This window comes from Coregonus lavaretus (genome assembly GCF_964263955.1).
Source record: "Coregonus lavaretus genome assembly, chromosome: 1".
Classification (NCBI taxonomy): Eukaryota; Metazoa; Chordata; class Actinopteri; order Salmoniformes; family Salmonidae; genus Coregonus; species Coregonus lavaretus.
Window position 1 is genome coordinate 9,108,995 of NC_139988.1, and position 72,089 is coordinate 9,181,083.

The 72,089-nt window shown below is 42.1% G+C and overlaps 1 protein-coding gene across 1 annotated transcript; it reads left to right on the plus strand.

Annotated features, from left to right (window-relative positions):
• Positions 1-15,616: 15,616 nt before the first annotated feature.
• On the plus strand, positions 15,617-41,280 carry LOC311144541 (delta-type opioid receptor-like; the record flags this gene model as incomplete). Its single annotated transcript, XM_084180569.1, has 3 exons — positions 15,617-15,861; positions 38,231-38,598; positions 40,742-41,280. 3 exons carry the CDS (start codon positions 15,617-15,619, stop codon positions 41,278-41,280), a joined length of 1,152 nt encoding a protein of 383 aa, XP_084036695.1.
• Between the last annotated feature and the right edge of the window lie 30,809 nt (positions 41,281-72,089).

A 72,089-nucleotide genomic window follows, 5' to 3' on the forward strand; every position in this document is an offset into this window, starting at 1 on the left:
AGCGAAATATTGAATTAATCAGACTGAGACGCATTTAGCCATTGTGCAAGTCATGAATGCATAATAGCAATTCTTTAATAACTATCTATCATTAAAAGGGCAATCTGCTGTTCAAACAACAACAAAGCGCACATCCCGCTACTGTTTTGGTAAACACTGAGGGATGGGGTAGGAGAAATGTAACCACTCTCAAATTCATAGACAGAGCTATGGATGCAAGGACTGTCCATCCATTGGATCAAAATGATAGTTTCTCTAAGCAGTGCAGAGTGTGCAGTCTCTTGGAACACTGAAGTGCAATGTCCTCTTTCCCCGGTCAGTCTGCTTTACATGAGCACCACATGTAATGTTTTCAACCAGGCAGCACAGCAGCGACAAAAGAAAGCACTGAAGATTGATGCACCCGGCAGGGAAAAACACTGCAATTTCTCTACCATTGAAGCAAAGCATGATCCTGTACATACTAACCTGGCTATGCTATACAGTAGCCTACAGTACATGTAAAGGAAGCATTCTGAAGTGCTGGTTGCCATTACTTTCCCATAATATAGTTATGTGGGTCTGTTAGTCTGTTTTATAAAATGTTTGACTGTATTTAGACAATGAACATGACATGATGTAGTCCTTACGCCAGCATTTCCATTGTGCAATTGAATATGCCAGTGTTTGAGAGCTTAATATTTACTTAAACAGAAAGACGTATGTCCAAGATGAGCAAACTCAGAACAGTCTGCAGATTGTTTGGAACAATGTGGAATGGAAGAATGTCAAGCTGTGATCTGAGCTCTGTCACCCTTGTCAACCCTTGTCATTTAAAACTATAGTGTCCCAGTTTGTGAACAGGCAAGAAGTAATTACAGGTAGATTGTAAATCTTGTCTACATGCTTGCTGACCAACTTTTTAACATTGCTTTTCTATACCTTGGGCAAAGTGATAATTTAATTTGTGGACCTTGAAAGTAGATCTGATTTGTGACAATGGCGCCGGAGGGGATGGCTGCCGTTTTACGGGCTCCTAACCAATTTTGCTATTGTGTGTGTTTTGTCGCGTTATTTGTACATATGATTTCTGCCACCGTCTCTTATGACTGAAAAGAGCTTCTAGATATCAGGACAGCGATTACTCACCTCGTACTGGACAAAGATTTTTTTTTTAACGAGTTGGACGCAAAGGATTTACTTCAGACACCCGACAGGGCCCAAATCCCTGTCATTCGAATGAAGTAGAGACAGAGATATCGAGGACGTAGGTTGGGGTGCCTTAAAAGGATCCGACGACGTAATCTGCCTCTACCATCAGTCCTATTAGTCAACGTACAATCATTCGATAATACAATTTACGAGCTACGATCAAGACTATCCTACCAACGGGACATTAAAGACTGTAATATCTTATGTTTCACAGAGTCTTGGCTGAACGAAGACATTGATAACATACAGCTGGCGGGGTTTTCGGTGCATCAGCAAGATAGAACAGCTGCCTCCGGTAAGACAAGGGGTGTTAAATGTGCAACCAGAGGAAAAAAAACTCTAGACCACCTTTACTCCACACACAGAGACGTGTACAAAGCTCTCCCTCGCCCTCCATTTGGCAAATCTGACTATAATTCTACCCTCCTGATTACTGCTTACAAGCAAAAACAAAAGCAGGAAGTACCAGTGACTCGCTCACTACAGAAGTGGTCAGATGATGCATATGCTAAGCTACAGGACTGTTTTGCTAGCACAGACTGGAATATGTTCCGGGATTCTTCCGAAGGCATTGAGGTGTACACCACATCAGTCACTGGCTTCATCAATAAGTGCATCGATGACGTCTTCCCCACAGTGACCGTACATACCCCAACCAGAAGCCATGGATTACAGGCAACATCCACACTGAGCTAAAGGGTAGAGCTGCCGCTTTCAAGGAGCGGGACTCTAACCCGGACACTTATAAGAAATCCTGCTATGCCCTCCGACGAACCATCAAACAGGAAAAGTGTCAATACAGGACTAAGATTGAATCGTACAACACCGGCTCCAACACTCGTCGGATGTGGCAGGGCTTGCAAACTATTACGGACTACAAAGGGAAGCACAGCCGCGAGCTGCCCAGTTACACAAGCCTACCGTACGAGCTAAATGACTTCTATGCTCGCTTTGAGGAAAGCAACACTGAAGCATGCATGAGAACATCAGCTGTTCTGGATGACTGTGATCACGCTCTCCGTAGCCGATGTGAGTAAGACCTTTAAACAGTTCAACATTCACAAGGCCGCAGGGTCAGACGGATTAACAGGATGTGTACTCCGAGCATGCGCTGACCAACTGGCAAGTGTCTTCACTGACATTTTCAACCTGTCCCTGGCTGAGTCTGTAATACCAACATGTTTCAAGCAGACCACCATAGTCCCTGTGCCCAAGAACAATAAGATAACCTGCCTAAATGACTACCGACCCGTAGCACTCACGTCTGTTGCAAAGTGCTTTGAAAGGCTGGTCATGGCTCACATCAACACCATTATCCCAGAAACCCTAGACCGACCCCAATTTGCATACCGACCCAACAGATCCACAGATGATGCAATCTCTATTGCACTCCACACTGCCTTTTCCCACCTGGACAAAAGGAACACCTATGTGAGAATGCTTTTCATTGACTACAGCTCAGCGTTCAACACCATAGTGCCCTCAAAGCTCATGACTATGCTAAGGACCCTGGAACTAAACACCTCCCTCTGCAACTGGATCCTGGACTTCCTGACGGGCCGCCCCCCAGGTGGTAAGGGTAGGTAACAACACATCTGCCACGCTGATCCTCAACACTGGGGCCCCTCAGGGGTGAGTGCTCAGTCCCCTCCTGTACTCCCTGTTCACCCATGACTGCATGGTCAAGCACGACTCCAACACCATCATTAAATTTGCCAACGGCACACCAGTGGTAGGCCTGATCACCGACAATGATGAGACAGCCTATAGGGAGGAGGTCAGAGACCTGGCCGTGTGGTGCCAGGCTAACAACCTCTCCCTCAACATGATCAAGACAAAGGAGATGATTGTGGACTACAGGAAAAGGAGTTCCGAGCACGCCCCCATTCTCATCGATGGGGCTGTATTGGAGCAGGTTGAGAGCTTCAAGTTCCTTGGTGTCCACATCACCAACAAACTATCATGGTCCAAACACACTAAGACAGCCGTAAGATGGCACGACAAAGCCTATTCCCCCTCAGGAGACTGAAAAGATTTGGCATTGGTCCTCAGATCCTCAAAAAGTTCTACAGCTGCACCATCGAGAGCATCCTGACTGTTTGCATCACCGCCTGGTATGGCAACTGCTCGGCCTCCGACCGCAAGGCACTACAGAGGGTAGTGCGTACGGCCCAGTACATCCAGGACCTCTATACCAGGCGGTGTCAGAGGAAGGCCCTAAAAATTGCAGAAGACTCCAGCCACCCTAATCATAGACTGTTCTCTCTGCTACCGCATGGCAAGCAGTACCGGAGCGCCAAGTCTAGGTCCAAAAGGCTTCTTAACAGCTTCTACCCCCAAGCCATAAGACTGAACAGCTAATCAAATGGCTACCCAGACTATTTGCATTGTCCCCCCCACCCCACCCCCTCTTTTATGCTGCTGCTACTCTCTGTTTATTATCTATGCATAGTCACTTTACCTCTACCCACATGTACATATTACCTCAATTACCTCGCTATTGTTATTTTATTTTTGCTCTTTAATTATTTGTTAATTTTCTAATTTTTTATTTTTTAACTTCAGTTTATTTTAGTAAATACTTTCTTAACACTTATTTTCTTAAAACTGCATTGTTGGTTAAGGGCTTGTCAGTAAGCATTTCACTCTAAGGTTTACACCTGTTGTATTTGGCACATGGTCAGACATAACACCTCAGTATCTGTAATGAAAATAACATAAGAGAGTATCGTGTGCTAAATATCTAGTATTAAAATGTTTGTTTTTTTAATCATGGAGAGACCATGAAGCTGTTCGTAAAATGACTATTGTATTTCAGTCGCAGACTAAAGGGAATAAGACAATGCCGGGAACTCCATTAATGAGGATGTTCTGTTGTAAAAATGAAGACATTTTGAATTTGGTGTAATTAGGTTCATTGAGTCTCCTAAATCGCTTTTCCACACAGGTTACTTGAACTCAATTTGAACTGAGAACAACATTTTCAACGTCTTTCATTTTGATCTGCTGGAATAGGGGAAACTATTGAAAGAAGTTGCCCTTCCTCTAAAACATTCCTTAAATCATCTAGCATGAGTCAGTGCTGTGCACAGAGCTTTGGTGGGGCAGGTTCTCAAAGTGAAAAAAGGACAACCCAACCCCCCCCCCCCCTAAAAAACTACCATAATTCATAGATTTCAACTTGTTCTGTTACAACAGAGAAAAGAGACAAAAATAGAAAGGTAATTAGTTCGTTTTGACGCCACCAATCAAAAAGGCACTTTTTTCATAGGGAGGGCAGAAGGGAAGGTTCTCCAGCACCCCTGGTGATAGGGTTACAAACATGCAGTGCTGTGTTCTCTAGAAGACCACTTACAGCAAGACTGAGTCAAGACCAAGACCGGAGCAAATCGAGACCAACTCAAGACCAAGACCGTAGCAAATCGAGACAGAGTCAAGACTGAGACAAGAGGGGGGGGCGCGAGTTTGAGTTAAGACCGAGACCGGGGGGGGGGGGGGGGGGGGGGGTGAGACAGAGTCAAGACCGAGACTAGAACAATGCAAGTCCAATCAAAGACCATGATTATGAGAATGCCAAGAGTGTGCTAAACTGTCATCAAGGCAAAGGTTGGCTATTTGAAGAATCTCAAATATAAAATAGATTTTGATTTGTTTAAAACTTTTTTGGTTACTACATGATTCCATATGTGTTATTTCATAGTTTTGATGTCTTCACTATTATTCTACAATGTAGAAAGTAGTAACAATAAAGAAAAACACTTGAATGAGTAGGTGTTCTAAAACTTTTGACCGGTAGTGTACATGATCAAATAAAATTAAACTATTAAAGACTACCAGAACCCACTGGATTCATGTTATTCTCCTCACATGTGAAAAAGTTGGTGTTAAAATGTGAACTCTAAATGTAACATGAAATTTAGGCTCAACATGTGAAAACAGCTATTTCACATGTGAAAATGCGATTTTCATATGTGAAACTGCAAATTTGACGTGTTTGTTTCGTAAGGGTGTGTGTGTGTGTCAAATCAAATCAAAGTTTATTGGTCGTGTACACAGTTTGGCAGATGTTATAGCAGGTGCAACTAAATGGTTGTGTTACTAGCTCCTAACAATGCAGTAAAAATGTCAAATAAGTACACAAATACTAAAAAACTAAAAAAAAGTGTGTGTGAGTGTATATGTGAGTACAGGAGTCTGAGTGTGTGTGTATGAGGTGTGTGTGTGTGTGTGTGTGTGTGTGTGTGTGTGTGTGTGTGTGTGTGTGTGTGTGTGTGTGTGTGTGTGTGTGTGTGTGGCGTCAGAGAGAGACAGTGCAGGATCAAGAGGGAAAGGACACTATGTTCCATGAGTACACATTCTATTCTTTCATGCCGTCCCTGGGAGGGGTGCGTCACTTGAGTGGGTTGAGTTACTGACGTGATCTTCCTGTCTGGGTTGGCGCCCCCCCCTTGGTTTGTGCTGTGGTGGAGACCTCTGTGGGCTATACTCGGCCTTGTCTCAGGATTGTAAGTTGGTGGTTGGGGATATCCCTCTAGTGGTGCGGGGGCTGTGCTTTGGCGGAGTGGGTGGGGTTATATCCTTCCTGTTTGGCCCTGTCCGGGGGTTTCTTCGGATGGGGCCACAGTGTCTCCGGACCGCTCCTGTCTCAGCCTCCAGTATTTATGCTGCAGTAGTTTATGTGTCGGGGGGCTGGGGTTAGTTGGTTATACCTGGAGTACTTCTCCTGTCTTATCCAGTGTCCTGTGTGAATTTAAGTATGCTCTCTCTAATTCTCTCGTTCTCTCTTTCTCTCTGAGAACCTGAGCCCTAGGACCATACGTCAGGACTACCGGGCATGATGACACCTTGCTGTCCCCAGTCCGCCTGGCCTTGCTGCTATTCCAGTTTCAACTGTTCTGCCTGCGGCTACGAAACCCCTACCTGTCCCAGACCTGCTGTTTTCAACTCTTAATGATCGGCTATGAAAAGCCAACTGAGAGACCTGAGCCCTAGGACCATACGTCGGGACTACCGGCCGTGGTGACTCCTTGCTGTCCCCAGTCCGCCTGGCCTTGCTGCTATTCCAGTTTCAACTGTTCTGCCTGCGGTTATGGAACCCCTACCTGTCCCAGACCTGCTGTTTTCAACTCTTAATGATCGGCTATGAAAAGCCAACTGAGATTTATTCCTGATTATTATTTGACCATGCTTGTCACTTATGAACATCTTGGCATGGTTCTGTTATAATCTCCACCCGGCACAGCCAGAAGAGGACTGGCCACCCCTCATAGCCTGGTTCCTCTCTAGGTTTCTTCCTAGGTTTTCGCCTTTCTAGGGAGTTTTTCCTAGCCACCGTGCTTCTACACCTGCATTACTAGCTGTTTGGGGTTTTAGGCTGGGTTTCTGTACAGCACTTCGAGATATTAGCTGATGTAAGAAGGGCTATATAAAATAAAATTGATTGAAAAATTGATATTAGTCATGGGTGACTGGGACCAGTTAGACTTTTAACCTTTCTCTAAAGACACTTCCTCATACAGGCAGTACATAGAATGAACTAACTAAACTCAGCAAAAAAAGAAACGTCCCTTTTTCAGGACCCTGTCCAAATAACTTCACAGATCTTCATTGTAAAGGGTTTAGACACTGTTTCCCATGCCTGTTCAATGATCCATAAACAATGAATGAACATGCACCTGTGGAACGGTCGTTAAGACAATGACAGCTTACAGACGGTAGGCAATTAAGGTCACAGTTATGAAAACTTAGGACACTAAAGAGGTATTTCTGCTGACTCTGAAAAACACCAAAAGAAAGATGTCCAGGGTCCCTGCTCATCTGCATGAATGTGCCTTAGTTATGCTGCAAGGAGGCATGAGGACTGCAGATGTGGCCAGGGCACTAAATTGCAATGTCCGTACTGTGAGACGCCTAAGACAGAGCTACAGGGAGACAGGACGGACAGCTGATCGTCCTCGCAGTGGCAGACCACGTGTAACAACACCTGCACAGGATCGGTACATCCGAACATCACACCTGCGGGACAGGTACAGGATGGCAACAACAACTGCCCGAGTTACACCAGGAACGCACAATCCCTCCATCAGTGCTCAGACTGTGCGCAATAGGCTAAGAGAGGCTGGACTGAGGGCTTGTAGGCCTGTTGTAAGGCAGGTCCTCACCAGACATCACCGGCAACAACGTCGCCTATGGGCACAAACCCACCGTCGCTTGACCAGACAGGACTGGCAAAAAGTGCTCTTCACTGGTGAGTCGCGGTTTTGTCTCACCAGGGGTGATGGTCGGATTCACGTTTGTCGTCGAAGGAATGAGCGTTACACCAAGGCCTGTACTCTGGAATGGGATCGATTTGGAGGTGGAGGGCCTGTCATGGTCTGGGGCGGTGTGTCACAGCATTATCGGACTGAGCTTGTTGTCATTGCAGGCAATCTAAACGCTGTGCGTTACAGGGAAGACATCCTCCTCCCTCATGTGGTACCCTTCCTGCAGGCTCATCCTGACATGACCCTCCAGCATGACAATGCCACCAGCCATACTGCTCGTTCTGTGCGTGATTTCCTGCAAGACAGGAATGTCTTGAATAGGTTATGTATTGTGAACTTTTGTGAAAGAGCACAGCTAGAAAGATTTGGCATATAGAAGCATACCAGATGGACGTTCAGGAGTAAAAACAAACAAAATATAATTAGTGACTGTATCCATAAAATGTATATAGTATGTATAAGCATAAAGTAGAGGCCTAAGCATTGTTGTTCACTAGTTTACTCCAATTAGGGAGGGGATGGTGGGGTTGGAAAGTAATCAAGGGAAATATATATTTTTTTAAGGATATGTATGTATGTACAGTGAGGGAAAAAAGTATTTGATCCCCTGCTGATTTTATACGTTTGCCCACTGACAAAGAAATGATCAGTCTATAATTTTAATGGTAGGTTTATTTGAACAGTAAGAGACAGAATAACAACAAAAAAAGCCAGAAAAACGCATGTCAAAAATGTTATAAATTGATTTGCATTTAAATGAGGGAAATAAGTATTTGACCCCCTCTCAATCAGAAAGATTTCTGGCTCCCAGGTGTCTTTTATAGAGGTAACGAGCTGAGATTAGGAGCACACTCTTAAAGGGAGTGCTCCTAATCTCAGCTTGTTACCTGTATAAAAGACACCTGTCCACAGAAGCAATCAATCAATCAGATTCCAAACTCTCCACCATGGCCAAGACCAAAGAGCTCTCCAAGGATGTCAGGGACAAGATTGTAGACCTACACAAGGCTGGAATGGGCTACAAGACCATCGCCAAGCAGCTTGGTGAGAAGGTGACAACAGTTGGTGCGATTATTCGCAAATGGAAGAAACACAAAATAACTGTCAATCTCCCTCGGCCTGGGGCTTCATGCAAGATCTCACCTCGTGGAGTTGCAATGATCATGAGAACGGTGAGGAATCAGCCCAGAACTACACGGGAGGATCTTGTCAATGATCTCAAGGCAGCTGGGACCATAGTCATCAAGAAAACAATTGGTAACACACTACGCCGTGAAGGACTGAAATCCTGCAGCACCCGCAATGTCCCCCTGCTCAAGAAAGCACATATACAGGCCCATCTGAAGTTTGCCAATGAACATCTGAATGATTCAGAGGAGAACTGGGTGAAAGTGTTGTGGTCAGATGAGACCAAAATCGAGCTCTTTGGCATCAACTCAACTCGCCCGTGTTTGGAGGAGGACGAATGCTGCCTATGACCCCAAGAACACATGGAGATGGAAACATTATGCTTTGGGGGTGTTTTTCTGCTAAGGGGCAGGACAACTTCACCGCATCAAAGGGACGATGGACGGGGCCATGTACCGTCAAATCTTGTGTGAGAACCTCCTTCCCTCAGCCAGGGCATTGAAAATGGGTCGTGGATGGGTATTCCAGCATGACAATGACCCAAAACACACGGCCAAGGCAACAAAGGAGTGGCTCAAGAAGAAGCACATTAAGGTCCTGGAGTGGCCTAGCCAGTCTCCAGACCTTCATCCAATAGAAAATCTGAGGAGGGAGCTGAAGGTTCGAGTTGCCAAACGTCAGCCTCGAAACCTTAATGACTTGGAGAAGATCTGCAAAGAGGAGTGGGACAATATCCCTCCTGAGTTGTGTGTAAACCTGGTGGCCAACTACAAGAAACGTCTGACCTCTGTGATTGCCAACAAGGGTTTTGCCACCAAGTACTAAGTCATGTTTTGCAGAGGGGTCAAATACTTATTTCCCTCATTAAAATGCAAATCAATTTATAAAATTTTTGACATGCGTTTCTCTGAATTTTTTTGTTGTTATTCTGTCTCTCGCTGTTCAAATAAACCTACCATTAAAATTATAGACTGATCATGTCTTTGTCAGTGGGCAAACGTACAAAATCAGCAGGGGATCAAATACCTTTTTCCCTCACTGTATATATGTATGTACAGTGGGGAGATCAAGTATTTGATACACTGCCGATTTTGCAGGTTTTCCTACTTACAAAGCATGTAGAGGTCTGTAATTTTTATCATAGGTACACTTCAACTGTGAGATACGGAATCTAAAACAAAAATCCAGAAAATCACATTGTATGATTTTTAAGTAATTAATTTGCATTTTATTTCATGACATAAGTATTTGATACATCAGAAATGCAGAACTTAATATTTGGTACAGAAACCTTTGTTTGCAATTACAGAGATCATACGTTTCCTGTAGATCTTGACCAGGTTTGCACACACTGTTGCAGAGATTTTGACCCACTCCTCCATACCTTCTCCAGATCCTTCAGGTTTCGGGGCTGTCGCTGGGCAATACGGACTTTCAGCTCCCTCCAAAGATTTTCTATTGGGTTCAGGTCTGGAGACTGGCTAGGCCACTCCAGGACCTTGAGATACTTCTTACGGAGCCACTCCTTAGTTGCCCTGGCTTTGTGTTTCGGGTCGTGGTCATGCTGGAAGACCCAGCCACGACCCATCTTCAATGCTCTTACTGAGGGAAGGAGGTTGTTGGCCAAGATCTCGCGATACATGGCCCCATCCATCCTCCCCTCAATACGGTGTAGTCATCCTGTCCCCTTTGCAGAAAAGCATCCCCAAAGAATGATGTTTCCACCTCCATGCTTCACGGTTGTGATGGTGTTCTTGGGGTTGTACTCATCCTTCTTCTTCCTCCAAACACGGCGAGTGGAGTTTAGACCAAAAAGCTCTATTTCTGTCTCATCAGACCACATGACCTTCTTCCATTCCTCCTCTGAATCATCCAGATGGTCATTGGCAAACTTCAGACGGGCCTGGACATGCGCTGGCTTGAGCAGGGGGACCTTGCGTGCGCTGCAGGATTTTAATCCATGACAGCATAGTGTGTTACTAATGGTTTTCTTTGAGACTGTGGACCCAGCTCTCTTCAGGTCATTGACCAGGTCCTGCCGTGTAGTTCTGGGCTGATCCCTCATCTTCCTCATGATCATTGATGCCCCACGAGGTGAGATCTTGCATGGAGCCCCAGACCGAGGGTGATTGACTGTCATCTTGAACTTCTTCCATTTTCTAATAATTGCGCCAACAGTTGTTGCCTTCTCACCAAGCTGCTTGCCTATTGTCCTGTAGCCCATCCCAGCCTTGTGCAGGTCTACAATTGTATCCCTGATGTCCTTCTTAAAGAAAAACTAACAGGTCTGTGAGAGCCGGAATTCTTACTGGTTGGTAGGTGATCAAATACTTATGTCATGCAATAAAATGCAAATTAATTACTTAAAAATCATACAATGTGATTTTCTGGATTTTTGTTTTAGATTCCGTCTCTCACAGTTGAAGTGTACCTATGATAAAAATTACAGTCCTCTACATGCTTTGTAAGTAGGAAAACCTGCAAAATCGGCAGTGTATCAAATACTTGTTCTCCCCACTGTATGTGCATATATACACTGCTCAAAAAAATTAAGGGAACACTTAAACAACACAATGTAACTCCAAGTCAATCACACTTCTGTGAAATCAAACTGTCCACTTCGGAAGCAACACTGATTGACAATACATTTCACATGCTGTTGTGCAAATGGAATAGACAACAGGTGGAAATTATAGGCAATTAGCAAGACACCCCCAATAAAGAAGTGGTTCTGCAGGTGGTGACCACAGACCACTTCTCAGTTCCTATGCTTCCTGGCTGATGTTTTGGTCACTTTTGAATGCTGGCGGTGCTTTCACTCTAGTGGTAGCATGAGACGGAGTCTACAACCCACACAAGTGGCTCAGGTAGTGCAGCTCATCCAGGATGGCACATCAATGCGAGCTGTGGCAAGAAGGTTTGCTGTGTCTGTCAGCGTAGTGTCCAGAGCATGGAGGCGCTACCAGGAGACAGGCCAGTACATCAGGAGACGTGGAGGAGGCCGTAGGAGGGCAACAACCCAGCAGCAGGACCGCTACCTCCGCCTTTGTGCAAGGAGGAGCAGGAGGAGCACTGCCAGAGCCCTGCAAAATGACCTCCAGCAGGCCACAAATGTGCATGTGTCTGCTCAAACGGTCAGAAACAGACTCCATGAGGGTGGTATGAGGGCCCGACGTCCACAGGTGGGGGTTGTGCTTACAGCCCAACACCGTGCAGGACGTTTGGCATTTGCCAGAGAACACCAAGATTGGCAAATTCGCCACTGGCGCCCTGTGCTCTTCACAGATGAAAGCAGGTTCACACTGAGCACATGTGACAGACGTGACAGAGTCTGGAGACGCCGTGGAGAACGTTCTGCTGCCTGCAACATCCTCCAGCATGACCGGTTTGGCGGTGGGTCAGTCATGGTGTGGGGTGGCATTTCTTTGGTGGGCCGCACAGCCCTCCATGTGCTCGCCAGAGGTAGCCTGACTGCCATTAGGTACCGAGATGAGATCCTCAGACCCCTTGTGAGACCATATGCTGGTGCGGTTGGCCCTGGGTTCCTCCTAATGCAAGACAATGCTAGACCTCATGTGGCTGGAGTGTGTCACAGCAGTTCCTGCAAGAGGAAGGCATTGATGCTATGGACTGGCCCGCCCGTTCCCCAGACCTGAATCCAATTGAGCACATCTGGGACATCATGTCTCGCTCCATCCACCAACGCCACGTTGCACCACAGGCTGTCCAGGAGTTGACGGATGCTTTAGTCCAGGTCTGGGAGGAGATCCCTCAGGAGACCATCCACCACCTCATCAGGAGCATGCCCAGGCGTTGTAGGGAGGTCATACAGGCACGTGGAGGCCACACACACTACTGAGCCTCATTTTGACTTGTTTTAAGGACATTACATCAAAGTTGGATCAGCCTGTAGTGTGGTTTTCCACTTTAATTTTGAGGGTGACTCCAAATCCAGACCTCCATGGGTTGATAAATTTGATTTCCATTGATAATTTTTGTGTGATATTGTTGTCAGCACATTCAACTATGTAAAGAAAAAAAGTATTTAATAAGATGATTTCATTCATTCAGATCTAGGATGTGTTGTTTAAGTGTTCCCTTTATTTTTTTGAGCAGTGTATATATGTGTATGTATGTGTATGTGTGTATATATATATATATATATATATATAATAATAATAATAATAATAATTAGTCATTTAGCAGACGCTCTTATCCAGAGCGACTTATGTATATATGCGAGAAAATAAAACATATGGGGATTGGAAGTGATGCAGACATTGATGGAAGTTACAATCTATCTGCAATATTAAAGCTGATCTACCCCCTAAAAAAATAAAAAAATAAAATAAAAAAAAAGACAGGAATGTCAGTGTTCTGCCATGGCCAGCGAAGAGCCCAGATCTCAATCCCATTGAGCACGTCTGGGACCTGTTGGATCGGAGGGTGAGGGCTAGGGCCATTCCCCCCAGAAATGTCTGGGAACATGCAGGTGCCTTGGTGGAAGAGTGGGGTAACATCTCACAGTAAGAACTGGCAAAGCTGGTGCAGTCCATGAGGAGGAGATGCACTGCAGTACTTAATGCAGCTGGTGGCCACACCAGGACTGTTTTGATTTTGACCCCCCCTTTGTTCAGGGACACATTATTAAATTTCTGTTAGTCACATGTCTGTGGAACTTGTTCAGTTTATGTCTCAGTTGTTGAATCTTGTTATGTTCATACAAATATTTACACATGTTAAGTTTGCTGAAAATAAACGCAGTTGACAGTGAGAGGACGTTTCTTTTTTTGCTGAGTTTATAACTGCATCTAGAGATTGAATGCATTAAAATGTCTAATTCTATTGGACTTTTTAGCAAACAGTATAAGAGCAACAATAAAAGCAAACAGCAGAGTTGTGTTTGAAGTACTGCAGATCAAGGTGTGAGAAACTGATCACTGATTTGTAATGGATCATGTTGCATTGTGTGTGAGGAGATCTGTAAGACTTTGATTTAGTGTGGATGACTAGCTACTTCAGCAAGCCTCTCTATGCCAACAGCTGGTATGCAGAGTGAGCTGATAAGATGTAGAGTTATTGTCAACAACTCACAGAATAGCAAAAAGGCAACAGTGCGTGGAGCTCCATGAAATCTGGTGAACCCGTCCATTATCCTCATTCATGCATTGAATGATCCATTTTTACATGGTCAGCATAGTAGTATGATAGGTGTAGTGTAATGTGTTGTTTTACAGGGTCAGCCATAGTAGTATGATAGGTGCAGTGAAATGTGTTGTTTTACACGGTCAGCCATAGTAGTATGATAGGTGCAGTGAAATGTGTTGTTTTACAGGGTCAGTCATAGTAGTATGATAGGTGCAGTGTAATGTGTTGTTCTACAGGGTCAGTCATAGTAGTATGATAGGTGCAGTGTAATGTGTTGTTTTACAGGGTCAGTCATAGTAGTATGATAGGTGCAGTGAAATGTGTTGTTTTACAGGGTCAGCCATAGTAGTATGATAGGTGCAGTGAAATGTGTTGTTTTACACGGTCAGCCATAGTAGTATGATAGGTGCAGTGTAATGTGTTGTTTTACACGGTCAGCCATAGTAATACAGCACCCCTGGAGCAAATTAGGACTTAGTGATATTCTAACCAGCAACCTTTCTGTTACTTACCCAACGCTCTAACCTCTAGGCTACCTGCCGCCCTCTCTGAGTGGTCTGTAGCAGAAGACTCATACATGACATAGCATACAATACTACAAAGATTTGGACATATGTTGTGATGTAACTAAAAACTGTGCTTGTGATCTACATCTACATTTGAATAGTAACATCACAGAAGCAGTTTGTAAATTATTCAAAACAGTACTCACTGTGACATTTGTCCTAACTTAAAATGTATTTGAGTGTCGCAACTGCAGCTGCTTTGTTCTGTAAAACATTTTTCGGCCTTCAATACATTTAACAAATGAATGTCATCCATTTAACATTTCCCAGAAACAGCAATGTTACACAGAGTTGCATTATCATGCCTATTGGATTATAGAACAGTGGGTACCAAACCTCTTTCACTTACACATGGTGGCCCCGTGTAGCTCAGTTGGTAGAGCATGGCGCTTGTAACGCCTGGGTTGTGGGTTCGATTCCCACGGGGGGCCAGTATGAGAATGTATGCACTCACTAACTGTAAGTCGCTCTGGATAAGAGTGTCTGCTAAATGACTAAAATGTAAAAACGTAAATAATGCAATTACAATGCAACACAAAACATTGAGTATAAGAATATCTCAAATCATTCTACAAGCAAAAAAGGAGATTACGTGTGTAGAAGTGTAATGTGTGATCTACTGTGTAGATATGTCATCAAGCATTACACTGGACTAGGAGTTAGTGAAACCTTGTCTAATGCTTTGACTTCTGGTGCATGAAGTGCACTTGTTGCTTAGTAGGATACACACAACTACCACCTCCTCCACTGCCCTCATTCATCACCACCACCATTTTGTACAATTGTAGCCTATATCTTTCTGATATTTGTAGCTTGCTACTAGCCTACACTTTCAACTAGACGTTCACTTGTAGCCTATAGGCCAGGGTCTACAGCTGTGGTTCAGATTGACCTGCCGCGGTTGGGTTGGAGTCTGAAAAATGTATGCAGTCTACTGTAACGCACTTACGTTAAATCATTTAAAATAATTATATACAGGCAATTACCACTTTCTAACGCCCGTGCATCAGGTCAGGTGGTTCATGGAGTGACGTCATTTTGCTTGATAAATTGAGAAAAAGTACTAGGTGAAATTGGTAAAATGCATTCATGTTCATCCACGTCCAGTAACTCGTGTTTATGGTACTTAACTTGGTGTGACACAAAAGCGCCTTCAAACTCACACCGTGCAGCCTGGAAGGTGAGAGAATCATTCCGAGATTTCTTGTCCTGAGCGCCTCAGCCCGGACAGCTTCAGTGGACCTGCAACAGAAAGTGATACAGCAAGCCACGCCAGCGAAAGCCTACACTTCAAATCGACGCATTATTATTCAGTGGACAATGGAAAGCGGTGGCAACACGTCGGACATTCCGTATCATTTCTCACATTTGGCCATGATGAACAGTAGTGTTTTTTGTCGGAATTTCAGCGATAACGTGAGTCTGGATGCCAAATGTGAGAGAACAGACAACCTGGCCAAAGACTCGACACCAGTGATCATCGCGATTATAATCACGACTCTTTACTCTATAGTGTGTGTGCTTGGTCTGGTCGGGAACGTGCTCGTCATGTATGTCATTATCAGGTAAGATATCACAAACTAATCACAGGTTTTATAGTCTACACTGCCCTGACAATTGTAAATCCTAGCCTAGTCTAGGTTAGTCTTTGAAAAGTAATAGGAAAGTCAATTGACAGTAATCCGCCATAAAAAGGGACACCATGAGTAACTTGTTGCCATTTAAATAATGTAGAATTTTATGTGGTAAATTAAAAGAAACAGGTTGTTGATAGACGAATATGGCACCATGCTCAATAATTATTCTGAACAGAGCATGTGAAGGAATGGCACCGGGAGTGAGGCGCAGGTAAATCATGATATTGACCAGCAAATTGCTACATTATTTAGCCTGTGTAATTCATTAGGGAATTCATCACAACATGTGCTGAAGGCCATCATAAAAAAAAGAAGCATATTGCAAACATTTTGTCAATAGACTATCAGAGCATTGCACCATGTGTAATTTCATGTAGCCTAGTCTGAACAAAATGCTACAAGAGAGAGCATTGCAATCACATGTTAATCAGACAATTACAACTTGTCAGTTATGAACTAATTTGGATTCGGCTGTAATGCAACGGATTTCCAGTCCCTCATGGAGTCACCATCATAACGTTAGCTGTCAAAGAAACCATTGATGTGGCACAGTAGGAACAATTGGCTACATGTGAGTTTGACATTATTTGTCATTATTGGTATTTAACTCTCATAAACACTTTACTTTGAGAACATATAGAGATATTTTAAGGAGCATATGCCCCAAAATGCATGTCAAATTGGCCAGAAAAATTACAAGGCCTGTTATTTTGCAATAATATTAAAGCAAAACACAGTAATTACAGTGTAGTAGTAGGCTTAACAGGTAGAATGTAACAATGTTATTACACAGAACCTGGCTAAATGTCTTAACAGGTAGAATGTAACAATGTTATTACACAGAACCTGGCTAAATGTCAGTATTAGGGTATTAGGGTCACTGATTGTGCAGTGGGACCTCACCACTCAAGAAGGACTTTTCCCACTAGAAGGACTTGGTGTAGGCCATACTATGGCTTATACCCTTTCACAGAAACAATATTCACTAGGGTAATGGCTCATTAGAAATGTATTGCATGTGTAGCCCGTGATATGCCCTTTTGAGACTGAGCAGCAATCTGGCCTGCATGGAGACATTGAGAGGATGGATTGGCTACGAGACTGCTGATAGCTTTCCGATTTACATGTTACTTTGTTACCGGTCCCAGCATGCGTCACACCATTTTCTATACAGATATAATATATTTTAGTCACAGGTGTTGAATGAAGGGAGCTCATGCATCTTTTAGCACGCTGTTGACAGAGATGTGTTTTTAATTAAACAGCTTCATTAATGTCCTTCATATTATACCCAAGGTGTTAAGAGCTTAAAGCCTTGAATCAGTTGAGGATATCCAGTCACCAGCCACAATCCCACACTGGAATTGAAAGATGCTCAAGGCCAGCAGTAAATCAATGCTGTTTCTCAGAAATGTCTTCCTCAGCCGGGGTGGCCTTAGTAGGACATCAGCATTCGTCTGCTTCATTTATTCTTTGATCAATAAGAGGAATGACGCCCAACTGATCTCTGCTGATACAGTAGTCTAAGACTCCTGGGTAGAGTTCAGTCTTATCCAGACATACAGTTGGAAGAAGTCCAACGATAAAGTCGGAAGTTTACAAACACATTTACATTTACATTTACAAACACCTTACCCAAATACATTTAAACTCAGTTTTTCACTGTTCCTGACATTTAATTCTAGTAAGAATTCCCTGTCTTAGGTCAGTTAGGATCACCACTTTATTTTAAGAATGTGAAATGTCAGAATAATAGAGAGAATGATTTATTTAAGCTTTTATTTATTTTGTCACATTCCCAGTGGGTCAGAAGCTTACATACACTCAATTAGTATTTGCTAGCATTGCCTTTAAATTGTTTAACTTGGGTCAAACGTTTCGGGTAGCCTTCTACAAGCTTCCCACAATAAGTTTGGTGAATTTTGGCCCATTCCTCCTGACAGGGCTGGTGTAACTGAGTCAGGTTTGTAGGCCTCCTTGCTCGCACACGCTTTTTCAGTTCTGCCCACAAATGTTCTATAGGATTGAGGTCAGGGCTTTGTGATGGCCACTCCAATACCTTGACTGTGTTGTCCTTAAGCCATTTTGCCACAACTTTGGAAGTATGCTTGGGGTCATTGTCCATTTGGAAGACCCATTTGCGACCAAGCTTTAACTTCCTGACTGATGTCTTGAGATGTTGCTTCAATATAGCCACATAATTTTCCTTCCTCATGATGCCATCTATTTTGTGAAGTGCACCAGTCCCTCCTGCAGCAAAGCACCCCCATGCTTCACGGTTGGGATGGTGTTCTTCTGCTTGCAAGCATCCCCCTTTTTCCTCCAAACATAATGATGGTCATTATGGCCAAACAGTTCTATTTTTGTTTTATTAGACCAGAGCACATTTCTCCAAAAAGTATGATCTTTGTCCCCATGTGCAGTTGCAAACCGTAGTCTGGCTTTTTTATGGCGGTATTGGAGCAGTGGCTTCTTCCTTGCTGAGCGGCCTTTCAGGTTATGTCGATATAGGACTCGTTTTACTGTGGATATAGATACTTTTGTACCTGTTTCCTCCAGCATCTTCACAAGGTCCTTTGCTGTTGTTCTGGGATTGATTTGCACTTTTCGCACCAAAGGACGTTCATCTCTAGGAGACAGAACGCGTCTCCTTCCTGAGCGGTATAACGGCTGCATGGTCCCATTGTGTTTATACTTGCGTACTATTGTTTGTACAGATGAACGTGGTACCTTCAGGCATTTGGAAATTGCTCCCAAGGATGAACCAGACTTGTGGAGGTCTACCATTGTTTTTTCTGAGGTCTTGGCTGATTTCTTTTGATTTTCCCATGATTTCAAGCAAAGAGGCACTGAGTTTGAAGGTAGGCCTTGAAATACATCCACAGGTACACCTCCAATTGACTCAAATTATGTCAATTAGCCTATCAGAAGCTTCTAAAGCCATGACATCATTTTCTGGAATTTTCCCTAGCTGTTTAAAGGCACAGTCAACTTAGTGTATGTAAACTTCTGACCCACTGGAATTGTGATACAGTGAATTATAAGTGAAATAATTTGTCTGTAAACAATTGTTGGAAAAATTACTTGTGTCATGCACAAAGTAGATGTCCTAACCGTCTTGCCAAAACTATAGTTTGTTAACAAGAAATTTGTGGAGTGGTTGAAAAACGAGTTTGAATGACTCCAACCTAAGTGTATGTAAACTTCTGACTTAAATTGTACTAGTCCCTTTGCTTGTCCAATAAGAACACAGATATTCATTTTTCACAGCACAAGTTTCATTACGGTGTTCGCTACTGAACATGAGCCACATTGCCAGACTATGACCCTGAGGCATGTAAGCTACTTTAAGCACAACCTCAAGAGAGTCAACTCCCTTGGGGTATTCAGAATACACTCACAAAGTCCTCCATTTACCCCAATAAACACCGGGGCGGTGAACTGATTGGCATTATGATTCAACTTTTTTTTTAAAGACAAGTAGCTTGAGATTGCCGTGTATAACTCGTGCAAATCTTGCATTGACGTCAATGCATGATGTAGTTAGTCATTCCTATCTCAAATTAGGATTCCTTCCTAAGTGCAGACCAACTTAATAGCTCTAGTAACTGCAAAGAACTGTTGAACCTTTATGTGTTAAAAGCAGCTACACGGTGGATAACTTTCATGCCATTAACAACGACACCTGACCCACCCTCAAGCTTCCACCAGATCAGCGCTTATATCCAGAAACTCTCACTAGCACAAGCAAATGACAATCAGTGTCACCCACAGAATGATATCTGCACACTCATGTGGAAAATCAATTCTAGTTGGCAGAAGAACTGCAGGAAACCGCAGGGAAAATAGTGCAGAGTGCTTTTTGTTGTCATGGAGACACCCAGGCTTTCTCTCCGACCATCCCTTCCCCCAGCCAGCCTACCAGCAAGAGCAGAGCGTGTTTCCTCCCTTACAGCACTATAAAACACCACGTGTGATCCATTCCCTGAATTGCTTTTAACACTTACATTTTTGGGTCACAAGCAACGCATTCAAAAGGGTCCTGTACCCTTCATGGTCATATGTTCCTTGATGAACAAAAAGGTGGGTCATTGTTGTCAGGCTAGTGCTTGTTTTGTTATCATCATTTTGTAGTGTGCAAAGCATGACGAGATTCAGGCTAAAATGTCCCTCTATGTAAAAACAACATTATTTTGATTAGTAAAGATGTATCATTTAAATTGTCCTCTTATCAACAGGTTGCTACAATGTATGCCTAATACGTCAGGTCCAACTCCTTTAGTATATAAAGGAGGGTTCTGAGCTTATTTTCCTGTAAGTGTTACCTGATCGATCATTGAACAACTCTTCAGTAATAACATGTCACACTGTGTTGGGCTCAATATGTTGACTCTCCTTATGTCACACTGTGTTGGGCTCAATATGTTGACTCTCCTTATGTCTCACTGTGTTGGGCTCAATATATTGACTCTCCTTATGTCACACTGTGTTGGGCTCAATATGTTGACTCTCCTTATGTCACACTGTGTTGGGCTCAATATGTTGACTCTCCTTATGTCACACTGTGTTGGGCTCAATATGTTGACTCTCCTTATGTCACACTGTGTTGGGCTCAATATGTTGATTCTCCTTATGTCTCACTGTGTTGGGCTCAATATGTTGACTCTCCTTATGTCACACTGTGTTGGGCTCAATATGTTGACTCTCCTTATGTCACACTGTGTTGGGCTCAATATGTTGACTCTCCTTATGTCACACTGTGTTGGGCTCAATATGTTGACTCTCCTTATGTCTCACTGTGTTGGGCTCAATATATTGACTCTCCTTATGTCACACTGTGTTGGGCTCAATATGTTGACTCTCCTTATGTCTCACTGTGTTGGGCTCAATATATTGACTCTCCTTATGTCACACTGTGTTGGGCTCAATATGTTGACTCTCCTTATGTCACACTGTGTTGGGCTCAATATGTTGACTCTCCTTATGTCACACTGTGTTGGGCTCAATATGTTGACTCTCCTTATGTCACACTGTGTTGGGCTCAATATGTTGATTCTCCTTATGTCTCACTGTGTTGGGCTCAATATGTTGACTCTCCTTATGTCACACTGTGTTGGGCTCAATATGTTGACTCTCCTTATGTCACACTGTGTTGGGCTCAATATGTTGATTCTCCTTATGTCTCACTGTGTTGGGCTCAATATGTTGACTCTCCTTATGTCACACTGTGTTGGACTCAATATGTTGACTCTCCTTATGTCACACTGTGTTGGGCTCAATATGTTGACTCTCCTTATGTCTCACTGTGTTGGGCTCAATATATTGACTCTCCTTATGTCACACTGTGTTGGGCTCAATATGTTGACTCTCCTTATGTCACACTGTGTTGGGCTCAATATGTTGACTCTCCTTATGTCACACTGTGTTGGGCTCAATATGTTGACTCTCCTTATGTCACACTGTGTTGGGCTCAATATGTTGACTCTCCTTATGTCACACTGTGTTGGGCTCAATATGTTGACTCTCCTTATGTCACACTGTGTTGGGCTCAATATGTTGACTCTCCTTATGTCACACTGTGTTGGGCTCAATATGTTGACTCTCCTTATGTCACACTGTGTTGGGCTCAATATGTTGACTCTCCTTATGTCACACTGTGTTGGGCTCAATATGTTGACTCTCCTTTTGTCACACTGTGTTGGGCTCAATATGTTGACTCTCCTTATGTCACACTGTGTTGGGCTCAATATGTTGACTCTCCTTATGTCACACTGTGTTGGGCTCAATATGTTGACTCTCCTTATGTCACACTGTGTTGGGCTCAATATGTTGACTCTCCTTATGTCACACTGTGTTGGGCTCAATATGTTGACTCTCCTTATGTCACACTGTGTTGGGCTCAATATGTTGACTCTCCTTATGTCACACTGTGTTGGGCTCAATATGTTGACTCTCCTTATGTCACACTGTGTTGGGCTCAATATCTTGACTCTCCTTATGTCACACTGTGTTGGGCTCAATATGTTGACTCTCCTTATGTTTGGCTAATCACCACTGCCCCGATGCAAGCACCAGTTAGCCTCGAGCTAGCCTAGAGCCAGGCCCATATCCCAGCTATCTACCTCTCGGTCTACCGGACGGGAGTAGCCAGCTAACTAGCTAGTTGCTATTAGCTACCGTTAGCGGTTTTTCACCATTGTCCGTGGCCTGCACCACCTACCAGCCAGCTCTAGCCTGGACTATTATTCGGCCAGTCTGCACTGTCTGCACAGCGCATTATCGAACCAGAACATATCAGTTTTTCTGCTGGAATCACTGAATCACTGGACCTTTAACACCGGATTCATCGCTACCAGCTAGCTGCAACAAAATGGACGTTGTGGTTTGGCTAATCAGCCTGAGCTAGGCCCATCTCCCGGCTATCTACCTCTCTGTCAACCGGACGGGACCACCTAGTGTTGACACGGAGCCCCGCCGATCCAACACGACTGGTCTGCCGACGAAATCGTCTCATGTGGTTACAACAGGCTTCCCGTTACGACGTCGACCACGAAGATTCCATCTGCTAGCCCCGGCCCGCTAGCACACGCTAGCCATGGCCTCTTGCTCGCTAGTGCTTTAGCAGCCCCCGAACTACCTCTGAACTATCCTATTGCTGTTCACCGGACCTTATGATAACTCAGCTATACAGCTGATGCCTGCTGGACTGTTCCTTTTTACGGTACCGCATCCTGTTTATGTTTAGCCTCAGCCCAAACTGTGTCGCCATTACCAGCTGTTGTCTTAGCTCTCTCAAATTATACCTGTGATTGCTTTATGCCTCTCTCCCATGTCAATATGGTTTGCTTATTGCTGTTTCGGTTATTTCTTATCGTACTATTTCACTGTAGATCCCCCAGCCCAGCTAAACCTGCCTTAGATAGCTCCTTTGTTCCACCCCCCATACACGCGGAGACCGACTCAATCGGTGCCTCCAGTGATGCTATCTCTTTCATTGTTACCCAACGCTTAGGTTTACCTCCACTTTACTCATATCCTTCCATATCCTTGTCTGTACATAATGCCCTGAATCTTTTCTACAACGCCCGGAAATCTGCCCCCTTTATTCTATGTACCCAACGCACTAGAAGACCAGTTCTTAAAGCCTTTAGCCGTATCCTTATTCTAGTCCTCCTCTGTTCCTCTGGTGATGTAGAGGCTAACCCAGGCCCTGCAGCCCTCAGTATTACTCCTACTCCCCAGGCGCTATCATTTGTTGACTTCTGTAACTGTAAAAACCTTGGTTTCTTGCATGTTAATATCAGAAGTCTCCTTCCTAAGTTTGAGTTATTCACTGCGTTAGCACACTCCGCCAACCCTGATGTTCTAGCAGTATCTGAATCCTGGCTTAGGAAGGCCACCAAAAATTCAGAAATTTCCATCCCCAACTATAACATTTTCCGTCTAGATAGAACTGCCAAAGGGGGTGGAGTTGCAATCTACTGTAGAGATAGCCTGCAGAGCTCTATCATACCATCCAGGTCTGTGCCCAAACAGTTTGAGCTTCTACTTCTAAAAATCCACCTTTCCAGAAATAAGTCTCTCACTGTTGCCGCTTGCTACAGACCCCCCTCAGCCCCCAGCTGTGCCCTGGACACCATATGTGAATTGATTGCCCCCCATTTATCCTCAGAGTTCGTACTGCTTGGTGACCTAAATTGGGATATGCTTAACACCCCGGCCATCCTACAATCCAAACTAGATGCCCTCAATCTCACACAAATTATCAACGAACCTACCAGGTACAACCCTAAATCCGTAAACATGGATACCCTCATAGATATCATCCTGACTAACTTACCCTCTAAATACACCTCCGCTGTCTTCAACCAGGATCTCAGCTATCACTGCCTTATTGCCTGCGTCCGTAACGGGTCCGCGGTCAAACGACCACCCCTCATCACTGTCAAACGCTCCCTAAAACACTTTAGCGAGCAGGCCTTCCTAATTGACCTGGCCCAGGTATCCTGGATAGATATAGATCGCATTCCGTCAGTAGAGGATGCCTGGTTGTTCTTTAAAAGTAATTTCCTCTCAATCTTAAATAAACATGCCCCATTCAAAAAATACAGAACTAGGAACAGATATAGCCCCTGGTTCTCCTCAGACTTGACTGCCCTTGACCAGCAAAAAAACATCCTGTGGCGTACTGCATTAGCATCAAATAGCCCCCGCGATATGCAACTTTTCAGGGAAGTTAGGAACCAATATACACAAGCAGTCAGGAAAGCAAAGGCTAACTTTTTCAAACAGAAATTTGCATCCTGTAGCACTAACTCCAAAAAGTTTTGGGACACTGTAAAGTCCATGGAGAATAAGAGCACTTCCTCCCAGCTTCCCACTGCACTGATGCTAGGAAACACTATTACCACCGATAAATCTACAATAATCGAGAATTTCAACAAGCATTTTGCTACGGCTGGCCATGCGTTCCACCTGGCTACCACTACCCCGGCCACCAGCTCTGCACCCTCCGCTGCAACTTCCCCATGCCCCCCCGCTTCTCGTTCACACAAATTCAGACAGCTGATGTTCTGAAAGAGCTGCAAAATCTGGACCCCTACAAATCAGCTGGGCTAGACAATCTGGACCCTTTCTTTCTAAAACTAGCTGCCGAAATTGTCGCAACCCCTATTACTAGCCTGTTCAACCTCTCTTTCGTAACGTCTGAGATCCCCAGAGATTGGAAAGCTGCCACGGTCATCCCCCTCTTCAAAGGGGGTGACACTCTAGATCCAAACTGTTACAGACCTATATCCATCCTGCCCTGCCTTTCGAAAGTATTTGAAAGCCAAGTTAACAAACAGATCACCGACCATTTCGAATCCCACCGTACCTTCTCCGCTATGCAATCCGGTATCCGAGCTGGTCATGGGTGCACTTCAGCCACGCTCAAGGTCCTAAGTGATATTATAACCGCGATCGATAATAGACAGTACTGTGCAGCCGTCTTCATCGACCTGGCCAAGGCTTTCAACTCTGTCAACCACCGCATTTTTATTGGCAGACTAAATAGCCTTGGTTTCTCAAATGACTGCCTCGCCTGGTTCACCAACTACTTCTCAGATAGAGTTCAATGTGTCAAATGGGAGGGCCTGTTGTCTGGACCTATGGCAGTCTCTATGGGGGTGCCACAGGGTTCAATTCTTGGGCCGAGACTTTTCTCCGTGTATATCAATGATGTCGCTCTTGCTGCTGGTGACTCTCAGATCCACCTCTACGCAGACGACACCATTCTGTATACATCTGGCCCTTCATTGGACACTGTGTTAACAAACCTCCAAACGAGCTTCAATGCCATACAACACTCCTTCAGTAGCCTCCAACTGCTCTTAAACACTAGTAAAACTAAATGCATGCTCTTCAATCGAACGCTGCTGGCACCCGCCCACCCGACTAGAATCACTACTCTTGACGGGTCTGACCTAGAGTATGTGGACAACTACAAATACCTAGGTGTCTGGTTAGACTGTAAACTCTCCTTCCAGACTCACATTAAGAATCTCCAATCCAAAGTTAAATCTAGAATCTGCTTCCTATTTCGCAACAAAGCCTCCTTCACTCATGCTGCCAAACATGCCCTCGTAAAACTGACTATCCTACCGATCCTTGACTTCGGCGATGTCATTTACAAAATAGCTCTACTCAGCAAATTGGATGTAGTCTATCACAGTGCCATCCGTTTTGTCTCCAAAGCCCCATACACTACCCACCACTGTGACCTGTACGCTCTTGTTGACTGGTCCTCACTACATGTTCGTCGTCAAACCCACTGGCTCCAGGCCATCTATAAATCACTGCTAGGCAAATCTCCGCCTTATCTTAGCTCATTGGTCACCATAGCAACACCCACCCGTAGTCTGCGCTCCAGCAGGTATATCTCACTGGTCATCCCCAAAGCCAACACCTCCTTTGGCCGCCATTCCTTCCAGTTCTCTGCTGCCAATGACTGGAACGAATTGCAAAAATCTCTGAAGCTGGAGACTTTTATCTCCCTCACTAACTTTAAGCATCAGTTGTCAAAGCACCTTACCGATCACTGCACCTGTACACAGCCCATCTGAAATTAGCCCACCCAACTACCTCATCCCTATATTGTTATTTATTTTGCTCATTTGCACCCCAGTATCTCTATTTGCACATAATCTCTTGCACATCTATCATTCCAGTGTTAATACTAATTGTAATTATTTTGCACTATAGCATATTTATTGCCTTACCTCCATAACTTGCTACATTTGCACATACTGTATATATATTTTCTGTTGTATTTTTTGACTTTATGTTTTTTACCCCATATGTAACTCTGTGTTGTTGTTTTTATCGCACTGCTTTGCTTTATCTTGGCCAGGTCGCAGTTGTAAATGAGAACTTGTTCTCAACTGGCTTACCTGGTTAAATAAAGGTGAAATAAAATAAATAAAATAAAAATGTCACACTGTGTTGGGCTCAATATGTTGGCTCTCCTTATGATTAACTCCAGAGGTCTGTTGGCAGGATGAAGCATGCAGGGCAATGTCCCTCTCCTTATGCTCGATTACCTTCTGTCTTTATTAAGGGAGATTAACAATATTGGTCTTGAAAGGTCAGCAGTGGTGAACAATTGCATTTCCACCATTGCCTCCCTCCCATAGGGATTGTCTTTCCTCAAGGTAAGATGAGGACAAGAACAGGACTGCTCCTGAACAGTAAATGTGTCTTCACAATATGATTGATAGTAATAGCTTTGTAAATGAATGCATGACTCACATTGATTCATTTTTTTTCTCCACTCATTATATAGTACAGATGTGGGATCGTAATTTGACCAGTTTCTCACAGCAACAGGAAATGTGAATTATTGTGTGAATTTTTATTAATGGACATTTTTGTAGGGGTTAGTACAAATCTAGTCTGACATTTTAAAGTGGAAGTTACACATTTTAGAAGCCTTTTAAACCACAAATACACTACAAGTTTGCATTTCCTGCTATGCAGGGTGATCAAATTAAGATAGCACATGTGTTCTTATCTTGGTTCTCTCCGCCATCGAAAGGATTACAATTCAGGAGATGGCGCTAAAAATGTCACACTACAGAAAAAAAAGGTGGTTTTAATCAGACCCATTACTGTTTTCTTTGGCTCCTATATTAACTGTATATTTTGTGATGATGGTTTTTGAGAGAACATGTCTTTGACAGTTTGACATTTCCAAATGAATAATGTATTGTCCCTTCGACAAAGCTTTTCAGTTTTAAAACGCTGGAAAAGGAAAGATGTCAGAGTCTAAATTGCCCACTTTACATTTGAATATTCATCAGAACTTTAACTTGTTTGTACCAAAGGAACTCAGCACATTGTTTCCCCTGCCATTATATAGGTGGGGTTCTATGGGTATTAAGGAAATTGATTTCAATTCAAATGTTTAAAGAGGACCATGTTGATTTTGGGGGGCTTTGGACCCCGCCTGAAAAACAACCTAGGATAAAAAAATAATTTTTTTTATTTCACCTTTATTTAACTAGGTAGGCCAGTTGAGAACAAGTTCTCATTTACAACTGCGACCTGGCCAAGATAAAGCAAACAGTGCGATAAAAACAACAACAACACAGAGTTACATATGGGATAAACAAAAACGTACAGTCAATAACAAAATAGAAAATAGAAAATCTATATACAGTGTGTTCAAATGTAGTAAGTTATGGAGGTAAGGCAGGGAGTGGTCTGTAGCAAGCGGCAACAGTGATATACTTATTTCTGGAAAGGTGGATTTTTAGAAGTAGAAGCTCAAACTGTTTGGGCACAGACCTGGATAGTATGATAGAGCTCTGCAGGCTATCTCTACAGTAGATTGCAACTCCGCCCTTTTTGGCAGTTCTATCTAGATGGAAAATGTTGTAGTTCGGGATGGACATTTCTGAATTTTTGGTGGCCTTCCTAAGCCAGGATTCAGACACTGCTAGAACATCAGGGTTGGCAGAGTGTGCTAATGCAGTGAATAACTCAAACTTGGGGAGGAGGCTTCTGATGTTAACATGCAAGAAACCAAGGCTTTTACGGTTACAGAAGTCAACAAATGATAGCGCCTGGGGAGTGATACTGGGGGCTACAGGGCCTGGGTTAACCTCTACATCACCAGAGGAACAGAGGAGGAATAGAATAAGGATACGGCTAAAGGCTTTAAGAACTGGTCTTCTAGTGCGTTGGGTACAGAGAATAAATGGTGCAGATTTCCGGGCGTTGTAGAATAGATTCAGGGCATTATGTACAGACAATGATATGGAAGGATATGAGTACAGTGGAGGTAAACCTAAGCATTGGGTAACGATGAAAGAGATAGCATCACTGGAGGTACCGATTGAGCCGGTCTCCGCGTGTATGGGGGGTGGGACAAAGAAGCTATCTGAGGCAGGTTGAGCGGGACTGGGGGCTTTACAGTGAAATAGTACAATAACAACTAACCCAAAATAGCAATAGGCTAGGCATATTGACATGGGAGAGAGGCATAACGCCATCACAGGTGTTATTCGAGAGGGCTAAGACAACAACTGGTAATAGCGACAAAAGTTTGGGCTGAGGCTAAACAGATAAACAGGATGGGGTACCGTGTAAAGGAACAGTCCAGCGGGCATCAGATGTGTAGCTGAGTGATCATAAGGTCCAGTGAACAGCAATAGGTAAGTCCGGGAGCAGTTCGTAGGCTGCTACAGCACAGGCGAGCAGGAGGCACGGCTGTTGATTGCGTGTGCTAGCGGGCCGGTGCTAGCAGATGGATCTTCGTGGTGGTCGCAACGGGAAGCCTGTTGAAACCACATCAGACGATTACGTCAGCAGACCAGTCGTGATGGATCGGCGGGGCTCCGTGTCGACACTAGGAGGTCCCGTCCAGTTCAGAGAGAGGTGGATAGCAGGGAGATGGGCCTAGCTCGAGGCTAGCTCAAGGCTAATTGGTGCTAGCTTCTGGACAAGTGTTTATTAGTGGTGATTAGCCAACAACAACATCCATTCGGTTGCAGCTAGATAGTTGTTATGATCCAGTGTTAAGGTCTAGTAATTCAGTGATTCCGGCCGAAAATCCGAAATGCTCTGGGTCGATAGCACGCTGTGCAGACTGGCCGATAATTGTCCAGGCTAGAGCTGGCTGGTAGGTAGTGCAGGCCACGGACAGTGGTGAAGACCGCTAACGGTGGCTAATAGCAAGTAGCTAGTTAGCTGGCTAGTTTCAGCCGTGGGTTCTTGATAAAAGGTATGAAGAAATAATAGAATCCGTTCCACATTGGGTGAGGCGGGTTGCAGGAAAGTATATTTAGTTAAGGATGGAAAGTGAGATAGAGAAATATATACGATAAAAGACAAAAAAACAGGCTATTTGCAAGAGGACACAACATAATACACGACCGCACTGCTATACCATGTTGGGAAAAAAAGAAACACTGTCTCTGCCTGAATGTAATGGAAGGTTGTATCAAAAAAAATTTTACTAACCCAAGATAGACCACAGCCTGTTGTTTCCAATGGGACCAAGTGAATCATAGTGGGCAGAACAAGTAAGGAGGAGGGCAGAGCCAAGCAGGAGCTAGGGAGATACTATTGGCGCGTTCTAGCATGTATTCGCATATTTATGTTAGGGAACGTATACTCTGTGAAGTACTCGTGTGCAATAACTCAATTCGCCCTTGGACTCCTTCTAAACAACACCATTTTTAGAAACTTTGGCAAAGGGTAAAGTTTACTAAAGTTAGTCCAGTCTGTTTGTAACATATTTTAGTTTTGGGAACAGAAAACTGTATTGAGATGAAATGTTTAATCGATGAGAAAATGTGTAGAATGTCGGCCAAAATCCATCTCGCTCCATCCTCTCCCACTGCCAGCCACTGGGCTTCCATATTTGGTGTTGAATGGAAATGCCAACCGCATGCTTCAGATTCATACATCTGGTAAACATCTGGCTCATTGTTCTATCTGTGGCTGTATGATTTGATATGGGGAGAAGATGATCACAGAAAGTCAGAGGACATGTTCCGGTTGTTCCTTAGCAACAAGCCTTGATTGCTATAGGCTACTCTGCTGCGCTGTTTATGTGGTTATACTAGGTTACCATTCATTTCCTAAAATCAAACTGCATTTTGAGAGATAATCAGAACTAACCAATTTTTTTTATAAAGGCTCACCATGCCATAGTGTGTTGCTGCTGTATATTCATTGCCTATCCACACAATCTAGATGTTTTCACAAGAACGACATAAATTGCACTAGTGTGGCTCTGATGAGGATGGAGCTATTGTGAAAAGGCATGTTTACATCTGCTCTATGTCAGCTGTCACTATGCATGTGCATTAGGCCTTACAACATGCCATGCTCAAAGGCCACATGCAAGGCCGGCCCTAGCCTTTTGGGGTCCCTAAGCGAGATTTGGTTGCTGGGCCCCCCCACCTCACAGTCAAAACATTTTGGTGCCCCACCTCTTGACGACTGAGATAAAATGTACGTTTTAAAGTTAATTTCCTGCAATTTTGCACATTTTGCCATGGGGCGAGGAGACAATTCTGCAATTTTATGACAAATTTCATGCAATTCTACTCATTTTGCCATGGGGCAGAGATAATTTTTTTCTCTCCAGTTTTACAGCTAATTTCCTGCAATTCTACCCATTTTGCCACAACTTATGCCATGTTAATGATATCTGAGTGAGAATGGGGGCTCCCTGGAGGTCAGGGCCCCTGGGCACCTGCCCTGCGTGCCCGGTTGGTATTCGGCCATGATTACTACAAGTTTAGATAGCTGGCTAGACTAACTTACCAATCTAAAAATTGTTAGCTGACATGCCAGTTAAGTGACTGTCAATGACTGACATAACAAGAGAAAAACTGCTGATGGACAACCACATTTTGAAATTGCACCTTGTGCATTCTACTATTCTAACACTAAACATTTTTATTTTTTATTTTTTATTATTAAACAGTAAGTTGAGACCCCGACATAAGATTATGTCGCTTATGCCTGGAGCCGGCCGTGGCCATGTGTCAGCGGTGAATATCCCAAAGTATTTGCAAATCTGTTTCACTAGACATCACCCGCTGAATAATGAGAAAAGACAGATGCCTGCGCAGGGATATCTGCTCTATTTGATTCGAGGTAACTGCCACCGGTGTGATCATATCTGCAAGCTGAGCGGACCATCACACTCAGTAATTGCAAAGGCAGTAGCCATGAGGCAGCTGAAGTGTTTTAGTGTTAAGCTGCTGTCTGTCTTAATCAGATGCTGTGATGGCTGTGCTCTCTCTTTCATAGCGAACTAGTTTCCACTGACTAGAGACAGACAGCACTGCTGTAGGAGGCCTCCTATACCATTTCTCCCTGCTACACACTCCCCTGCTGGGCGGCAGGTAGCCCAGCAGTTAAGAGCGTTGGGCCTGTAACCAAAAGGTCGCTGGTTTGAATCCCTGAGTCGACTATGTAAAAAATCTGTTGTGCCCTTGAGCAAGACACTTAACCCTAGTTGCTCTGGATAAGAGTGTCTGCTAAATGACTAAAATGTAAATGAAAGACCTTGGGCGGAAGACTTCTCCTCCAATACACTACAGCCACAGTCCATGGGAACAGGTTGTTGTGGTGGCTTCAAATGGATTTGTCCCCCAGCAGATGTTACAGAGGTGTGATGGCTATTGAATTCTAAGGGCCTGACTCACCCATAATCACTAACCCCAAATCACAGCACAGAGAGTCATTTCCAGAGGTGGAAAGAACCCATGTTTGATGCCGTGGCACTGCCATCCTCTCTCCATGCTGTATCAGAGGGTTCATCATTCCTTTGATACATAAGAATCACTCTCCACCTCAAAGAATCTGGAGCCAGACTAAAGACTATCGGGAGATGATTCATCTGTGGTATCCCTGATTATGGGGACAATTTCCTTAATGAGGAAGGACCAGCTAAATTCATCCAACTTGAGAGAAAAAAAGGCTTTTGATGCACATTCGGTCTACTTATAATTGGCTTGTCATCTAAACCCAGGAACAAATCTCTTATTGCAAAAAGGCATTAAACACTCATTTAACAGGATTGTGCTCGGGGACTATTTCCAGTCTGCTGTGTTATAATGTCAATCATTTGCTATTTTCCTGTGAAATGTCTTGTGTGAGAGACAGGATGAGCGTAGTACAGCATGTAATATGAAGAAGTGAACTCCAACCATAGCTGTCACTGTCGCCCACTACTGATTACTGATCATACTACTGAACTTCCCTTCTGTTTCCATCCAAGGTCATATATGGGAATAATGAAAACCGTAGAGCATGTTGGCATGGCTTTTTGTATACTCTGGGAGATTCATACATAGGTCCAGATCCAGATATCCCTTCTGCCCAGATCCAGATATCCCTTCTGCCCAGATCCAGATATCCCTTCGGCCCAGATCCAGATAACCCTTCTGCCCAGATCCAGATATCTTTTCTGTCCAGATCCAGATACCCTTCTGCCCAGATCCAGAATACCATTCTGCCCAGATCCAGAAATCCTTTCTGTCCAGATCCAGATATCCCTTCTGCCCAGACCCAGATACCCCTTCTGTCCAGTATTAGTCTCCCATAAAAAGAGAGTACATTGGGAGCCATATTTTCAGTTTCTCTCTCTGGAACTGGTAGGCAATCATAAGGTTTTGTCTGATAGACTCAAGCTTCACCTGATCAACAATTCTCCCCTGCTGTGTTTTATGGTCTCGTTATAGAGAGACATTTTGTGTTCCAGAATGTGCAATACAAAACACCCTGTCCTTGGCTCCTTCCTGTGCTTTTTCACTGATGACATCAGACCCATCCATCAGACACGTTATGCTCAAAGCTCAAGACATCCGGTTATTTGTGTACATCCATGGCTTATGTATAATGCACGACTCCATGTGCAAACATAGCAGACAAAAAATTAATTATCTTTTAAAGTAAAATAGTTCAATTTAATTTGGCATGCATTCGCCGCCATCTCAATCTTCTGCTAGGATTCAATCCAAGTGCAATGCACTATCGACAAGGCAATTTCCCTGACGTTCTCAGAGATTGCATTCAGAGTAAACGTTGCGGATATCGGCTCAAGAGTAAATTACATTTAAAAGTCAAATGCAGGGCATTTGTGTACAATGTGCCTTTGATTGAATCCCAGCCTTCGTCTTTTCATTGTTCGGGTTACTGTGCTGCTGTTTTTTCTTTTGGTGTAGTTCATCATTTGAGATCAAATTAACTTTTATTTGTCAATTGTACACAAGGTCCAACCGAAATTTGACTTCCGCTTTATCCCAACCCCTCCAAAAGACACATATTCATATAGAGGTCAGAGAAGGGGGCTGTCACACTGGCACCCATTGTGCAGTTGTTGTGTGTGTGTGTGTGGGGGGGGGGGGGGTTAAGTGCCTTGCTCAAGGGCACAACAGCAGGCAATGGCATCTTGGATTCACTTCCTTGCAGATTTTTCCCATCAGACCCAGTATTTGAACTGGCAACCCTCCGGTTGCTGGCTAGCCTCTCTAACCACTAGGCTACCTGCAGCCAAATTGAAATTGTATTTGTCCAGAAAATGCCTTGTATCTTAAAGGGATACTTCTGATTTTGTCAATGAAGCCCTTTATCAAATTCCCCAGAGTCAGATGAACTAGTGGATACCATTTTTATGTCTCTGCGTGCAGTTTGAAGGAAGTTGCTAACTAGCATTAGCACAATTGCTAACTAGCATTAGTGTAGTGACTGGAAGTCTATGGGAACTATAGCATGCTAACTGTTCCTGTAGACTTCCATTCATTGCGCTGTTCTTTCAGACTTCCAGTCTTTGCGCTAACGCTAGTTAGCATTGGCTTGCGAAACGGTCTCTAACTTCCTTCATACTGGATGCAGAGACATAAAAATTGTATCCACAAGTTCATTTGACTCTGGGGAAGTAAATAGATTGTGATCATAATAGATTGTAATTGGTGTTCCTGACAGTGCTGAACACTCTAAATTACAATCCTGAAAATCATACCCAATAAATATCAGAGCAACTGCCAATTATTTCCTAATTTAATATGCGCAGACTAGTTTACCCTGCATGCATCATTTGGACCCCCACTTGGGATTTCACATTAACTCTCTTATCGCGTCTTTATATTCAATTCTATTTATAGGAATGAATCTATGTACATACATAAGGATGTGGATTTGTGAATAACGTATGTTTAATAATATCTGGCGCAGTCCATTTTCCTAATCAGGGCCACGGTATGTTTAATAATATCTGGCGCAGTCCATTTTCCTAATCAGGGCCACGGTATGTTTAATAATATCTGGCGCAGTCCATTTTCCTAATCAGGGCCACGGTATGTTTAATCATATCTGGCGCAGTCCATTTTCCTAATCAGGGCCACGGTATGTTTAATAATATCTGACGCAGTCCATTTTCCTAATCAGGGCCACGGTATGTTTAATAATATATGGCGCAGTCCATTTTCCTAATCAGGGCCACGGTATGTTTAATAATATCTGGCGCAGTCCATTTTCCTAATCAGGGCCACGGTATGTTTAATAATATCTGGCGCAGTCCATTTTCCTAATCAGGGCCACGGTATGTTTAATAATATCTGGCGCAGTCCATTTTCCTAATCAGGGCCACGGTATGTTTAATAATATCTGGCGCAGTCCATTTTCCTAATCAGGGCCACGGTATGTTTAATAATATCTGACGCAGTCCATTTTCCTAATCAGGGCCACGGTATGTTTAATAATATCTGACGCAGTCCATTTTCCTAATCAGGGCCACGGTATGTTTAATAATATCTGACGCAGTCCATTTTCCTAATCAGGGCCACGGTATGTTTAATAATATCTGACGCAGTCCATTTTCCTAATCAGGGCCACGGTTTAGTCAAAATCTAAAGAGTGTGATCAGCAAGATTTTTCCAAAGTAAAAAATATGCTGTTATCTGTTCTGAATATCTCATTGACAATAGAAGAGAATGAAGAGTTTTGAAAATGAGAAGAAATTAGACAATTTCAAATCCCAGGTGCAGACTCTGCTAATGTGGCTGGAAATGAATTAAAACATTTCTCATGAAAAACCAATCTGAATGATGTGGATGAGCATAATGGGATTGTATTTGCTATTCTCAAGCATCATAGAATATTGTTTATATTTTTATAGCCAATTACACAAGCCTTTCTATATGTTGAAGATATGCCACTTTCTTTCTGGGCATTATGGGAAGTTCAATAGCAATACTTTATTTACTATCCTTAAAGTCCAAGCTCCGACACCTCTTCAGTTTTCCCCCACACATCCGACACCTAATTTATACCGGTGTAATTAATAGTCATCTGTAGCACACGCAAACGTAAAATGTTGGCAGGTCGGTCCACAAGATTGCCCGTGAGAATCGGATAGAAAGGCATCCGACACAGGTTCAGACTGCTCCGAAACTCTAATTCACAAATAAGCAACGGTTCCTTATAGTCATTCTGCATCTCCACAATGTAAACCCACCTTTACTCTCTGTGCTACTACATAGAAATTATTAGTTATACAAGTCAAAATCGTTTCCTTTTAAGTTTCATTAGTGTATAGGAATATGCTGAACCTATAAGGTAACACAATTAAACCTGGAAATGATGCCTCATAATGATAAATAAGAAACAACAAAAGTGAACAGTAGCCTACTTAATGTTGCAACAATACCTTCTTTGTGTAACGGAGCACAATAAGTTCCAAATGAACACTATGATTTTGATTGAAATGATTAAGACCGGGGATGACAACAGATACTAATTTAAAAATCTAGTCAGCTCCTTTGAATTAAGCACAATGGACAACACTACTTATGTTATCCCTGGATAATTGGTATAATACGCCCAACTGGATCATAAGTGCTCTGATATGATACGTAAGAGAAACAATGTAGTATCTAATGGGTGGAAATTATATTCATGATCCACTCAGCACTGTCTTTATGCTGTTGGAGCTAATCATTTTGAAGAACTATTGTCAGTGCCTGTCATGAGAGGATTTAGGCTGGTCAAATAATGCTTCAAGTAAACAGAGAGCTAAATTCAATTTCCATTACAATGACAGTCTGTTTGTTTAACAATATCGTACTTTAACTTTATCAGACATGTGCAACTGTTGAACATAAAGAGTCTCATAATCTGTCTCTCTGCTTGTGTACATTGCTATAATCTCCCATCATGCAATGCAATAGTATCACCCCAGTAAGTAACCCATTCATAGACGCTAACTGCTTTAGCGCCTATTGACGATAGTATCTTCTGGCCGGGGGAGTTTTGTTAGGATCGTTCTGACTGTTAAAATGCATCACTTGCAGTACAGTTTTGGAAACATAAGGAACGTATCTTTCATATCAGCGAGAAATAATAATAATTTAAAAAACTTAAAATTACTACACACCTTTATTGGGTTAGTGTTCCTACACGGCCATATCTCCATGTTACATCACTTGTTTACGGAAGACAGGTGCAAGACATAGACGGCCACCTGTGCTAATTAGCTATCTAGTGTAGCGTGATCCGAACACCTGTGTGTCAGAGTAACTGGGGACGAAGTGTAGTTCAACTGGAGGCACACACAGCTTGTGGATCTGTGCTAAACTGCTGCAGTAAGTGTAGCTTTTTTATTTGAAAGATTATTTCTTGCTGGTGTGTAGTAAAATTTTTTATTTTAATGAATTTTATGATACAGTACATTCTGAAAGTATTAAGACCCCTTGACTTTTTCTAAATTTTGTTACATTACAGCCTTATTCTCAAATTGATTAAATTAGTTTTTTCCCCTTATCAATCTACACACAATACCCCATAATGACAAAGCAAAAACAGGTTTTTAGAAATTTTTGCAAATGTATATAAAAAAAGAAAACGGAAATATCACATTTACATAAGTATTCAGACCCTTTACTCAGTACTTTGTTGAAGCACCTTTGGCAGCGATTACAGCCTTGAGTCTTCTTGGGTATGACTCTACAAGCTTGGCACACCTGTATTTGGGGAGTTTCTCCCATTCTTCTCTGCATATCCTCTCCAGCTCTGTCAGGTTGGATGGGGAGCGTTGCTGCACAGCTATTTTCAGGTCTCTCCAGGGATGTTAGATCGGGTTCAAGTCTGGGCTCTGGCTGGGTCACTCAAGGACATTCAGAGACTTGTCCCGAAGCCACTCCTGCGTTGTCTTGGCTGTGTGCTTAGGGTCGTTGTCCTGTTGGAAGGTGAATCTTCGCCCCAGTCTGAGGCCCTGAGCGCTCTGGAACAGGTTTTCATCAATGATCTCTCTGTACTTTGCTCCGTTCATCTTTCCCTCGATCCTGACTACTCCCAGTCCCTGCCGCTGAAAAACATCCCCACAGCATGATGCTGCCACCACCATGCTTCACCGTAGGGATGGTGGCAGGTTTCCTCCGGACGTGACGCTTGGCATTCAGACCAAAGAGTTCAATCTTGGTTTCATCAGACCAGATAATCTTGTTTCTCATGGTCTAAGAGTCTTTAGGTGCCTTTTGGCAAACTCCAAGCGGGCTGTCATGTGCCTTTTACTGAGGAGTGGCTTCCATCTGGCCGCTCTACCATAAAGACCTGGTTGGTGACGTGCCACAGAGATGGTTGTCCTTCTGGAAGGTTCTCCCATCTCCACAGAGGAACTCTGAGAGTGACCATCAGGTTCTTGGTCACCTCCCTGACCAAGGCCCTCCCCTGATTGCTCAGTTTGGCCAGGCAGCCAGCTCTAGGAAGAGTCTTGGTGGTTCCAAACTTCTTACATTTAAGAATGATTGAGGCCACTGTGTGCTCTTGGGGACCTTCAATGCGGCAGACATTTTTTGGTACCCTTCCCCAGATCTTTGCCTCGATACAATCCTGTCTCGGAACTCTACGGACAATTCCTTTGACCTCATGGCTTAGTTTTTGCTCTGCACTGTCAACTGTGGGACCTTATATAGACAGGTGTGTGCATTTCCAAATCATGTCCAATCAATTGAATTTACCACAGGTGGACTCCAATCAAGTTGTAGAAACATCTCAAGGATGATCAATGGAAGCAGGATGCACCTGAGTTCAATTTCGAGTGTCATAGCAAAGGGTCTGAATACTTATGTAGATAAGGTATTTCTGTTTTTTCTCTTTTATAAATTTGCTACATTTTCTAAAAACCTGTTTTTGCTTTGTCATTATGGGGTATTGTGCTGTCCAGATTATTTTGTCTTCTGATAAGCATCCCCTAATTTGGTCTCTCCATTTTTCTTTCTGCATGTTGTCTTTCCAGATACACTAAAATGAAAACCGCCACAAATATCTACATCTTCAACCTGGCCTTAGCTGATGCACTAGCCACCAGTACACTGCCCTTCCAGAGTGTCAACTTCCTGATGGGGACCTGGCCGTTTGGAGACGTTCTGTGCAAGATAGTGATATCCATCGACTACTACAACATGTTCACCAGTATCTTCACCTTGACCACCATGAGTATTGACCGTTACATTGCAGTGTGCCACCCCGTCAAGGCCTTAGACTTCCGCACGCCCCGTAACGCCAAGATTGTCAACGTGTGCAACTGGATCCTGTCCTCTGCCATCGGTCTGCCTGTCATGTTCACTGCCTTAACTACTGTAACCGATAATGGCAAGTACGACAGTACGTTTCACCATGCTGTTTTTCTTTGATCCTCAATTATAGGCAGCCTATCTGTAATGTCAGTGAGTACGCCACAGTAGCGAGAGAGTAACAATTATGTTTGACAGTTCATTTTATTTCTGTGAAGCGAATAGAATTTGCCAAATGAAGCACTTTGCTGTTCTACGCATGGTCTGGGTCTGAGTCATAGAGAGAAATAGTGCCATGTTAGCTATGAAGCATTTTTTATTATCATATAATAAGAACACTTTCAGATCATTTATTTAGGTTTACATATGACATATAAACTTTTACGTAATGGTGGATTTAACACAGCAAATCAGAGGCTATATTAAATAAAGTTTTGCAAGCGTTCATCCCTAATTGGCCTTAATGTAGGCTTCCAACTCTATTCATCAATATAATGCTTTAAAGCTGCAATATGTGTCAAGGGGTGCTGAAGGTGGGTGTGGTGCATGAATCAAGCGCAGGACGCAGGAGCTCAGTCCAAAAGACTTTAGTGCAATATTCACGTAGAAAATAAGCACAATAAGCCCGAAGGCGAAATAACGGCGCACACAGGCGTCAAACAAACGGCGCACTAACATGTGCGAAAAACCTCTCCAAAACACTGGAGGGAAGTACGTAGCTCCAACACGAAACAGAAGAGCAATCACACACAAAGACAAACACACACAACGAGAACTAAATAGGACACTAACGAGGACTAACAAGACACAGGTGTACAACATCAAGACAAAACCAAACGAACATGAAACATAGATCGGTGGCAGCTAGTACTCCGGGGACGACGACCGCCGAAGCCTGCCCGAACCAGGAGGAGGAGCAGCCTCGGCCGAAACCGTGACAATATGTCCCAACCAAATTCACATAGTGAATGTGAGTTATAGATCTGTCATTCTCATTGAAAGGAAGTCTAAGAAGCGGTAGATCTGTTCTATGTGTGCTATTTCTATGCTTCCCGGTCTTAAGTTTAGTTTTTGCGTCTTTTACTTTTGGTTTTATACACCAGTTTCAAACAGCTGAAAATACAATATTTTGGGTTATGGGAAAGTATATTTCACAGCGGTTTAGATGGTACAATGATTCTCTACACCAGGGGTACTCAGGTACTATTTGAGTAGGTCCGTTCACATACATTTCCGAGGTGGCAAAGGTCCGGATGGATAATGTAATTTATCGGCGTAGTAACAAACCCCCACCCATGCAACCCATGTGACCCCAAACTGTTCACACCACTCTTGTTGGCGGAGAGAAAATGTTGCAGTTTTAAAGCAAATTTCCCACAATTCTACACATTATGCATGGAAAGAGATTTTTTTTTGCTGTTTTAAAGCTAATTTCCTGCAATTATATGCATTCTTCCATGTCTTATGTGTGTTTATATGATACCAGGGGTCAAAGCCCAAAACATGTCCGTATTGACCCCGTTCTGGGTCCAGATCCGGTCCGCCAGTTGAGTATGGAGGCTCTATACTATACCTGCTTGTTTTGTCACATAAACTGAAATTAGGCGAACTATTAGAATGTTAGCAACCAGGAAATGGCTGAGCGATTTCTACATAGTGCATCTTTAAAGATGACTAATATGACCATAGACTAGCAGCTTCCACCATGTAGTCTTTAAAGATGACTAATATGACCATAGACTAGCAGCTTCCACCATGTAGTCTTTAAAGATGACTAATATGACCATAGACTAGCAGCTTCCACCATGTAGTCTTTAAAGATGACTAATATGACCATAGACTAGCAGCTTCCACCATGTAGTCTGAAACTGAATCATTTCAGTAGTAATAGTGGGATAGAAACTTGTCAGCAAAATTAGAGATGCATGACTCCTGAATTAGGTTTTCAAAATGCCTGTAAAAACCGTCTTAGCTCTTGTTATTGGTTAGAGGAGAATAGGTTTGCAGTCTCATGAAGGAACTCTATCTGATGTCAGCTTGGGGAATACAAGCAGTCAGCACAAGCTTGTTTAACAAATGAGAACATAGCTGACTTTTATGGCTAACATTATGAGCAATGCTTCGGGGCCTATGTAGCTTTATCTACCTGTGAAAAAGACTGCTGTGAAGCTATTGGTTTTCTCATGTGCTACGGTCCTTCAACTGTGTCTTGTACTCAATCTCCACATGTTCAGGAATCATCGACTGCACTTTGATCTTCCCCCACCCATCCTGGTACTGGGAGAATCTTCTGAAGATCTGTGTCTTCATCTTTGCCTTCATCATCCCCGTCCTCATCATCACCGTGTGCTACGGGCTAATGATCTTGCGCCTGAAGAGCGTGCGCATGTTGTCCGGCTCCAAGGAGAGGGACCGCAACCTGCGCCGCATCACCCGCATGGTCCTGGTGGTGGTGGCCATCTTCATCATCTGCTGGACGCCCATCCACATCTATGTCATCATCAAAGCCCTGATCAACATCCCCAACTCCCTGCTGCAATCTGTCACCTGGCACTTCTGCATCGCGCTGGGCTACACCAACAGCTGCCTGAACCCCGTCCTCTATGCCTTCCTGGACGAGAACTTCAAGCGCTGCTTCCGCGAGTTCTGCATCCCCCTGAGTCCCTCGGCGCTGGAGCTGCAGAATTCTTCTCGTACCCGCCACCACCAGCAGCACCAGCGCCAGCAGCACTCCAGTGCCAATATGGTGGAGAGGTCCAATCAACAGGTATGACTAGGTATGGAGATGTTGTCGTTGGACTCTCGCTACCAGCCCAACGATGACATGAGCTCGGAAGTCACCCAGGTAACCACAGTGCTCTGACACAAGGCTCTGACACATAATGCACCAAGATGCTGAAGTGCAACGTGGCACGAGCATCGATCGCACCGTCGCCTCTTTCTGGAGAGTCTGACAAGTATTTGAATGCAGAATGACACTTCGTATAAGGCTTTCTGTCAGCATTATTAAAATGTTGAACTTTGGGCAGAACACTGAAATGAAGCAACATCAACTATTATGTACACAGTACCTTTGCAGACTGGTATACTGAACATACTGTAATAGGATAATGTTCTGTGGTCAACAACATTGACATTGAGTAACTCTTCATTGAGAGCACTTAATTCAAGACACTAATTCAAGAAGATTGTTATTTAAGGGTCAACCGGCGATTCAAAAAACAACAAAGCTGCCACCCCACCACTTGTTTTGGTAAACAGCTGAGGGATGGGGCTGGAGGAATGTAACCACTGTCAAATTGATAGACAGAGCTATGGATGCAAGAACTGACCATCCATGAGATCAAAATGATCAGTTTGTTTGTTTACAATTACATTATTGTTTGCTTCCATAGTCAATGGCATTATATTATTAATTTAAAAGTCAGAAAATGGATGTAGCCTACCTATCAGCTTCAAATCTATGTATAGCAGCTTTTATAAACTGTATGTTCTGTGCTAAATTGTTATGTATTATATGTGTATATGATGTGCAAGTGGTTTGGGAACTATCAAATGAATGAATTAATGAATTACATTTTATTTTTGTGTCAAATCGCCAGTTGACAACCCATCCCTTACTGGATTTATTGACGGATAGACAAACATTACAATGATTCACAGTGATAATTCAGTGATAATTATTCCGGTGTTCTGTGCAGTGCGCACCGCATAAAGAATGAAAAATAGATCAATACATAATAGTAAAAAAGGTTATCCAAGCAATAATAATAACCCTAGAGCAGTAAAAATAATACTAATTAATTAAAAAATAAAGAAATACAGCTAAATTAAACAGAAGACGTTTAAACCTGGTCTGGCACAAAGAGAAGATTCAAATCAAATCAAATTGTATTTGTCACATGCGCTGAATACAACAGGTGTAGACCTTACCGTGAAATGCTTACTTACAAGCCCTTCTAGTGTGAGAGATATAGGCCTATCTATATACATACGTGCACTTTGATATATATCTGGAGCTAAATATAGGTCACCCTTTTGCTTTTATTCCAGGCTTTATAAAAAAAATATCTGTAAACAGAAATACACAATGGACAAAAAACGATTTCAGTTTCTCTTCATCGCTCAGCCACATAATGCCAGGGTATATCCGGTGGGATTTCTGGAAGCGTATATCGTGGTAGAAAGGGCAATAGAGGATAAAATGAGTTTCATTCTCTATCTCTTCGAGGTCACTATAGTTACATAGTCTTTCCTCTTCCATTTCACCACAATACCGACCTGTTTCAATATGCAGGGGCAATATCCCTGATCTTACATGTGCACATAGCGATCTCTTGCTTTTAGGTAGGTTGAACATAATATATCTCTCACACACCAATTCACCCTTAATCAAACAAAAGGTTCTCAATTTGGGTTTATGATTAATCTCCACCCATTTATTTTCATATTGCATCATCAGTTGTTTTTTAATAGCATCTATGTCTCCCTAAATTTGGTTTTCGTACAAATGTTCACAGACAGGACACAATGGTGTCAAGTCAAGTTACCAATCGTTTTTCCACCATTCATTTTTCCCATAGTGGATTTTAGAAACACTTAGAATAAGGTCTGTGTTTCGTGTAGGCTTACCCTGGCGTGATGTTTTGATAACCGTGTAAATCTCTAGGACAAGGTTACTTTTATCAATATATTTGCCTGTATTTAACCCCCAAAAGTGAAATGTAATTAGCTGCTAATGTGGCTATCATAAAGAACTACAAATGCCATGATGATCTGGATGAGGCAAAGGTAACAATCTCTGGATTAACTATCCGATGTTAGCTACATTTTGTAATGAATAAATTGGCTACATTTCTTAAAATTTAGAATTCTGTGAACTGTCTTGTGCAAGTTTTAAATTGACACAATACCTGTTAGCAAACGTGTCAGCTATAGATGAAATGCAGCAGCTTGCAGGGATTTGTAGTTTTGCATGATGTCTACTGAGAGTAAACAGATTCGAATATAAGTCACCTTGTCCGAGAGAGTTTTACATTACATTTTAGTCATTTAGCAGACACTCTTATCCAGAGCGACTTACAGTTAGTGAGTGCATACATTTTCATACTGGCCCCCCGTGGGAATCAAACCCACAACCCCAGTGTTGCAAACACCATGCTCTACCAACTGAGCTACACGGGACTATCAAAACATCACGCCAGGGTAAGCCTACATGAAACACATCCCTTATTTTAAATGTTTCTAAAATCCCCTATGGGGAAAATGAATGGTGGAGAAACGATTGGAACCATTTCCCTGTTTGACCGCTAGTTTTTATGGGTATTTTGACACCTCCACTGTGGAGCTCTATTACTAAGGTTGTCCCGCAGGGGTCAATTTTGGAACCTGTCCTCTTTACTATTTATATAAATAATGTTGGTGTATCTGCAAAAACCTGTAACATTCATCAGTGTGCAGATGACACTGTTATTTACATTGACATTTTAGTCATTTTGCAGACGCTCTTATCCAGAGCCACTTACAATTAGTGCATTCATCTTAAGATAGCTAGGTGGGACAACCACATACTGTATCACAGTCATAGTAAGTACACTTTTCCTCATTAAAGTAGACATAAGCAAAGTCAGAGCTAGTAAGGGGGGAATACATGTTAAGTGCGAGTGTTGGTTCACTAAAAGCATTTTCTGTTTTGTACGCTATTGCCCCTACTGCTGACCAGGCTATGTTAGAGCTGCAATCTGATTTTGTTGCTTAGCAGAAAGCCCTGGTTGATTTAAAATTGGTACTTAATGTGGGAAAAACTAAATGTATGTCATTTTCAAATTCTCATAGAAATATTTCAGATGGTTTACACATTTATGCATTGGATGGTTCTCTCATCGAGCAGGTTCCCGCCTATAAATATCTGGGCTTTTGGATTGACAAAAATGTTATGTTTAAAAAACATATGGCTGAGCTAGTTAAGAAGCTGAGATTGAAAATAGGCTTCTGTTATAGAAATCGATCATGCCTCTCCCTAAACAGCAGGAAGCAGATTGTACAGGCAACCTTCCTGCCAGCTTTTGATTATGGTAACACAATTAATCAGAATGCAGCAGGCTCTAATTAAAACCCTTGGATGCAGCGCACCATAGTGTGCTTCCCTTTATCACAGGAGACAGGTTTAATACTCATCACTGCATGCTTTATCAGAAGGTCGGCTGGACCTCTATAAACTCCTTTAGATCACTTCATTTCTCCCTTTTTGTTTAGAAAGCTCTGCTGCACAAACTTCCAACATACCTCACTTCTCTGTTAAAGTAGAAAAATACGAGGCACCAAACCCGCTCACAGGGTTAAATCTTGAGGTCCCTCGTGTCTCTACCAACCTAGATAAATCAGCCTTTCATTTTAACACCCCTCATGTTTGGAATAATTTACAATTCACATTACATCTTGAATCCCTGGTGCCAGCAGGGCAGTTTAGAACGCTGATGTGGAATACATTCACTGAGGTTTGCGAGTGTTTTGGTTGATTGTAATAATGTATTTGTGTTGTTGAAATGTAGTGTATCTGTTGTATCTTGTAGTTTCATTTTTTGCTGTTTAATTGAATTATCATGTTGATTTGTGAAGTGTTTGTTCTCAGGGCATTATTGAGAATGAGACCCGGGCCTCAATTAGGATCCCCTGAATAACTAAAAGTTAAATAAAAATAAATAAATACATATTGCCTTTACTGTAGCAGTGCAGAATATCACAACTGAAAAGGGATTTTTTTAAATGATTACATTTAGTTATTTCCAGATATTGTATTCAATACTGTTTGTCATTTTTAACTTGGCAGATGACTTGCCCACCTCCAAAATATGCCATCAACATGATAATGCTGCTGATACATTTCGGTGCTTGCAGGTTTACAGAGACAAAGTCCTAACCATTGGATTGTGGCAGACCTGGGTGCAAATGCATGCTTAATTAAGTATTTGTATTTTAAATACTTATTTTCTGTGTATTTGAGTATTTTTAAATAATGTGACTGAATCAACTACTTCTATTTGAAGTAGTAGAAAGTACTTGTATTTTCAAAGGAAAAATATCAAAATACTTACTTCGAAATGAATGTGGAAGTAATTGAAATACCTTAAATAGTATTTCAACCCAGGTCTGGGGTGTGACTGTTCATTCCAAACTAGATGTACTTGCTTGATATATTTCTATATTATATACATTTTTCAGGTCAATCCATTCAATTATTTTTAAAAGCATGTGTAGATAGGGATGCCACCAGGCTTTGTCAGATGTATGTTATGGTCTTATTATGCCTGTGTCTCTTTTCAGGGACATGACAATATACAATAGTCTATCGTAACTTTTTATTGTAAAAGTGAGATTTTTCTGTATTAACAATTTTGCAATTACAAGTGCTTTGACAAAATCCCTGAATTGTCTTAAAACGGTGACTGCATGTAATGTTACCATGGAGAACATTGTATGGTGTGTACTTTCTCAATTATTGTTGTAAATTTGAAACTGAATATGTGATTTTGACTCAAAATATCTAAGATGTACAGTATATCAAATTACTCATATTTTCATGACAAAATTATAAATATGCATGTTAATCAGCAAATGTCGTTTTTCTAAATATACTTACAGTGAGGGAAAAAAAGTATTTGATCCCATTTACATTTACATCATTTAGCAGACGCTCTTATCCAGAGCCACTTACAATTAGTGCATTCATCTTAAGATAGCTAGGTGGGACAACCACATACTGTATCACAGTCATAGTAAGTACACTTTTCCTCATTAAAGTAGACATAAGCAAAGTCAGAGCTAGTAAGGGGGGAATACATGTTAAGTGCGAGTGTTGGTTCACTAAAAGCATTTTCTGTTTTGTACGCTATTGCCCCTACTGCTGACCAGGCTATGTTAGAGCTGCAATCTGATTTTGTTGCTTAGCAGAAAGCCCTGGTTGATTTAAAATTGGTACTTAATGTGGGAAAAACTAAATGTATGTCATTTTCAAATTCTCATAGAAATATTTCAGATGGTTTACACATTTATGCATTGGATGGTTCTCTCATCGAGCAGGTTCCCGCCTATAAATATCTGGGCTTTTGGATTGACAAAAATGTTATGTTTAAAAAACATATGGCTGAGCTAGTTAAGAAGCTGAGATTGAAAATAGGCTTCTGTTATAGAAATCGATCATGCCTCTCCCTAAACAGCAGGAAGCAGATTGTACAGGCAACCTTCCTGCCAGCTTTTGATTATGGTAACACAATTAATCAGAATGCAGCAGGCTCTAATTAAAACCCTTGGATGCAGCGCACCATAGTGTGCTTCCCTTTATCACAGGAGACAGGTTTAATACTCATCACTGCATGCTTTATCAGAAGGTCGGCTGGACCTCTATAAACTCCTTTAGATCACTTCATTTCTCCCTTTTTGTTTAGAAAGCTCTGCTGCACAAACTTCCAACATACCTCACTTCTCTGTTAAAGTAGAAAAATACGAGGCACCAAACCCGCTCACAGGGTTAAATCTTGAGGTCCCTCGTGTCTCTACCAACCTAGATAAATCAGCCTTTCATTTTAACACCCCTCATGTTTGGAATAATTTACAATTCACATTACATCTTGAATCCCTGGTGCCAGCAGGGCAGTTTAGAACGCTGATGTGGAATACATTCACTGAGGTTTGCGAGTGTTTTGGTTGATTGTAATAATGTATTTGTGTTGTTGAAATGTAGTGTATCTGTTGTATCTTGTAGTTTCATTTTTTGCTGTTTAATTGAATTATCATGTTGATTTGTGAAGTGTTTGTTCTCAGGGCATTATTGAGAATGAGACCCGGGCCTCAATTAGGATCCCCTGAATAACTAAAAGTTAAATAAAAATAAATAAATACATATTGCCTTTACTGTAGCAGTGCAGAATATCACAACTGAAAAGGGATTTTTTTAAATGATTACATTTAGTTATTTCCAGATATTGTATTCAATACTGTTTGTCATTTTTAACTTGGCAGATGACTTGCCCACCTCCAAAATATGCCATCAACATGATAATGCTGCTGATACATTTCGGTGCTTGCAGGTTTACAGAGACAAAGTCCTAACCATTGGATTGTGGCAGACCTGGGTGCAAATGCATGCTTAATTAAGTATTTGTATTTTAAATACTTATTTTCTGTGTATTTGAGTATTTTTAAATAATGTGACTGAATCAACTACTTCTATTTGAAGTAGTAGAAAGTACTTGTATTTTCAAAGGAAAAATATCAAAATACTTACTTCGAAATGAATGTGGAAGTAATTGAAATACCTTAAATAGTATTTCAACCCAGGTCTGGGGTGTGACTGTTCATTCCAAACTAGATGTACTTGCTTGATATATTTCTATATTATATACATTTTTCAGGTCAATCCATTCAATTATTTTTAAAAGCATGTGTAGATAGGGATGCCACCAGGCTTTGTCAGATGTATGTTATGGTCTTATTATGCCTGTGTCTCTTTTCAGGGACATGACAATATACAATAGTCTATCGTAACTTTTTATTGTAAAAGTGAGATTTTTCTGTATTAACAATTTTGCAATTACAAGTGCTTTGACAAAATCCCTGAATTGTCTTAAAACGGTGACTGCATGTAATGTTACCATGGAGAACATTGTATGGTGTGTACTTTCTCAATTATTGTTGTAAATTTGAAACTGAATATGTGATTTTGACTCAAAATATCTAAGATGTACAGTATATCAAATTACTCATATTTTCATGACAAAATTATAAATATGCATGTTAATCAGCAAATGTCGTTTTTCTAAATATACTTACAGTGAGGGAAAAAAAGTATTTGATCCCATTTACATTTACATCATTTAGCAGACGCTCTTATCCAGAGCGACTTACAAATTGGTGCATTCAACTTATAATAGCCAGTGGGGCAACCACTTTTTTTCTTCTTTCCCCTGCTGATTTTGTACGTTTGCCCACTTACAAAGAAATTATCAGTCTATAATTTTAATGGTAGGTTTATTTAAACAGTGAGAGACAGAATAACAACAAAAAAGTTCAGAAAAACGCATGTCAAAAATGTTATAAATTGATTTGCATTTTAATGAGGGAAATAAGTATTTGACCCCTCTGCAAAACATGACTTAGTACTTGGTGGCAAAACCCTTGTTGGCAATCACAGAGGTCAGACGTTTCTTGTAGTTGGCCACCAGGTTTGCACACATCTCAGGAGGGATTTTGTCCCACTCTTCTTTGCAGATCTTCTCCAAGTCATTAAGGATTTGAGGCTGATGTTTGGCAACTCAAACCTTCAGCTCCCTCCACAGATTTTCTATGGGATTAAGGTCTGGAGACTGGCTAGGCCACTCCAGGACCTTAATGTGCTTCTTCTTGACCCAATCCTTTGTTGCCTTGGCCGTGTGTTTTGGGTCATTGTCATGCTGGAATACCCATCCACGACCCATTTTCAATGCCCTGGCTGAGGGAAGGAGGTACTCACCCAAGATTTGACGGTACATGGCCCCGCCCATCGTCCCTTTGATGCAGTGAAGTTGTCCTGTCCCCTTAGCAGAAAAACACCCCCAAAGCATAATGTTTCCACCTCCATGTTTGACGATGGGGATGGTGTTCTTGTGGTCATAGGCAGCATTCCTCCTCCTCCAAACACGGCGAGTTGAATTGATGCCAAGAGCTCCATTTTGGTCTCATCTGACCACAACACTTTCACCCAGTTCTCCTCTGAATCATTCAGATGTTCATTGGCAAACTTCAGACGGGCATGTATATGTGCTTTCTTGAGCAGGGGGACCTTGCGGGCGCTGCAGGATTTCAGTCCTTCACGGCGTAGTGTGTTACCAATTGTTTTCTTTGTGACTATGGTCCCAGCTGCCTTGAGATCATTGACAAGATCCTCCCGTGTAGTTCTGGGCTGATTCCTCACCGTTCTCATGATCATTGCAACTCCACGAGGTGAGATCTTGCATGGAGCCCCAGGCCGAGGGAGATTGACAGTTCTTTTGTGTTTCTTCCATTTGCGAATAATCGCACCAACTGTTGTCACCTTCTCACCAAGCTGCTTGGCGATGGTCTTGTAGCCCATTCCAGCCTTGTGTAGGTCTACAATCTTGTCCCTGACATCCTTGGAGAGCTCTTTGGTCTTGGCCATGGTGGAGAGTTTGGAATCTGATTGATTGATTGCTTCTGTGGACAGGTGTCTTTTATACAGGTAACAAGCTGAGATTAGGAACACTTCCTTTAAGAGTGTGCTCCTAATCTCAGCTCGTTACCTGTATAAGAGACACCTGGGAGCCAGAAATCTTTCTGATTGAGAGGGGGTCAAATACTTATTTCCCTCATTAAAATGCAAATCAATTTTTAACATTTTTGACATGCGTTTTTCTGGATTTTTTTGTTGTTATTCTGTCTCTCACTGTTCAAATAAACCTACCATTAAAATTATAGACTGATAATTTCTTTGTCAGTGGGCAAACGTACAAAATCAGCAGGGGATCAAATACTTTTTTCCCTCACTGTACATTCTGAATTTTGACGTATCATGAATGTTTTATAAGCACTCAAATAAACCATTATCTATCAAACACTGTAATATGTATTAATCCAACATGGTCATGTTCAATAAACCTCCACACCTTCCCTCTCTAATGCAGCAAAAAAAGGGTTTGGTTGAGATGCATCATACACTTTAGATCTCATATGAGTGACAAATCAGTTTTCCCCATCCGATCCACTTGTCATGTCAAAGCTGTCAAAGCATTTGACATTGTGGCTTGGTATCACATTCAGTATCAACAGGGGTGTTACAGCCCACAAGCCAATGTGTCATGCGTGTTTTATGCGTAAAGGGCACAATTTGAGAAAGAGTTTTGTTAGGTAACAATGAATGATACAGAGTGTCAGTCAGTCTCTTCTCTTCACTTACAGAAGAGCTACCCTCTGTGGAAAGGTTTTTAAATGGAACCAAAAAGGTTATACCTAGAACCAAAAACTGTTATTCAAAGGGTTCTCCTATGGGGACAGCTGAAGAACCCTTTTAGGTTCTAGATAGCACCTTGTAGCCTGGAAACAAAACAAAGCTCAGAAAGCAGCAGCTGTGTTCAGTTATTGCCAGACTGTTTATTACTGGACAAGAGACCCCCACTGGCTGTAGGGTCTATAACATGATTTTGAAATCAAATATTTCATGCCCATTGTACACGGTTCACCAGTCGCTCTCTCTCTCTCTGCTCTCTCTCTCGCTCTCTCTCTTTCTCTAATAACTTGGCTATATACCCTGGGTAACAGTACTGAGTCAATATGCAGGGGTTCAAGGTAATAACTTGTCAATATACATGGGGTGCCAGTAATGAGTCAATGTGCAGGGGTACGAGGTCATTAAGGTAGATACAGTGCATTCGGAAAGTATTCAGACCCCTTGACTTTTTCCACATTTTGTTATACCCTTATTCTAAAATGGATGAAATTGTTTCAATCTACACATAATACCACATAATGACAAAGCAAAAACAGGTATTTAGAAATTTTAGCAAATGTATTACAAATAAAAAATGGAAATATCACATTTACATAATATTCAGACCCTTTACTTAGTACTTTATTGAAGCATCTTTGGCAGCGATTACAACCTCAAGTCTTTTTGGATATGACGCTACAAGCTTGGCACGCCTGTATTTGGGGAGTTTCTCACATTCTTCTCTACAGATCCTCTCAAGCTCTGTCAGGTTGGATGGGGAGAGTCGCTGCACAGCTATTTCCAGGTCTCTCCAGAGATGTTCAATCGGGTTTAAGTCCGGGCTTTGGCTGGGCCACTCAAGGACATTTAGAGACTTGTCCCGAAGCCACTCCTACGTTGTCTTGGCTGTGCGCTTAAGGGTCGTTGTCCTGTTGGAAGGTGAACTCACCCCAGTCTGAGGTCCTGAGCGCTCTGGAGCAGGTTTTCATCAAGGATCTCTCTGTACTTTGCTCCGTTCATCTTTCCCTTGATCCTGACTAGTCTCCCAGTCCCTGCCGCTGAAAACTTCCCCACAGCATGATGCTGCCACCACCATGCTTCACCATAGGAAAGGGTGCCAGGTTTCCTCCAGACGTGACGCTTGGCATTCAGGCCAAAGAGTTCAATCTTGGTTTCATCAGACCAGAGAATCTTGTTTCTCATGGTCTTAGAGTCTTTAGGTGCCTTTTGGCAAACTCCAAGTTTGCCAAAAGGCAATACGGTGCAGTCGTCCTGTCCCCTTTGCAGAAAAGCATCCCCAAAGAATGATGTTTCCACCTCCATGCTTCACGGTTGGGATGGTGTTCTTGGGGTTGTACTCATCCTTCTTCTTCCTCCAAACACGGCGAGTGGAGTTTAGACCAAAAAGCTCTATTTTTGTCTCATCAGACCACATGACCTTCTCCCATTCCTCCTCTGGATCATCCAGATGGTCATTGGCAAACTTCAGACAGGCCTGGACATGCGCTGGCTTGAGCAGGGGGACCTTGCGTGCGCTGCAGGATTTTAATCCATGACGGCGTAGTGTGTTACTAATGGTTTTCTTTGAGACTGTGGTCCCAGCTCTCTTAAGGTCATTGACCAGGTCCTGCCGTGTAGTTCTGGGCTGATCCCTCACCTACCTCATGATCATTGATGCCCCACGAGGTGAGATCTTGCATGGCGCCCCAGACCGAGGGTGATTGACCGTCATCTTGAACTTCTTCCATTTTCTAATAATTGCGCCAACAGTTGTTGCCTTCTCACCAAGCTCCTTGCCTATTGTCCTGTAGCCCATCCCAGCCTTGTGCAGGTCTACAATTTTATCCTGATGTCCTTACACAGCTCTCTGGTCTTGGCCATTGTGGAGAGGTTGGAGTCTGTTTGATTGAGTGTGTGGACAGGTGTCTTTTATACAGATAACGAGTTCAAACAGGTGCAGTTAATACAGGTAATGAGTGGAGAACAGGAGGGCTTCTTAAAGAAAAACGAACAGGTCTGTGAGAGCCGGAATTCTTACTGGTTGGTAGGTGATCAAATACTTATGTCATGCAATAAAATGCAAATTAATTACTTAAAAATCATACAATGTGATTTTCTGGATTTTTGTTTTAGATTCCGTCTCTCACAGTTGAAGTGTACCTAGGATAAAAATTACAGACCTCTACATGCTTTGTGAGTAGGAAAACCTGCAAAATCGGCAGTGTATCAAATACTTGTTCTCCCCACTGTACAGTGGGGAAAAAAAGTATTTAGTCAGCCACCAATTGTGCAAGTTCTCCCACTTAAAAAGATGAGAGAGGCCTGTAATTTTCATCATAGGTACACGTCAACTATGACAGACAAAATGAGGGAAAAAAATCCAGAAAATCACATTGTAGGATTTTTTATGAATTTATTTGCAAATTATGGTGGAAAATAAGTATTTGGTCAATAACAAACGTTTCTCAATACTTTGTTATATACCCTTTGTTGGCAATGACACAGGTCAAACGTTTTCTGTAAGTCTTCACAAGGTTTTCACACACTGTTGCTGTTTTTTTGGCCCATTCCTCCATGCAGATCTCCTCTAGAGCAGTGATGTTTTGGTGCTGTCGCTGGGCAACACAGACTTTCAACTCCCTCCAAAGATTTTCTATGGGGTTGAGATCTGGAGACTGGCTAGGCCACTCCAGGACCTTGAAATGCTCCTTACGAAGCCACTCCTTCGTTGCCCGGGCGGTGTGTTTGGGATCATTGTCATGCTGAAAGACCCAGCCACGTTTCATCTTCAATGCCCTTGCTGATGGAAGGAGGTTTTCACTCAAAATCTCACGATACATGGCCCCATTCATTCTTTCCTTTACACGGATCAGTCGTCCTGGTCCCTTTGCAGAAAAACAGCCCCAAAGCATGATGTTTACACCCCCATGCTTCACAGTAGGTATGGTGTTCTTTGGATGCAACTCAGCATTCTTTGTCCTCCAAATACGACGAGTTGAGTTTTTACCAAAAAGTTCTATTTTGGTTTCATCTGACCATATGACATTCTCCCAATCCTCTTCTGGATCATCCAAATGCACTCTAGCAAACTTCAGACGGGCCTGGACATATACTGGCTTAAGCAGGGGGACACGTCTTTCACTGCAGGATTTGAGTCCCTGGCGGCGTAGTGTGTTACTGATGGTAGGCTTTGTTACTTTGGTCCCAGCTCTCTGCAGGTCATTCACTAGGTCCCCCCGTGTGGTTCTGGGATTTTTGCTCACCGTTCTTGTGATCATTTTGACCCCACGGGGTGAGATCTTGCGTGGAGCCCCAGATCGAGGGAGATTATCAGTGGTCTTGTATGTCTTCCATTTCCTAATAATTGCTCCCACAGTTGATTTCTTCAAACCAAGCTGCTTACCTATTGCAGATTCAGTCTTCCCAGCCTGGTGCAGGTCTACAATTTTGTTTCTGGTGTCCTTTGACAGCTCTTTGGTCTTGGCCATAGTGGAGTTTGGAGTGTGACTGTTTGAGGTTGAGGACAGGTGTCTTTTATACTGATAACAAGTTAAAACAGGTGCCATTAATACAGGTAACTAGTGGAGGACAGAGGAGCCTCTTAAAGAAGAAGTTACAGGTCTGTGAGAGCCAGAAATCTTGCTTGTTTGTAGGTGACCAAATACTTATTTTCCACCATAATTTGCAAATAAATTCATAAAAAATCCTACAATGTGATTTTCTGGAATTTCTTTCCTCATTTTGTCTGTCATAGTTGACGTGTACCTATGATGAAAATTACAGGCCTCTTTCATCTTTTTAAGTGGGAGAACTTGCACAATTGGTGGCTGACTAAATACTTTTTTTCCCCACTGTATATACATATATGGACGAGCAATGTCAGGGCGGCATGGACTAAGATACAGTAGAATAGTATAGAATATAGTATATACATATGAGATGAGTAATGCAAGATACAGTTGAAATCTGAAGTTTACATACACCTTAGCCAAATACATTTAAACTCAGTTTTTAACAATTCCTGACATTTAATCCTAGTAAAAATTCCCTGTCTTAGGTCAGTTAGGATCACCACTTTATTTTAAGAATGTGACGTCAGAATAATAGTAGAGAGAATGATTTATTTAAGCTTTTATTTCGTTCATCACATTCCCAGTGGGTCACAATTTGTAAACTTCCGACTTCAACTGTATGTAAACATTATTAAAGTGGCTAGTGTTCCATTTCTTAAAGTGGCCAGTGATTTCTAGTTTATGTCTATAGGCAGCAGACTCTAATGTGCTCGTGATGGCTGTTTAACAGTCTGATGGCCTTGAGATAGAAGCTCTTTTTCAGTCTCTCGGTCCCAGCTTTGATGCACCTATACTGACCTCGCCTTCTGGATGATAGCAGGGTGAACAGGCAGTGGCTCGAGTGGTTGATGTCCTTGATTATCTTTTTGGCCTTCCTGTGACATTGGGTGCTGTAGGTGTCCTGGAGGGCGGGTAGTTTGCCCCCGGTAATGCGTTGTGCAGACCGCACCACCCTTTGGAGAGCCTTGCGGTTGCGGGTGGTGCAGTTGCCATACCATGCGGTGATACAGCCCGACAGGATGCTCTCAATTGTGCATCTGTAAAAGTTAGTGAGGGTTTTAGGTGCCAAGCCAAATTTCTTTAGCCTCCTGAGGTTGAAGAGGCTATTTTGCACCTTCTTCACCACACTGTCTGTGTGGGTGGTCCATTTCAGTTTGTCAGTGATGTGTACGCCAAGGAACTTCAAGCTTTCCACATTCTCCACTGCGGCCCACTGCGGTCCACTGCGGTCCATAAAGGCCTGATTGGTGTAGTGGTGAAGAGATGGTTGTCCTTCTGGAAGGTTCTCCCATATCCACAGAGGAACTCTGGAGCTCTGTCAGAATGAGCATTGGGTTCTTGGTCACCTCCCTTACCAAGGCCGTTCTCCCCCGATTGCTCAGTTTGGCTGGGCGGCCAGCTCTAGGAAGAGTCTTGGTGGTTCCAAAATTCTTCCATTTAAGAATGATTGAGGCCACTGTGTTCTTGGGGACCTTCAATGCTGCAGACATTTTTTGGAACCCTTCCCCAGATCTGTGCCTCAACACTATTATATCTTGGAGCTCTACGGACAATTCCTTCGACCTCATGGCTTGGTTTTTGCTCTGACATATACTGTCAACTGTGGGATCTTATATAGACAGGTGTGTGTCTGTGTCCAATCAATTGAATTTACCACAGGTGGACTCGAATCAAGTTGTAGAAACATCTCAAGGATGATCAATGGAAACAGGATGCACCTGAGCACAATTTTGAGTTTCATAGCAAAGGGTCTAATGTAAATAAGGTATACTTTTATAAATTTTTATACATTTGTGAAGATTTCTAAAAACCTGTTTTTGCTTTGTCATTATGGGGTATTGTGTGTAGATTGATGAGGATTTCTTTAAAAAAAAATCAAATTTAGAATAAGGCTGTAACGTGATGTGGAAAAGGTCAAGGGGTCTGAATACTTTCAGAATGCACTGTATATGTACATATAGTTAGTTGGTAAAGTGACTAGGCAACAGGATAGATAATAAACATGTCAAAAGTGTGTTTTATGCAGATAGTCCAGGTAGCTATGTTGTTAACTACAGTGCCTTCAGAAAGTATTCACACCCCTTGACTTTTTCCACATTTTGTTGTGTTACAGCCTGAATTTAAAATACATTAAATTTAGATTTGTGTCACTGGCCCCCGTAATGTTACAGTGGAATTATGTTTTTTTAAACTATTACAAATTAATTAAAAATGAAAAGCTGAAATGTCTTGAGTCAATAAATGTTCAACCCCTTTGTTATGGCAAGCCTAAATAAGTTCAGGAGTAAAAATTTGCTTAACAAGTCACATAATAAGTTGCATGGACTCACTCTGTCGCGATAATAGTGTTTAACATGATTTTTGAATGACTACCTCATCTCTGTACTCCACACATCCCTCAGTCGAGCAGTGAATTTCAAACACAGATTCAACCACAAAGACCAGGGAGGTTTTCCAAAGTCTCGTAAAGAAGGGTACCTATTGGTAGATGGGTACAAAAAGCAGACATTGAATATCCCTTTGAGCATGTTGAAGTTATTAATTACACTTTGGATGGTGTATCAATACACCGAGTCACTACAAAGATACAGGCGTCCTTCCTAACTCAGTTGCCGGAGAGGACAGAAACCGCTCAGGGATTTCACCATGAGGCCAATGGTGACTTTAAAACAGTTACAGAGTTTAATGATTGTGATAGGAGAAAACAGAGGATGGGTCAACAACATTGTAGTTACTCCTGTTAGGTTCTAAATAAACAGAGTAAAACTCACGCACGATTAGGAAAAGCTCAAACCAAGTTTATTCACCCACTGGGTCAAACAACTGCATAAGACAAAGACATGTTTACACAAGCACATATATTTATACCTTCCTCCTATGCTGAGTCTCCTCCTTGCACATCTGGACAGCCAGTACATCTCTGTTGCTAGACAGGACTTTAGTGATGCCTGTTCTTTCACACTTCATCTGACCTGACCTCGGCCCAAATTCCTCACTTCTCCCCAACTCACGGCTGTCCTACCTTATCTGTTGACTGGAAGCAGACTGTGGCCCTTCTCCTCTCCATAGGATACCTAAGATTTAACAATAACATGTTCTTCTGACTGGAAGCAGACTGTGGCCCTTCTCCTCTCCATAGGATACCTAAGATTTAACAATAACATGTTCTTCCTGCCCTCCCCTTTCTCACTCAGTAGATTTCCATACTCGCCATACTTATATGGTAACATGAAAAAGGATATTTCATATTTCAAGTTTAGAAGTTAGTACCCAACACTCCACAATATTAACCTAATTGACAGAGTGAAAAGACGGAAGCTTGTACAGAATAAAAATATTCCAAATCAATCATCCTGTTTGCACCAAGGCACGAAAGTAATACAGCAAAGAAATTGGCAAAGCAATTAACTTTTTGTCCTGAATAGAAGGTGTTATGTTTGGGGCAAATCCAATCCAATACATTACTGAGTACCACTCTTCATATTTTCAAGCATGGTGGTGGCTGCATCATATTATGGGTATGCTTGTAATCGTTAAGGACATGAGAAGCGTCGCCTTTGGAAGTGCATTTTCTTGTTTGCTTATGGCCCTATATCCAGTTGAAGTCGGAAGTTTACATACACTTAGGTTGGAGTCATTAAAACTCGTTTTTCAACCACTCCACAAATTTCTTGTTAACAAACTATAGTTTTGGCAAGTTGGTCAGGACATCTACTTTGTGCATGATACAAGTAATTTTTCCAACAATTGTTTAGACAGATTATTTCACTTATAATTCACTGTATCACAATTCCAGTGGGTCAGAATTTTACATACACTAAGTTGACTGTGCCTTTAAACAGCTTGGGAAATTCCAGAAAATGATGTCATGGCTTTAGAAGCTTCTGAAAGGCTAATTGACATCATTTGAGTCAATTGGAGGTGTACCTGTGGATGTATTACAAGGCCTACCTTCAAACTCAGTGCCTCTTTGCTTGACGTCATGGAAAAATCAAAAGAAATCAGCCAAGACCTCAGAAAAAATTTTGTAGACCTCCACAAGTCTGGTTCATCCTTGGGAGCAATTTCCAAACGCCTGAAGGTACCACGTTCATCTGTACAAACAATAGTACGCAAGTATAAACACCATGGGACCACGCAGCCGTCATACCGCTCAGGAAGGAGACACGTTTTGTCTCCTAGAGATGAACGTACTTTGGTGCGAAAAGTGCAAATCAATCCCAGAACAACAGCAAAGGACCTTGTGAAGATGCTGGAGGAAACAGGTACAAAAGTATCTATATCCACAGTAAAACGAGTCCTATATCGACATAACCTGAAAGGCCGCTCAGCAAGGAAGAAGCCACTGCTCCAAAACCGGCATAAAAAAGCCAGACTACGGTTTGCAACTGCACATGGGGACAAAGATCGTACTTTTTGGAGAAATGTCCTCTGGTCTGATGAAACAAAAATGGAACTGTTTGGCCATAATGACCATCGTTATGTTTGGAGGAAAAGGGGGGTAGCTTGCAAGCAGAAGAACACCATCCCAACCGTGAAGCACGGGGTGGCAGCATCATGCTGTGGGGGTGCTTTGCTGCAGGAGGGACTGGTGCACTTCACAAAATAGATGGCATCATGAGGAAGGAAAATGATGTGGATATATTGAAGCAACATCTCAAGACATCAGTCAGGAAGTTAAACCTTGGTCGCAAATGGGTCTTCCAAATGGACAATGACCCCCAAGCATACTTCCAAAGTTGTGGCAAAATGGCTTAAGGACAACAATGTCAAGGTATTGGATTGGCCATCACAAAGCCCTGACCTCAATCCTATAGAACATTTGTGGGCAGAACTGAAAAAGCGTGTGCGAGCAAGGAGGCCTACAAACCTGACTCAGTTACACCAGCTCTGTCAGGAGGAATGGGCCAAAACTTATTGTGGGAAGTTTGTGGAAGGCTACCCGAAACGTTTGACCCAAGTTAAACAATTTAAAGGCAATGCTACCAAATACTAATTGAGTGTATGTAAACTTCTGACCCACTGGGAATGTGATGAAAGAAATAAAAGCTGAAATAAATCATTCGTTCTACTATTATTCTGACATTTCACATTCTTAAAATAAAGTATTGATCCTAACTGACCTAAGACAGGGATTTTTTACTAGGATTAAATATCAGGAATTGTTAAAAACTGAGTTTAAATGTATTTGGCTAAGGTGTATGTAAACTTCCGACTTCAACTGTATCTTGCCAATAGAACGGAGGGTATAAGTGGTTTATTTGCTAGCTAGTGTAGTCTCGTCAGGATTCTGGCTAGTCTGCCTGTCTTGCGCTGTCGCTTCCTCTTTTGAGGCCCTAGGATTAGGGCCTGGTCCGGAGTAAGCAGAACGTCCAGAGCTGCCGGCTCGTTGAAGTAGAAATTGTCATCCAAATCGAGGTTAGTGATCACGGTTCTGATGTCCAGAAGCTGTTTTCGGTCATAGGAAATAATTGGGGAGACATTATGTACAAAAAAAGTTAAGATCAGTGTAAAAAAACACACAAAATAGCAGAATTGGTCAGGATCCTGTAAAACGGCTGATGTCCACTGCAGAGCCATCTTTACACACTGCTCTGCAGCATTACCTAAGGGAAACTAAATAGGAGTCAGGTTTTGTGTTTGGATTAAGAAAACATTAAGATGCATCGTTAGAGAAATCAATGCATTTCTTTACGGTCATTTGCAGTGCTAATTGATTCGCTATGCATTCCTCAGACTTTTATTTTATTTTTATATCCATAAAAGTTAGCTAATCCGAATAATGCATGGTTATGACTATTTATGAGAGGTATATTTATTCACAATTTCCAAATCCACCATCATGGCGGTTTACCAATACATCAATACACAGAAAGTGTGACTAGAGGAAGTGACTAAATTAGGCCTAAATTGATTTTTTCATGGTTGGAAATATTGTGTTGTATTGGTTGTCACTTGTCAGTGTGTCACTTGTCAGTTGACTCCTGAGTGGCACAGTGGTCTAAGGCACTGCATCGCAGTGCTAGCTGTGCCACTAGAGATCCTGGATCCTGGTTCGAGTCCAGGCTCTGTCGCAGCCGGCCGCGATCGGGAGACCCATGGGCGGTGCACAATTGGTCCAGCATCGTCCAAGGTAGGGGAGGGTTTGGCCGGCAGGGATGTGGGTTTGTTTCCCACGGGGGGCCAGTATGAAAAAAACCAAAAAAAAAAAAAACATGTATGCATTCACTAACTGTAAGTCGCTCTGGATAAGAGCGTCTGCTAAATGACTAAAATGTTAAATGTTAAAAATGATTAGGCTCGTCGAGTTGAATGATAAAGTTGTTACGCTTGCCCTTTCATTAATGTGACACAGTCTGCTGCAGACCTTATCCCAGAGTACCAACTCTGTCAGGTTTGAACAGTCAAAGAGGTAGGCTTTATTAACCTTTATTAATAGGATGCCATTGCTTGTGTCATGGGGAGAAGAGAGACTGAGGAATTAGGAGCTGTGTGGTATGTGATCAGTGGCGACCCGTCATTCATGGCAGGTGCAGAGCCCCACCCGTTTTGAGCCCCACCTGTTTAGCAAAAATAAATAAAAAAATATGTTTTTGTTATTTTTGTGCCTGTTTTACATGTTATTTTGGCATTAATACATGTCACATATCAGTTTGCAAACATTGTAAAAAAAATAAAAAATCATTGACTTAATAAAGCCGCATACAAACTTGGTCTCTTTTTTGCTTTCTTGAGTAAAACAGCTCCAAAATGGTGGGGCAGCCAGCTGCAAATACAGCGCATCGGGGTTGGTAATATTCTCTAGTTGCGCCATGATTGGCTCAGTGTTCTACGTCACCGCAAAATCTACGGGTAGAGCTTAAGAATTCAAGCCCCTTGGGTGCTGCCATAGAGTCACATTAGAAGTGCCCATCCAAGAAGGCTCTATGTCATTGGTCACAGATCAAATGACATCAAATCACATTATATCTACCATAGCTTTGTTTGGACTGATCATGTCAACATCATACTTTCAAAATCTTAGCTAGCAAACTAGCAGTCATCATCATGAATCAAGTCGACAATCTACTGGCAAATCCTTTTCAATCCTTGTCATATGAAGAGAAATAATGAAGAGAAATTATAGATAAAACATATCAGTGCTCATCGGCCACCGGACATAAACATCACACAACAAGTTGGAAATCGCAAATTCAACAATGAGTGGTTTGGAAGGAATCAGTGGCTAACTGCAAGCATTACTTGCATCACTAGCCTGCTATTCAGTAGAGTGGGTGTGTAGTCCAGGTCTCTTTTCCAAGCTTAAAAGGATAAACATTCAACATTGGCCATGCTGTCAATCCAGCATGACTTCTGCCGCGCTAAAAACAACTGGAAACTCGGAACTGGGAAATCTCAGACTTCAGTGAGTTCAAGACAACTAGGAATTCTGAAAAAAACGAGCTCCGACTGGGAAAATAAGTTTTGAACGGTCATCCAACTCTGAATTGCAAGTCGGGAACTCGGGCCACTTTCTAGAGCTCCAACCTGAAGATCACTGACGTCATCATTATTCGACCTTGTTTTTTTCAGAGTTCCCAATTGTCTTGAAAGCACCATAAATCCATAGAATGCCAGACTTTGATGACAAAGTTTGATGACAAAATTTGCCCACGAAGGACCGCCGCGCCACCTTCCTGTTCAATTGAGCACAGCACAACAAGGTGAGTCCAGAAATGTCTTGTATGCTGCAGCAAAAATTATGTAATATGCCAGGGAGATATGTATACTGTAGCTAAGAAAGTAATACTAAGTGTATGTTGTGTAGTAAGCTATTAGTAGCCCATGTGTGTCACCCTAATAATTTGGTCCCTTTTCCCCTCATAATTTAGCCTACTGTTCTGACTTGGTGGTGCACATGTAGCCTATAGCCTGTTTTAGAGAAATGTCATCATTGAATATTGTAAGAGCTTTCATTGTCTGCTTACATGCCCCCTTTATTTATCCTACAGTTCTGACTTCGTGTACAGGGAGAATACTGTAAGAATGTCCCATGTTCTGAATTCTGTCGCTGTACATTTCAAAAGTGCTGAACAAATAGTTATATTGACTACGTCCGTCCTAGCTCACTCAATGTCTTAATCGAAATTACGGATTGCCTCTTATCCGCTCGTCGTCCCCTTATGCCATAGTTTGTACATCTCAATTGTCAGTAGAAACCACATTTGTTTAAGCAAGTCAGCCATATCAGCTATGTTTTTTTAAAGGCAGTAAATGAGGCTGAATGAACTATGTTGCTGCCAGACAAGGCTCTGCTGATAGCCAGGTGTAGCAGTGGTAAGGTGTTGGGACTGCCGTTGGTACTCTGCTGTTGGGACAGCTTTATGTAGGCTCTAACAGTTTGTAGGCACCGTTTGTCACCGTTATAGTGCAATGAATGTATTGTTTAGTTTTGTGTTGTGTTGTGTTGTGTAGTGGCTTTGCTGGCATGCAACTAAAAAGATTTACATGCTAAAATCACCACTGTATGTGATCAATTCAGTTGACTATCAAGCTGTTGTAGAGCTCAAAGAAAAGAGAACAGAAGAAAAATCATGGTCAATAGCAAGTGGTTGAAATAGATTTTCTCAGTCTTTATGAATGAAGTCTTCATTCAGAAGATCTGTGAAAAGGGTAATAATCCCTTTTGGTTCCTCAAAGAATGTGTCAGGCGACAGGCTTCAGTTTGTTTGTCTGTCCACTGATGTCTGGAGGCTGAAAGTAACCATCCAGGATTTGGCTCACATCTACCTAGTCTGTTCTTTGTTGTATTTCATTCATGGACAACCTCAAGCCAATCAGTCACCTGGCTTTTTATAACGCTGAGGGATGGGGATGGAGAAATGGAACCACTTCCAAATTCAATGGATCCTATGGATGCATTGACTGACAGTCCACGATATCAGTTTGATAGTTATAAACTTTTGAAGCTATATTCTAAATAAAAAATTTATTCTAAATAAATCCTCAAAATACAACAAAAAACATACATTTTGGAGAAAAGCCACTTTATATGTTGCGTTCTATTGGGGTAAGACAGCTCAAGTCATTTTTTTGTGAAATTCTTCAAGAATACAGTACGATTCGCTTAATTGCAATGACCATTGAACAGCAGTATTGCAGATTGTACCTTTAAAGACGCCAAGGTCCTGTATGGAAACCAAGGTCCTGGATGGAAACCAAGATCCTGGATGGAAACCAAGGTACTGTATGGAAACCAAGATCCTGTATGGAAACCAAGGTCCTGGATGGAAACCAATGTCCTGGATGGAAACCAATGTCCTGGATGGAAACCAAGGTCCTGGATGGAAACCAATGTCCTGGATGGAAACCAATGTCCTGGATGGAAACCAAGGTCCTGGATGGAAACCAAGGTCCTGGATGGAATTCTGTGCTAGAAGCCTTCCTGTCGTCAAATAAACAAACATTTATTCCTGAGAAAAACCAGTCCAAACATGTACCTATCGCCAGATACATTATACAGTACATTATCTTGATATCAAATGAACAAACATTTATTCCTGAGAGAAACCACTCAAGTCTATGCACTCACTTCTCACTCCATCCTTTTAGAAGGCACTGTACCTTAACAAATTTTACACTTTGAGAAATGGCCAGCTCACCACCCAATCTCATCGAGGGGAAAATTGCATTTCGCTGCTGAATGAGGCTACCTGAGGAGTATGTCACAGGCAGTAGTACTGTATGTCATAGAGGAGGGGACTGCAATAATCTCCCCCCTACAGGCTCCATGCCTGCCGGCTGAAGAAAGCACCTTGTTTGAGGAACATCGCTCAACCACTGCAGCACTGCAGACAATACAGTGCATTGCGCTCATAATTCATGGTCATTTGTTTTTATTGTTTTACCTATGAGTAACTGGAAATGACTACTATTTTTAGAAGGTTCTGGACCAATACATCCAACTGAATGGTAAGATCAAGCCTTTTCTCTGTCTGATGAAGCAGGCTTGGTGGTGGTTTTGGGACCCACCACTCCAGCAGAGTAGCACATGGCACACAACACACGCACACACAAACACACACGCACTTAGTCCAGCACTAAGCCATGTATCCTAAACTCTATGCTGACAGAGAGACTTGTGTTACGGTTAGCTTGGAAGAACCTAAAAGGAAGCCGCCTACCCACCAAACCCATGGCCTTCTAGGAACTATATTAAGCACTCTAGCTGTTGCCAAGGAATCTGTTCGCCTCTCATAAAAAGCACATGACTGTGTTTCTTGCCAATTGCATCAATTTATATCAATGAAGTATTCTTTATTTAGTCTATATTGCAAGTATGAAGGACATTTGCATAAAACAAAGCTATAAAACGGTGTAAAATGTTTGATGAATATGAAGGGCAGATTATTGATCCAAATCTCTTTTCAGAAGTGTGTGAGCATATATGAAATATGAATACATTACCTTTCAAAGTTGGGGCATTTCTCCAAAAAGCACTTACAGTACAATTAAACCATTTATTTTCTCATTACAACTACAAGTCAGAGAGGGAATCAGTGTTCATTTAGAGTCAACACCTGTATCCTCTGCGCCTACGCTCTTTGAATAAAAGGTGCTATCTAGAACCTAAAATGGTTATTCGGCTGTCCCCATAGAAAAACGCTTTTTAGAACCCTTTTTGGTACTAGGTAGAACCCTTTTGGTTCCATGTAGAACCCTTTTGGGTTCAATGTACAACCCTTTCCACAGAGGGTTCTACCTGGAACCAAAAAAGGTTATCCTATGGGGACAGCCAAAGAACCCATTTGGAACCCTTTTTTCTAAGAGTGTACAGTATGTTCCCTTGGAGACAGAAGAAACTCTAAGTTGGTGGTAAATACTACAGTGAGTGAAATGGGATTCTGATCATTTTTATTTGATTTAACCTTTATTTAACTGGGCAAGTCAATTAACAACAAATTCTTATTTGCAATGACGGCCTACCAAGAGGCAAAATGCCTCCTGTGGGAACGGGGGCTGGGATTAAACATTTAAATGTAGGACAAAACATCCATGACGACAAGAGAGACACTACAACACTATATAAAGGGAGACCTTAGACAACAACACAGCATGGCAGCAACACAACATGACAACAAAACATGGTAGCAACACAACATGACAACAACATGGCAGCAACACAACATGACAACAACACGGTAGCAATACAACATGACAACAACATGGTAGCAACACAACATGGCAGAAGCACAACATGGTAGCAGCACAAACACGGTACAAACATTGTAAGGCACAGAGAACAGTTAGGTAATAGTTCCAGCATTATTCGTCTGGCTCTAAGAGCCTCATATATTTCATTACTATGGCAACACAGTCCCCATCACAAAACTGCACTCCAGTTTCAGTGACACTCCAGAAAACATGAGCACATTGAATGAGCAACACATGCCCCACTCTCTCTCTCTCATTTTAATTGGATAGTCTATTTTCAGCAAAGTGAAAATGAAGGACTTTCATGACCTTCAATAAATTAATGTAATGTTTATATAATTGTGATAAGGTTTTACAACCTATGTGAAAACAGTAACTGATCATGAAACTGTGCTCTAAACAGATATATTTCTCATAGTTGAATCACAGCAGCCTTCTGAAAGGTAAACCTTCTGTTACTGTGAATATGATTGAAGCAACAGTTCCCTCTGTCAGATTAGTTCTCATCATAAATATCAATGTTGGCACGTGATAAAAATGATGACAGCTTTATGCATCAATATTCATTATATCTAGGCGGTTATCATACCTGTTTTGCATCAGATTCACACAGTTTACAGTAGATTAGTGCCCAATACAGATCACTTCCACTCTTGGCTTGTGACAGTTAAGCCTCAAGAGATTGTATGGACAGTGGACAATTAGATGGACCCGAAAATGCACTTGATGAAATATGAATTAGGATTAAATACAGACCAGCAAAAAGCAATAACTACTTATACAGGATATACTCCCTGTTCATTGAAATAAGACCTTGGTTCACATTCACAAGTATGTTTTTTTAAATCGTTTTTGTCATATCTAGAATTTTATGTGATTATATTAGATTCTATATTACAACTGCAATAGTATTACAATCTGTATGATTTTTATGCAATACACTCAGTTGGATTAATTGCAATCAATGTTCAATTGAACTAATTAATGCGTGCATCAAATCAATCATCAATGATGTTAGTAAAAATGGTGGTAATGAATTATATGAATTAAAGGTTCTCTATGGGGCTGGCTTTGTTTCCCACCCGACATAATTCTATGTTACACATACCAGACATTCCGATACAATCCCACTTCCTCTGTGAATGACGCGTTGAACTGAAATTGTAAACGTTGTCGTACAGTGCCTTGCAAAAGTATTCAACCCCCTTGGCGTTTTTCCTATTTTGTTGCATTACAACCTGTAATTTAAATGGATTTTTATTTGGATTTCATGTAATCGACATACACAAAGTCCAAATTGGTGAAGTGAAATGAAAAAAATTACTTGTTTAGAAAAATTCTAAAAAATAAATAACGGAAAAGTGGTGCGTGCATATGTATTCACCCCCTTTCCTATGAAGCCCCTAAATAAGATCTGGTGCAACCAATTACCTTCAGAAGTCACATAATTAGTTAAATAAAGTCCACCTGTGTGCAATCACATTTGGTGTTCGCCAACAGGCATGTGGGAGACTCCCCAAACATATGGAAGAAGGTACTCTGGACAGATGAGTCTAAAATTGAGCTTTTTGGCCATCAAGGAAAACGCTATGTCTGGTGCAAACCCAACACCTCTCAACACCCCGAGAACACCATCCCCACAGTGAAGTCGATGTTTTTCATCGGCAGGGACTGGGAAACTGGTCAGAATAGAAGGATGGCGCTAAATACAGGGAAATTCTTGAGGGAAACCTGTTTCAGTCTTCCAGAGATTTGAGACTGGGACGGAGGTTCACCTTCCAGCAGGACAATGACCCTAAGCATACTGCTAAAGCAACACTTGAGTGGTTTAAGGGGAAACATTTAAATGTCTTGGAATGACCTAGTCAAAGTCCAGACCTCAATCCAATGGAGCTGGAGCAGTTTTGCCTTAAAGAATGGGCAAAAATCCCAGTGGCTAGATGTGCCAAGCTGATAGAGACATACCCCAAGAGACTTGCAGCTGTAATTGCTGCAAAAGGTGGCTCTACAAAGTATTGACTTTGGGGGGGGTGAATATTTGCCCCCCTAAGTTTTCTTAGCAAATGTTGTAATAGACTAAAAACACCAGGAAATCAGCTCCAAGTGATTTTCAAAATCGGCCTGCGGCTGAATCTAGTTGATGATCCCTGTCCTATCGGTTTTAGGCCTAGCTGGCTAGCTAGCTATCTTTCTACCAGAGGGGTAACGTTACTGTTAGGCTAACGTTAGTACTACAAAACAGAATCAGTGAGTTAGCCAGCTAGCTAGCTAATGTGCCTAGCTAAATGTTCTGAAATAACTTTCAATTTTTTTAGAAAGATAGCTAAGCTTGAAATGGGAATTGTATCATTGACTCAACTAACGTTGCCAAAAACACATTTAAGTTTAGCTTTCATAATGAACCAGAAAATCAATCGCTAGCTAGTTCTTTCTGGTTGTTCAGCAAAGTTAACTGGTTAGCTACAGTACCAGTCAAAAGTTTGGACACACCTACTCATTCAAGGGTTTTTCTTCAAGTGGGACTATCATTTTTTTGGTTACTACATTATTCCATATGTGTTATTTCATAGTTTTGATGTCTTCACTATTATTCTACAATGTAAAAAAAATTACAAATAAAGAAAAACCCTTGAATGAGTAGGTGTGTCCAAACTTTTGACTGGTATTGTAACTAATTAATTACTGCTTTGTAGTATACCCCTCTGGTCTGTAAACCTATTGCCAGGTTTGCCGGCTTCCTGACCTAGCTAATAGCAATAGCTAGCTTGCTGATTAGGTTGGCCTCATTGAAATGTTCGTAGCTAACTTGCCTTGTATAGCCACAATGTTTAGGGTAGGGTGTTAGGGGACTAAATGAAACGTTGGTTCTGATGTTATACTTTGTATTCCTTGTTATAGCGAACACATAACAATTGATTTCATGAGGATAGGACTTACAATTGCTGAGATCTTATTATACAAAAAAGGTAAACAGTTGCAGACAGGTCAATGTTAATCCCTATTCAATAATGGTACCAAATCACCTGTCTAGATTCTTAAATTCAACACTTTTTGTGCAATATTTCAAGATAGGGTGGTCATATTGTTATGAAATTTACATAGCTGATGCAAACACAGAGATGACTTTTATATATACAGTATATATATATTTTTGTTATTATTATTATTTTAATTAAAATGCTATGAAATGCAAACTAAGCACTTAATATTCAAATTAGGCAGTACGGAATACATCATTACAGTTATTTGAGCACAATCATTTAAGGTAGGGTGGTCATATTATTAACAAATCTTCATACCTTATGCAAAACGTGGAGTTTGTAACAATTTGAAACAATTTATGAAATTAGAATACAACTTTTTGCACTACTTTATGCAAATTAGATACTTAATACGCACACATCTCCACACACAACACCCCCACCAACAAACAAACACACACACACACACACACACACACACACACACACACACACACACACACACACTTTTCAGCATCCCCACACACTCACACAACACCCCCACCAACACACACCACATCACACATAGACTAACACAGACACACACTTTTGTAGTCCGTAATAGTTTGCAAGCCCTGCCACATCCGACGAGCGTTGGAACCGGTGTTGTACGATTCAATCTCAGTGCGGGTGTTGCCTGTAATCCATGGCTTCTGGTTGGGGTATGTACGTACAGTCACTGTGGGGATGAAGTCATCGATGCACTTGATGATGAAGCCAGTGACTGATGTGGTGTACTCCTCAATGCCATCGGAAGAATCCCAGAACATATTCCAGTCTGTGCTAGAAAAACAGTCCTGTAGCTTAGCATCTGCGTCATCTGACCACTTCTGTATTGAGCGGGTCACTGGTACTTCCTACTGTAGTTTTTGCTTGTAAGTAGGAATCAAGAGGATGGAATTATGGTCAGATTTGCCAAATGGACAGTGAGGGAGAGCTTTGTACGCGTCTCTGTGTGTGGAGTAAAGGTGGTCTAGAGTTTTTTTTCCTCTGGTTGCACATTTAACATGCTGGTAGAAATTAGGTAAAACGGATTTAAGTTTCCCTGCATTAAAGACCCCGGCCACAATGAGTGCCACCTCTGGATGAGCATTTTCTTGTTTGCTTATGGCCTTATACAGCTCGTTGAGTGTGGTCTTAGTGCCAGCTGTTCTATCTTGCCGATTTACCGAAAACCCCGCCAGCTGTATGTTATCCATGTCGTCGTTCAGCCACACCTCGGTGAAACATAAGATATTACAGTTTTTAATGTCCCGTTGGTGGGATATTCTTGATCGGAGCTCATCCATTTTATTATCCAATGATTGTACGTTGACTAATAGGACTGATGGTAGAGGCAGATTACCCACTCGCCGTCGGATCCTTACAAGGCACCCTGACCTACATCCCCATATCTCTGTCTCTTCTTCATGCTAATGACGGGGATTTGGGCCTTGTCGGGTGTCTGAAGTAAATCCTTCGCGTCCGACTCGTTAAATAAAAAATCTCTGTCCAGTACGAGGTGAGTAATCGCTGTCCTGATATCCAGAAGCTATTTTCGGTCATAAGAGACGGTGGCAGAAACATTATGTACAAAATAAGTTACAAATAACGCGAAAATACACACACAATAGCTCAATCCAGAGCATCCCAAACATGCACAATGGGTGACATGTCTGGTGAGTATGCAGGCCATGGAAAAACTGTGACATTTTCAGCTTCCAGGAATTGTGACATGGGGCCGTGCATTATCATGCTGAAACTTGAGGTGATGGCAGCGGATGAATGGCACGACAATGGGCCTCAGGATCTCGTCACGGTATCTCTGTGCATTCAAATTGCCATCAATAAAATGTAATTGTGTTCATGGTCCGTAGCCTATGCCTGCCCATACCATAATCCTACCACCACCATGGGGTACTCTGTTCACAACGTTGACATCAGCAAACCACTCACCCACATGACGCCATACATGCTGTCTGCCATCTGCCCGGTACAGTTGAAACCGGGATTTATCCGTGAAGAGCATACTTCTCCAGAGTGACAGTGGCCATCGAAGGTGAGCATTTGCCCACTGAAGTCGGTTACGACGCTGAACTGCAGTCAGGTCATGACCCTGGTGAGGACGACGAGCACGCAGATGAGCTTCCCCGAGACGGTTTCTGACAATTTGTGCAGAAATTATTCGGTTGTGCAAACCCACAGTTTCATCAACTTTCTAGGTGGCTGGTCTCAGACGGTCCTGCAGGTGAAGAAGCCGGATGTGGAAGTCCTGGGCCGGCGTTGTTACACATGGTCTGCGGTTGTGAGGCCAGTTGGACATACAGCCAAATTCTGTAAAATGACATTGGAGGCTGCTTATGGTAGAGAAATTAACATGACATTCTCTGGCAACAGCTCTAGTGGACATTCCTGCAGTCAGCATGCCATTTTCACTCTCCCTCAAAACTTGAGACCTCTGTGGCATTGAGTTGTGTGACAAAACTGCACATTTTAGAGTGGCCTTTTATTTTCCCCAGCCAGGGCCTAAAATTATCACCCGCCACCTGCCAAATGCAGGTAGATTTTGGCATTGGCGGGTAAGATGTCTATTTCACTAGCCACGTTGGCGGGTGGTCATGGATCCACAGTGCGAGCATTTCACTCGCATTTGTGAATAAAAATAGTCAAGTATGATCACATATATAGTAAAATAAATGCTGCAGTAGCTGTTTGCAAAGTATTTCTGCCGTTTTATTTCATAGCTGGTAAATGAATTGCATAAAGTCAAAGAACTAAGAATCCTATATAGCCTATTCCACCTCACGTTGCAACACTGCCTGGGTGCTGTGCGCACGTAAAGAGCTGAGTGAAAGATTAATTTTTAGAATCCCTGCGCACAGGCATAAAAGTTGGTCTAATTTACTTGAAACTGAAGTCTACTGAAGTGAGACTTTGTCCTTGTATTTCTTGGCTATTTACATAGTTTTGTTCACAAGCTAGGTTGTTTTTCTATGTTTGAGTTTCAACTGCTAGAGAAGAGAAGAAAACGCTTCTACTAGTCAGTCTCAATCTCACAGGCACAAACATGACTCGAGTCACGTTACTACAGTAACCTCCCACATTTAAATAGGCAGGTGAACATATTTTGGTTAAAATACTAAGGTCACAAAAATTTAAAACAATATACCACATTACTTCTTACTAGTAATACCTTTGTTTTAGAAACATTACAAACCATGATCATCCGTTTTTATGTGTTTTGTTGGTGTCATTTTTGCAGGAAAAATATATTTTGTCTGGTAAAAAGTCTGAGTGGCTGGTAGATGTTTTTTATCTACCTGCCACAGTGGCTGGTGGACCAAAAAGGAAATGTTATGTCCTGTCCCAAGCACAAGGTGCACCTGTGTAATGATCATGCTGTTTAATCAGCTTCTTGATATGCCACACCTGTCAGGTGGATGGATTATCTTGGCAAAGGAGAAATGCTCACTCAGGGATGTAAACAAATTTGCGCACATTTTTTTTGTTGAGAAATACGCTTTTTGTGCTTATGGAAGAGTTCTGGGATCTTGTATTTCAGCTCATGAAACAAACAAACACTTTACATGTTGCGTTTATATTTTTGTTCAGTATAGCTTACTTCTAAGGTAGGCCCACACCTGAGTTGGGTTACATTGTAATGTTATTTTTGGTGTTGATGAGTTAATCTAATGATAAACTGCAGCAAATAATTAGCCTAGGCACAGAAGAGGCAGTGAGCCTCAGAAAGATAGGTGGGATACATTTTCAATTCACTGATATTTAGCTATGTTTTTATCGATTTTAATGTTGTAGCTACTGAATTCTGGTAGTTTTTGCT